We start from the raw sequence: 58,646 nt of genomic DNA, 5'->3' as shown, positions 1-58,646 counted from the left end.
GGAAATTAATAAATTAAGAAGAAATTAATAAATTAAGAAGGAATTCATAAATTAATAATCCATTAATAAATTAATAATAGATTGATAAATTAATAAGAAATTAATAAATTAATAATAAATTAATAAATTAATAATCGATTAATAAATTAAGAAGAAAGTAATAAATTAAGAAGAAATTATTAAATTAATAATAGATTAAAATCAAATCAAATAAATAATAAAAATAAAATGAATACTAAATTAATAATAATAAATTAATAATAATAAATAATGATAAATTAATCAATTCATGAAGTTATAATTAATAATTAATAATAGATTAATAAATTAATAATACATTAATAATACATTAATAATAAATTAAAATAAAATAAAGTATTAAAATATAATAAAATAATAATAAATTAATAATAATAAAAATAAAATAAATAATAAATTAATAAATTAGTAATCAGTTATTAATAAATTTAAAAAATAAATAATAAAAAATGAAATAAATAATACATTAATAAATTAAGAAGAAATTAAAATAGAATAAAGTAAATAATTAAAAATAAAATGAGTAAGAAATTAATAAATTAAGAAGAAATTAATAAATTAAGAATAGATTAAAATCAAATCAAATAAATAATAAAAATAAAATGAATAATAAATTAATAAATTCATAAGAAATTAAAATAGAATAAAAGAAATAATATAAAATAAAATGAATCATAAATTAATAAATTAATAAGAAATTAGAATAAAGTAAATAATTAAAAATAAAATGAATAATAAATTAATACATTAAGAAGAAATTAATAAATTAAGAATAGATTAAAATGAAATCAAATAAATCATATAAAATAAAATTAAAATAAATTAATAATTCAATTCACCAATCGATCAATAAATAAATGAAGAAATCAACGAAATAAATGAATAAAATGATGAATTAATGAATCAATTAATGACTTAATGAGCCCAGACTCTCACCCAGCACTCTGATCCTGGCGGTGGCCGAGTCATTGACGGCTCCAGCTCGGAGGTGGCAGCCGTAGGAGCCTTCATCGACAGCGCTGATGTTGGAAATCAGCAGGTGGGAACCGCCCAACAGTCGGAATTTACCCCAGCTGGGAAGGGAAAAAATGGGAATTTTCTTGGGAATTCGGGGAATTTTTTCCCAAGGAATTCTTGGAATTTCAAGTTGGGATTTTTTGGGAAATTCTGGAATTTTTTCCCAAGGAATTCTTGGAATTTACCCCAGTTTGGAGGGGAAAAATGGGAATTTTTTAAGGAATTTTTGGAATTTTAGCCTGGAATTAGCTCTGAAATCTGGGAATTTTTAAGGTGGAATTCTTAGAATTTACCCCAGTTTGGAGGGGCAAAAATGGGAATTTTTTAAGGTGGAATTCTTGGAATTCCAAGCTGGGATTTTCGCAGAAATTCTGGGAATTTTTTAAGGTGGAATTCTTGGAATTTACACCAATTTGGAGGGGAAAAATGGGAATATTTTAAGGTGGAATTCTTGGAATTTCAAGCTGGGATTTTTGGGGAAATTCTGGAATTTTTCCCCAAGGAATTCTTGGAATTTACCCCAATTAGGAGGGAAAAAATGGGAATTTTTTAAGGAATTTCTGGAATTTCAGCCTGGAATTGGCTCTCAAATCCTGGAATTTTTTCCCAAGGAATTCTTGGAATTTCAAGTTGGAATTTTCCCAAAAATCTGGGAATTTTTTGAGGAATTTTTGGAATTTCAAGCTGGGATTTTCCCAAAAATCTGGGAAATTTTTAAGGAATTTTTGGAATTTCAAGCTGGAATTTTCTTGGAAATTCTGGGAATTTTTTAAGGTGGAATTCTTGGAATTTGAAATTGGAGTTTTCACAGAAATCTGGGAATTTTTTAAGGTGGAATTCTTGGAATTTACACCAGTTTGGAGGGGAAAAATGGGAATTTTTTAAGGTGGAATTCTTGGAATTTCAGCCTGGAATTGGCTCTAAAATCCTGGAATTTTTAAAGGTGGAATTCTTGGAATTTACCCCAATTAGGAGGGAAAAAATGGGAATTTTTTAAGGTGGAATTCTTGGAATTCCAAGTTGGGATTTTCTTGGAAATCTGGGAATTTTTTAAGCCTGGAATTGGCTCTGAAATCTGGGAATTTTTTAAGATGGAATTCTTGGAATTTACCCCAGCTGGGAAGAGAAAAATTGGGAATTTTCTTGGGAATTCGGGGAATTTTTTAAGGTGGAATTCTTGGAATTTCGAGTTGGGGTTTTCAAAAAAATCTGGGAATTTTTTAAGGTGGAATTCTTGGAATTTACCCCAATTAGGAGGGAAAAAATGGGAATTTTTTAAGGTGGAATTCTTGGAATTTCAGCCTGGAATTGGCTCTGAAATCTGGGAATTTTTAAGGTGGAATTCTTGGAATTTACCCCAGTTTGGAGGGGCAAAAATGGGAATTTTTTAAGGTGGAATTCTTGGAATTTCAAGCTGGAATTTTCTCAAAAATCCAGGAATTTTTTTCCCAAGGAATTCTCATGAAATGGAAAATTTATCCTGGAATTCCAGCCTGGAATTTTCTCTGAAATCTGGGAATTTTTTAAGGTGGAATTCTTGGAATTTACCCCAACTGGGAAGGGAAAAAATGGGAATTTTTAAAGATGGAATTCTTGGAATTTCAAGCTGGGATTTTTGGGGAAATTCTGGAATTTTTTCCCAAGGAATTCTTGGAATTTACCCCAATTAGGAGGGGAAAAATGGGAATTTTTTAAGGAATTTTTGGAATTTCAAGTTGGGATTTTCGTGGAAATCCAGGATTTTTTTAAGGAATTCTTGGAATTTTAGCCAGGAATTTTCCCAAAAATCTGGGAATTTTTTAAGGTGGAATTCTTGGAATTTACCCCAGTTTGGAGGGGAAAAATGAATTTTAAGGAATTTTTGGAATTTTAGCCTGGAATTTTTGCAGAAAAAATGGGAATTTTTTAAGATGGAATTCTTGGAATTCCAAGCTGGAATTTTCCTAGAAATCCAGGATTTTTTTCCCAAGGAATTCTCAATAAATGGAAAATTTATCCTGGAATTCCAGCCTGGAATTGGCTCTGAAATCTGGGAATTTTTTAAGGTGGAATTCTTGGAATTTCAAGTTGGGGTTTTCACAAAAATCTGGGAATTTTTTAAGGTGGAATTCTTGGAATTTACGCCAGTTTGGAGGGGAAAAATGGGAATTTTTTAAGGTGGAATTCTTGGAATTTCCAAGTTGGAGTTTTCACAAAAATCTGGGAATTTTTTAAGGTGGAATTCTTGGAATTTACCTCAGTTTGGAGGGAAAAAATGGGAATTTTTTAAGGAATTTTTGGAATTTCAAGTGGGATTTTTGGGGAAATTCTGGAATTTTTTAAGGAATTCTTGGAATTTCAATCTGGAGTTTTCAAAAAAATCTGGGAATTTTTTAAGGTGGAATTCTTGGAATTTCAAACTGGAATTTTCCCAAAAATCCTGGAATTTTTTCACGAGGAATTCTTGGAATTTCAAGTTGGAATTTTCTCAAAAATTCTGGGAATTTTTTGAGGAATTTTTGGAATTTCAAGCTGGAATTTTCGTGGAAATCCGGGAATTTTTTAAGGAATTTTTGGAATTTTAGCCTGGAATTTTTGTGGAAATTCAGGATTTTTTTAAGGAATTCTTGGAATTTCAAGCTGGGATTTTTGGGGAAATTCTGGAATTTTTCCCCAAGGAATTCTTGGAATTTACCCCAATTAGGAGGGAAAAAATGGGAATTTTTAAAGGAATTTTTGGAATTTTAGCCTGGAATTTTCGTGGAAATTCAGGATTTTTTTAAGGAATTTTTGGAATTTCAAGCTGGGATTTTTGTGGAAATTCAGGATTTTTTTAAGATGGAATTCTTGGAATTTACCCCAGTTTGGAGGGAAAAAATGGGAATTTTTTAAGGTAGAATTCTTGAAATTTACCCCAATTTGGAGGGGAAAAATGGGAATATTTTAAGGTGGAATTCTTGGAATTTCAAGCTGGGATTTTTGGGGAAATTCTGGAATTTTTCCCCAAGGAATTCTTGGAATTTACCCCAGTTTGGAGGGAAAAATGGGAATTTTTAAGGTGGAATTCTTGGAATTTCCAAGTTGGGGTTTTCACAAAAATCTGGGAATTTTTTAAGGTGGAATTCTTGGAATTTACCCCAGTTTGGAGGGGAAAAATGGGAATTTTTTAAGGAATTTTTGGAATTTTAGCCTGGAATTGGCTCAGAAATCTGGGAATTTTTTAAGGAATTTTTCGAATTCCAAGCTGGAATTTTGGTGGAAATTCAGGATTTTTTTAAGGAATTCTTGGAATTTCGAGTTGGGGTTTTTCACAAAAATCTGGGAATTTTTTAAGGTGGAATTCTTGGAATTTACACCAGTTTGGAGGGAAAAAATGGGAATTTTTAAAGGAATTTTTGGAATTCCAGCCTGGGATTTTCGTGGAAATTCAGGATTTTTGTAAGGAATTTTTGGAATTTCGAGTTGGGATTTTCTTGGAAATCTGGGAATTTTTTAAGCCTGGAATTGGCTCTGAAATCTGGGAATTTTTTAAGATGGAATTCTTGGAATTTACCCCAGTTTGGAGGGGAAAAATGGGAATTTTTTAAGGAATTTTTGGAATTTCAAGATGGGATTTTGGTGGAAATTCAGGATTTTTTTTAGGAATTCTTGGAATTTCAAGCTGGGATTTTCTTGCAAATCTGGGAATTTTTTAAGGAATTTTTGGAATTTCAAGCTGGAATTTTCCCAAAAATCCGGGAATTTTTTAAGGAATTCTTGGAATTCCAACCTGGAATTTTCCCAAAAATCCGGGAATTTTTTAAGGTGGAATTCTTGGAATTTCAAGCTGGGATTTTCCCAGAAATCCAGGATTTTTTTTCCCAAGGAATTCTCATTAAATGGAAAATTTATCCTGGAATTCCAGCCTGGAATTGGCTCTGAAATCTGGGAATTTTTTAAGATGGAATTCTTGGAATTCCAACCTGGAATTGGCTCTGAAATCTGGGAATTTTTTAAGATGGAATTCTTGGAATTTACCCCAATTTGGAGGGGAAAAATGGGAATATTTTAAGGTGGAATTCTTGGAATTCCAAGCTGGGATTTTTGGGGAAGTTCTGGAATTTTTTCCCAAGGAATTCTTGGAATTTACCCCAATTAGGAGGGGAAAAATGGGAATTTTTAAAGGAAGTTTTGGAATTTTAGCCTGGAATTTTGGTGGAAATTCAGGATTTTTTTAAGGAATTCTTGGAATTTCAGTCTGGAGTTTTCACAAAAATTCTGGGAATTTTTTAAGATGGAATTCTTGGAATTCCAAGCTGGAATTTTTTGGGAAATCTGGGGATTTTTTCCCAAGGAATTCTTGGAATTCCAAGCTGGGATTTTTGTGGAAATTCTGGGAAATTTTTAAGATGGAATTCTTGGAATTTCAAGCTGGAATTGGCTCTGAAATCCTGGAATTTTTTCCCAAGGAATTCTTGGAATTCCAAGTTGGAATTTTCCCAAAAATCCGGGATTTTTTTCCCAAGGAATTCTCATTAAATGGAAAATTTATCCTGGAATTCCAGCCTGGAATTGACTCTGAAATCTGGGAATTTTTAAAGATGGAATTCTTGGAATTTCAAGCTGGAATTTTCCCAAAAATCCGGGAATTTTTTAGGATGGAATTTCCAAGGATTTTCTGGGAATTTTCCAGGTTGAAATTCCAAGAATTCCTTGGAAAAAAATTCCAGGTTTTATCCCAATCCATAGAAAATTAATCCCACTGGGAATTCTAAGGAATTCCCAAGGATTTCTGGGAATTTTCCAGGCTGGAATTCCAGGATGAATTTTCTATTTCATGAGAATTCCTTGGGAAAAAAATTCCTGAATTTTTGGGAAAATTCCAGCTTGGAATTCCAGAAATTCTTTGGGAAAAAAATCCCGAATTTCCAAGAAAATTCCAGCTTGGAATTCCAAGAATTCCTTGGGAAAAAATTCCAGGATTTTTTTGAAAATTCCAGGCTGGAATTCCAGGAATTCCTTGGGAAAAAAATTCCCAGATTTCAGAGAAAATTCCAGCTTGGAATTCCAAGAATTCCTTAAAAAATTCCCAGATTTCTGCAAAAATTCCAGCCTGAAATTCCAAGAATTCCTTGGGAAAAAATTCCAGGATTTCTGGGAAAATTCCAGCTTGGAATTCCAAGAATTCCTTGGGAAAAAAATCCCGAATTTCCAAGAAAATTCCAGCTTTGAATTCCAAGAATTCCTTGGGAAAAAAATTCCCGGATTTATCCCAATCCATGGAAAAGAATTCCCAATTTAAGGATGGAATTCCCAAGGATTTTCTGGGAATTTTCCAGGCTGGAATTCCAGGATGAATTTTCCATCCCATGAGAATTCCTTGGGAAAAAAATTCCCGGATTTCAGAGAAAATTCCAGCTTGGAATTCCAAGAATTCCTTGGGAAAAAAATCCAGGATTTCTGAGAAAATTCCAGCTTGGAATTCCAGGAATTCCTTGGGAAAAAATTCCCAGATTTCCAAGAAAATCCCAACTTGGAATTCCAGGAATTCCTTGGGAAAAAATCCAGGATTTTTGGGAAAATTCCAGCTTGGAATTCCCAGTTTAATGAGAATTCCTTGGGAAAAAATTCCAGGATTTCTGGGGAAATTCCAGGCTGGAATTCCAAGAATTCCTTGGAAAGAAATTCCAGGTTTATCCCATTGGATGGGAATGATTCCAATGGGATTTTAGGGATGGAATTCCCAAGGATTTTCTGGGAATTTTCCAGGCTGGAATTCCAGGATGAGTCGTCCAATCCAATGGGATAAACTTGGAATTTTTTCCCAAGGAATTCCTGGAATTCCAAGCTGGAAAATTCCCAGAAAATCCTTGGGAATTCCATCCTTAAATTGGGAATTCTTTTCCATGGATTGGGATAAATCCTGGAATTTTTCCCCAAGGAATTCTTGGAATTCCAAGCTGGAATTTTCTCAGAAATCCTGGGAATTTTTTCCCAAGGAATTCTCATTAAACTGGGAATTCCAACCTGGAATATTCCCAGAAATCTTTGGGAATTCCTTCCCTAAATTCCCATTGGGAATTCTTTTCCATGGATTGGGATAAAACCTGGAATTTCTTCCCAAGGAATTCCTGGAATTCCAGCCTGGAAAATTCCCATTGGATGGGAATTATTCCAATGGGATTTTAGGGAAGGAATTCCCAAGGATTTTCTGGGAATTTTCCAGGCTGGAATTCCAGGATGAGTCATGCAATCCAATGGGATAAACCTGGAATTTCTTCCCAAGGAATTCTTGGAATTTCAAGCTGGAAAATTCCCAGAAAATCCTTGGGAATTCCATCCCTAAATTCCCATTGGAATCATTCCCATACAGAGGGAAAAACCTGGAATTTCTTCCCAAGGAATTCCTGGATCCAAGGGGATTTTAGGGAAGGAATTCCCAAGGATTTTTGGGAATATTTCAGCCTGGAATTCCAGGAATTCCTTGGGAAAAAATTCCAGTTTTATCCCAACCCATAAAAAATAGGAAAACACTGGGAATTCTAAGGAATTCCCAAGGATTTCTGGGAATTTTCCAGGCTGAAATTCCAAGTGGAACTTTAATAAAACCCCAATTCCCGGGTTTTTTTGGGAAAACTGGGAATACCTGCTGGGAATCTCTCGGTTTTCCCGGCTCCAGGTGATGATGGGAGGAGGAAATCCCGAAGCAGAACATTCCAGAACCACATTCCCACCTTCCAGCACGTCCTGATCCCGAGGTTTTTGGAGGAAAAGGGGAGGGCGAGGAATTCCGGGATCTGGGGGAGAGAGGGAGAGAAATTCCAGGTGAAATTCCGTGAAATCCTGGTAAAATTCCAGGAAAATTCCATGGAATTCTGATAAAATTCTATGGAATTCTGATAAAATTCCATGAATTTCTGGTGAAATTCCATGAAATTCTGATAAAATTCCATGGAAGTCCTGTAAAATTCTATGGAATTTTGGTAAAATTCCAGTAAAATTCCATGAGATTCTGGTAAAATTCCATTGAATTCTGGTAAAATTCCATGAAATTCTGAGTAAAATTCCATGAAATTCCAGTAAAATTCCATGAGATTCTGGTAAAATTCCATGAAATTTTGGTAAAATTCCATGAAATTCCAGTGAAATTCCATGAAATTCTGGTGGAATTCCATGGAATTCTGGTAAAATTCCTTGAAATCCCAGTAAAATTCCATGGAATTGTGGTAAAATTCCATTAAATCCTGATAAAACTCCATGGAATTCCAGGAAAATTCCTTGAAATTCTGGTAAAATTCCATTAAATTCTGTAGAAATTCCTAGAAATTCTGATGAAATTCCATGGAATTCTGGTAAAATTCCTTGAAATTTTGGTAAAAATTCCTTGAAATTCTGGTGAAATTCCATGAAATTCTGGTAAAATTCCATGGAATTCTGGTAAAATTCCATGGAATTCTGGTGAAATTCCATAAAATTCCATGAAATTCTGCTAAAAATCCATGAAATTCCCAGGGAAATTCCATGGGATTCTGGTGAAATTCCTTGAAATTCTGGTAAAATTCCAGTAAAATTCCATGGAATTCCAGTAAAATTCCATGGAATCCTGGTAGAATTCCATGAGATTCTGATAAAATTCCATGGGATTCCAGTAAAAATCCATGGAATTTTGGTAAAATTCCAGTAAAATTCCATGGAATTATGATAAAATTCCATGGAATTCTGGTAAAATTCCATGAAATTCCAGTAAAATTCCATGGAATTCTGGTGAAATTCCATGGAATTCCCAGTAAAATTCCATGAGATTCTTGATAAAATTCCATTAAATTCTTGATAAAATCCCATGGAATTCTGATAAAATCCCATTAAATTCTTGATAAAATTCCATTAAATCCCAATAAAATCCCAATAATTCCCTGTAAATCCCAATAAAACCCCATTAAATCCCAATAAAACCCCCTGTAAATCCCAATAAATCCCCTGTAAATCCCAATAAAACCCCATTAAAACTCCATTAAATCCCAATGAAATCCCTATAAAACCCCTGTAAATTGCAATAATTCCATTAAAATCTCTATAAAATCCCTGTAAATTGCAATAAAATCCCTGTAAATTGCAATAAATCCCTATAAAACCCCTGTAAATTGCAATAAATCCCACTAAAACCCCTGTAAATTGCAATAAATCCCAATAAAATCCCCTGTAAATTGCAATAAAATCCCACTAAAATCCCCTGTAAATTGCAATAAATCCCTATAAAATCCCTGTAAATTGCAATAATTCCCTATAAAACCCCTGTAAATTGCAATAAAACCCCTGTAAATTGCAATAAATCCCTATAAAACCCCTGTAAATTGCAATAAATCCCTATAAAACCCCTGTAAATTGCAATAATTCCCTATAAAACCCCTGTAAATTGCAATAAAACCCCTGTAAATTGCAATAATTTACTATAAAACCCCTGTAAATTGCAATAAATCCCTGTAAATTGCAATAAATCCCTATAAAACCCCTGTAAATTGCAATAAAACCCCTGTAAATTGCAATCAATCCCTATAAAATCCCTGTAAATTGCAATAAAATCCCTGTAAATTGCAATAAATCCCAATAAAACCCCTGTAAATTGCAATAAATCCCTATAAAACCCCTGTAAATTGCAATAAATCCCTATAAAACCCCTGTAAATTGCAATAAATCCCTATAAAACCCTGTAAATTGCAATAAAATCCCTGTAAATTGCAATAAATCCCTATAAAACCCCTGTAAATTGCAATAAATCCCTATAAAACCCCTGTAAATTGCAATAAATCCCTATAAAATCCCTGTAAATTGCAATAAATCCCTATAAAACCCCTGTAAATTGCAATAATTCCCTATAAAATCCTTGTAAATTGCAATAATTCTCTCAAAATCCCAATAAAACCCCTGTAAATTGCAATAAATCCCTATAAAATCCCTGTAAATTGCAATAAATCCCAATAAAATCCCTGTAAATTGCAATAAATCCCACTAAAACCCCTGTAAATTGCAATAAATCCCACTAAAACCCCTGTAAATTGCAATAAATCCTATAAAACCCTGTAAATTGCAATAAATCCCTATAAAATCCCCTGTAAATTGCAATAAATCCCTATAAAACCCCTGTAAATTGCAATAAATCCCTATAAAACCCCTGTAAATTGCAATAAATCCCTATAAAATGCCTCAAACCCTGTAAATTGCACTATAAAACCCCTGTAAATTGCAATAAAATCCCAATAAAACCCCTGTAAATTGCAATAAATCCCTATAAAACCCCTGTAAATTGCACTAATTCCATTAAAATTCCCCCAATTCCCAACTCACTTTCCACCACCCTCAACCTGACATCGCTCCCAAGCCGGAACCCTCCGGCATTGCTGAGGAGACACCGGTAAATTCCTTCATCTTCCACTCCAATCTTGCCAATCTGCAGCGTTCCCGAGGGCAGCAGGAGCAGCCGGGAATCCCCCCGGGAATGCCCAGAATTCCAGCGGATTCCCAAGGAAATGCCAGGGGATTCTGGGAAAATTCCTTTAAATTCTGATAAAATTCCATGGAATTCTGGGAAAATTCCTTGAAATCCCAATAAAATTCCATGGAATTCGGATAAAATTCCAGGAAATTCTGGTAAAATTCCAGGAAAATTCCATGGAATTCTGGTGAAAATTCCTTGAAATTCTGGGAAAATTCCATGGAATTCTGGTAAAATCCCATGGAATTCTGATAAAATCCCATTAAATTCTTGATAAAATTCCATTAAATTCCTGATAAAATTCCATTAAATCCCAATAAAACCCCATTAAATCCCAATAAAATCCTAATAAAACCCCATTAAATCCCAATAAAACTCCAATAAAATCCCATTAAAACCCCTGTAAATCCCAATAAAATCCCAAAAACTCCCTGTAAATCCCAATAAAATCCCCCTCTAAATCCCAATAAATCCCAATAAAACCCCTGTAAATTGCAATAATTCCATGTAAATTGCACTCAAACCCCTGTAAATTGCACTCAAACCCCTGTAAATTGCACTCAAACCCCTGTAAATTGCACTCAAACCCCTGTAAATTGCAATAAATCCCACTGAAACCCCTGTAAATTGCACTCAAACCCCCGTAAATTGCACTCAAACCCCTGTAAATTGCACTCAAACCCCTGTAAATTGCATTAAAACCCCTGTAAATTGCAAGAATTCCCCCAATTCCCAACTCACCCTCCACCACCCTCAACCTGACATCGCTCCCAAGCCGGAACCCTCCGGCATTGCTGAGGAGACACCGGTAAATTCCTTCATCTTCCACTCCAATCTTGCCAATCTGCAGCGTTCCCGAGGGCAGCAGGAGCAGCCGGGAATTCCCAGAGGGAAATTCGGGAATTCCCAAAAGGTTTTCCCGGTTTTTTTGCCATTGGATGTCGATGGGGGGGTCTCCTTGGAAAGGACAAGGGAGGAGGGCGGGATGGCCTCGGATGGCGCTGATGGAGGAAGGGGGGGAGAGGAAGCGAGGAGGGGCTGGAAAAAGAAGGAGAAAAAAATGGGAATAAAGAATTAAATTTATTTAAATTTTTAATTTTTTTGTCTATTTTTTATTAAATAATTTACAGTAATAAATTGGAATTTTTTTCTTAATTTTTTTCTTGATTTTTTAAAAAAATATTGGATTTTTTTCTTGATTTTTCTTGATTTTTTTAAAAATATTGGATTTTTTTCTTGATTTTTTTTAAAAATATTGGAATTTTTTCTTGATTTTTTTAAAAAATTATTGGATTTTTTCTTGATTTTTTTAAAAAATATTGGATTTTTTCTTGATTTTTTTCTTGATTTCTTAAAGAAATATTGGATTTTTTTCTTGATTTTTTCTTGATTTTTTTAAAAAATATTGGATTTTTTTCTTGATTTTTTAAAAAAATATTGGATTTTTTTCTTGATTTTTTTAAAAAATTATTGGATTTTTTTCTTGATTTTTTTAAAAAAATATTGGATTTTATTCTTGATTTTTTTCTTGATTTTTAAAAAAAAAATTGGATTTTTTTCTTGATTTTTTTTCTTGATTTTTTTAAAAAATATTGAATTTTTTTCTTGATTTTTTTAAAAATATTGGAATATTTCTTGATTTTTTAAAAATATTGGATTTTCTTGATTTTTCTTGATTTCTTAAAGAAATATTGGATTTATCTTGATTTTGTCTTGATTATTTAGAAAAATATTGGAATTTTTTTCTTGATTTTTTAAAATAATAATTGGATTTTTTTCTTGATTTTTTTCTTGATTTTTTTAAAAAATATTGGATTTTTTTCTTGATTTTTCTTGATTTTTTTTTTAAAAATATCGAATTTTTTTCTTGATTTTTTCCTTTATTTTTGTGGTTTTTTTGGAATATTTTGGAGGTGTAAATTGAATTTTTTTCTTGATTTTTTGGGATATTTTGGAATATTTTGGAGGTCTTAATTGGATTTTTTTTCCTGATTTTTCCCTAATTTTATAATTTTTTTGCAATATTTTAGAGTAATAAATTGGAATTTTTCTTGATTTTTTTCTTTATTTTTCTTTATTTTTTAAAAAAAATTGGATTTTTTTTCTTTATTTTTTAAGGTTTTTTCTTTATTTTTTGGGATATTTTGGAGCCATAAATTGGATTTTTTTTCTTGATTTTTTCTTTATTTTTATTAAATAATTTAGAGTCTTAAATTGGATTTTTTATCCTTTTTTTTTTCTATATTTTTATAATTTTTTGAAGTATTTTAGAACCATAAATTGGATTTTTTTCTTTATTTTTTGGAATATTTTAGAGGTATAAATTGAATTTTTTTCTTTATTTTTTTCCAATTTTTAAAGCCATAAATTGGATTTTTTTTCTTGATTTTTTTACATTTTTTCTTTATTTTAATTAAATATTTTAGAGCCATAAATTGGATTTTTTTTCTTTATTTTTTCCTTTATTTTTTTAAAATAATTTAGAATATTTTAGAACCATAAATTGGATTTTTTTTCTATATTTTTTGGGATATTTTGGAGCCATAAATTGGAATTTTTTCTTGATTTTTATGGGATATTTTGGAGGAAGGGGGGGAGAGGAAGCGAGGAGGGGCTGGAAAAAGAAGGAGAAAAAATGGGAATTAAAATTAAATTTCTTTATTTAATTAAGTTTTTTAAATTATTTTATTAAATTTTTTTTATTTATTTTTATTAAATAATTTACAGACGGAAATTGGAATTTTTTTCTTGATTTTTTTAAGGTTTTTTCTTTATTTTTTGGGATATTTTGGAGGTGCAAATTGGATTTTTTTCTTGATTTTTTGGGATATTTTGGAGGTGTAAATTGAATTTTTTCTTTATTTTTTTAAAATTTTTTTTCTTTATTTTATTAAATAATTTAGAGTAATAAATTGGATTTTTTTTCTTGATTTTTTTACGGTTTTTTCTTTATTTTTTGGGATATTTTGGAGGTGTAAATTGGATTTTTTTTCTTTATTTTTATAATTTTTTTGGAAATATTTTAGAGTAATAAATTGAATTTTTTCTTGATTTTTTTACAATTTTTTTCTTTATTTTTAAAATTTTTTTTCGTTATTTTATTAAATAATTTACAGACGTAAATTGGATTTTTTTTCCTTTATTTTTTCTTTTTTTTTCTATTTTTTTGGATATTTTGGAGGTGTAAATTGGAATTTTTCTTGATTTTTTTCTTTAATTTAAAAAAAAATATTGGATTTTTTTCTTTATTTTTTTACGTTTTTTCTTTATTTTTATTAAATAATTTACAGGCGTAAATTGGATTTTTTTTTCTTGATTTTATGGGATATTTTTGGAGGTGTAAATTGAATTTTTTTCTTGATTTTATGGGATATTTTGGAGCTGTAAATTGCATTTTTTCCTGATTTTTTGGGATAATTTACAGGCGTAAATTGGAATTTTTTGCTTGATTTTTTGGGATAATTTACAGACGTAAATTGGAAATTTTTTTCTTGATTTTTTGGGATATTTTAGAGGTGTAAATCGGATTTTTTTTCTTGATTTTTTGGGATATTTTGGAGGTGTAAATTGAATTTTTTTCTTGATTTTATGGGATTTTTTGGAGGTGTAAATTGAATTTTTTTTTAATGTTTTAGAGCCATAAATTGGATTTTTTTCTTGATTTTTTCTTGATTTTTTTTAAAAAATATTGGATTTTTTTCTTGATTTTTTAAAAAAATATTGGATTTTTTTCTTGATTTTTTTCTTGATTTTTTTTTAAAAAATATCGAATTTTTTTCTTGATTTTTTCCTTTATTTTTGTGGTTTTTTTGGAATATTTTGGAGGTGTAAATTGAATTTTTTTCTTGATTTTTTGGGATATTTTGGAATATTTTGGAGGTCTTAATTGGATTTTTTTTCCTGATTTTTCCCTAATTTTATAATTTTTTTGCAATATTTTAGAGTAATAAATTGGAATTTTTCTTGATTTTTTCTTTATTTTTCTTTATTTTTTAAAAAAAATTGGATTTTTTTTCTTTATTTTTTAAGGTTTTTTCTTTATTTTTTGGGATATTTTGGAGCCATAAATTGGATTTTTTTTCTTGATTTTTTCTTTATTTTTATTAAATAATTTAGAGTCTTAAATTGGATTTTTTATCCTTTTTTTTTTCTATATTTTTATAATTTTTTGAAGTATTTTAGAACCATAAATTGGATTTTTTTCTTTATTTTTTGGAATATTTTAGAGCCATAAATTGAATTTTTTCCTTTATTTTTTCCAATTTTTTAAAGCCATAAATTGGATTTTTTTTCTTGATTTTTTTACATTTTTTCTTTATTTTAATTAAATATTTTAGAGCCATAAATTGGATTTTTTTTCTTTATTTTTTCCTTTATTTTTTTAAAATAATTTAGAATATTTTAGAACCATAAATTGAATTTTTTTCTTGATTTTTTGGGATATTTTGGAGGTGTAAATTGGATTTTTTTCTTGATTTTTATGGGATATTTTGGAGGAAGGGGGGGAGAGGAAGCGAGGAGGGGCTGGAAAAGAAGGAGAAAAAAATGGGAATAAAGATTAAATTTCTTTATTTAATTAAATTTTTTTTATTTATTTTATTAAAATTTTTTATTTATTTTATTAAATAATTTAGAGGCATAAATTGGAATTTTTTTCTTGATTTTTTGGGATATTTTGGAGGTGTAAATTGAATTTTTTTCTTGATTTTTTGGGATATTTTGGAGGTGTAAATTGAATTTTTTCTTCATTTTTTTAATTTTTTTTTATTTATTTTATTAAATAATTTAGGGACGTAAATTGGAAATTTTTTTTCCTTTATTTTTTCTTTTTTTTTCTATTTTTTTGGATATTTTGGAGGTGTAAATTGAATTTTTTTCTTGATTTTTTGGGATATTTTTGGAGGTGTAAATTGAATTTTTTGCTTGATTTTTTAGGATAATTTACAGGCGTAAATTGGATTTTTTGCTTGATTTTTTGGGATAATTTACAGGCGTAAATTGGGATTTTTTTGCTTGATTTTTTGGGATATTTTAGAGGTGTAAATTGCATTTTTTTCTTGATTTTTTGGGATATTTTAGAGGTGTAAATTGCATTTTTTTTTTATTTTTTGGGGATAATTTACAGGCGTAAATTGGATTTTTTTTTGCTTGATTTTTTTGGATATTTTAGAGGTGTAAATGGAATTTTTTTCTTTATTTTTTGGGATTTTTTGGAACCATAAATTGGATTTTTTTCCTTATTTTTTTTTCTATATTTTTATAATTTTTTTTAGAATATTTTGGAACCATAAATTGGATTTTTTTCCTTTATTTTTATAAATTTTTTGGAAATATTTTAGAGCCATAAATTGGATTTTTTTCTTTATTTTTTCTATATTTTTATATATTTTTTAAAATATTTTAGAGTAATAAATTGGATTTTTTTCTTTATTTTTTCTTTATTTTATTAAATAATTTAGAGTAATAAATTGGATTTTTTTCTTTATTTTTTCCCTAATTTTTATATATATTTTTTTTTAATATTTTGGAGGTGTAAATTGGATTTTTTTCTTTATTTTATTAAATAATTTAGAGGTGTAAATTGGATTTTTTTTCCTTCATTTTTTTACATTTTTTCTTTATTTTTTGGGATATTTTAGAGCCATAAATTGGAATTTTTTTCCTTTATTTTTTTCAATATTTTAGAGTAATAAATTGGATTTTTTTCTTTATTTTTTCCTTTATTTCTATAAATTTTTTTTTTATATTTCAGAACCATAAATTGGAATTTTTTCCTTTATTTTTTCAACATTTTAGAGCCATAAATTGGATTTTTTCTTTATTTTTTCTTTATTTTTTGGAATATTTTAGAACCATAAATTGGATTTTTTTTCCTTATTTTTTTCCTTATTTTTATAATTTTTTTTAATATTTTAGAACCATAAATTGGAATTTTTTCTTTATTTTTTCCTTTATTTTTTTAAAATAATTTAGAATATTTTAGAACCATAAATTGGAATTTTTTTCTTTATTTTTTTAATATTTTAGAGCCATAAATTGGAATTTTTTCTTTATTTTTATGGGATATTTTGGAGGAAGGGGGGGAGAGGAAGCGAGGAGGGGCTGGAAAAAGAAGGAGAAAAAATGGGAATTAAGATTAAATTTATTTAAATTTTTAATTTTTTTATTTATTTTTTATTAAATAATTTACAGAAGTAAATTGGATTTTTTTTTCTTGATTTTTTTCTTTATTTTTATAATTTTTTGCAATATTTTAGAGTAATAAATTGAATTTTTTTTAATGTTTTACAGCCATAAATTGGATTTTTTTTTCTTTATTTTATGGAATATTTTGGAGGTGTAAATTGGATTTTTTTCTTGATTTTTTTCTTGATTTTTTAAAAAAATATTGGATTTTTTTCTTGATTTTTTTCTTGATTTTTTTTTAAAAAATATCGAATTTTTTTCTTGATTTTTTCCTTTATTTTTGTGGTTTTTTTGGAATATTTTGGAGGTGTAAATTGAATTTTTTTCTTGATTTTTTGGGATATTTTGGAATATTTTGGAGGTCTTAATTGGATTTTTTTTCCTGATTTTTCCCTAATTTTATAATTTTTGCAATATTTTAGAGTAATAAATTGGAATTTTTCTTGATTTTTTCTTTATTTTTCTTTATTTTTTAAAAAAAATTGGATTTTTTTTCTTTATTTTTTAAGGTTTTTTCTTTATTTTTTGGGATATTTTGGAGCCATAAATTGGATTTTTTTTCTTGATTTTTTCTTTATTTTTATTAAATAATTTAGAGTCTTAAATTGGATTTTTTATCCTTTTTTTTTTCTATATTTTTATAATTTTTTGAAGTATTTTAGAACCATAAATTGGATTTTTTTCTTTATTTTTTGGAATATTTTAGAGCCATAAATTGAATTTTTTCCTTTATTTTTTCCAATTTTTTAAAGCCATAAATTGGATTTTTTTTCTTGATTTTTTTACATTTTTTCTTTATTTTAATTAAATATTTTAGAGCCATAAATTGGATTTTTTTCTTTATTTTTTCCTATATTTTTATATATTTTTTAATATATTTTAGAACCATAAATTGGATTTTTTTTCTTTATTTTTATAATTTTTTTTGAATATTTTAGAACCATAAATTGAATTTTTTCCTTATTTTTTTCTATATTTTTATATATATTTTTTTTTATATTTTAGAGCCATAAATTGGAATTTTTCCTAATTTTTTCTTTATTTTTATATAATTTTTTTTAATATTTCAAAACCATAAATTGGATTTTTTCTTTATTTTTTTCTATATTTTTATATATTTTTTTCAATATTTTAAAGCCATAAATTGGAATTTTTTTTCCTTATTTTTTCCTTTATTTTTATAAATTTTTTGGAAATATTTTAGAGTAATAAATTGGATTTTTTCCTTTATTTTTTTCAATATTTTAGAGCCATAAATTGGATTTTTTTTCCTTTATTTTTTCCTATATTTTTATATTTATTTTTTTTATATTTCAGAACCATAAATTGGATTTTTTTCCTTATTTTTTCCTTTATTTCTATAATTTTTTTTATATATTTTAGAGCCATAAATTGAATTTTTTCCCCTAATTTTCCTTTATTTCTATAAATTTTTTTTTTATATTTTAGAGCCATAAATTGGAATTTTTTTTCCTTATTTTTTCCTTTATTTTTATAAATTTTTTGGAAATATTTTAGAGTAATAAATTGAATTTTTCTTTACTTTTATTAAATATTTTAGAGCCATAAATTGGATTTATTTCTTTATTTTTTTACTTTTTTTCTTTATTTTTATTAAATAATTTAGAGTCGTAAATTGGAATTTTTTTCTCGATTTTTTCTTTATTTTTATATATTTTTGCAATATTTTAGAGACATAAATTGGATTTTTTCTTTATTTTTTCTTTATTTTTCTTCATTTTTAAAACAAAATTGGATTTTTTTTTTCTTTATTTTTTAAGGTTTTTTCTTTATTTTTTTGGAATATTTTAGAACCATAAATCGGATTTTTTTTCCTTATTTTTTTCTTTATTTCTATAAATTTTTTTTAATATTTCAGAACCATAAATTGGAATTTTTTTCTTTATTTTTTTCAATATTTTAGAGCCATAAATTGGATTTTTTTCTTTATTTTTTCTTTATTTTTTTGAAATATTTTAGAGCCATAAATTGGATTTTTTTTCCCTTATTTTTCCTTTATTTCTATAAATTTTTTTTTTATATTTCAGAACCATAAATTGGAATTTTTTCCTTCATTTTTTTACATTTTTTTCTTTATTTTTATGGGATATTTTAGAGCCATAAATTGAATTTTTTCCTTTATATTTTTCCAATATTTTAGAGCCATAAATTGGATTTTTTTCTTTATTTTTATATATTTTTTTAATATTTCAGAACAATAAATTGCATTTTTTTCCTAATTTTTTTTTATTTTTATATTTATTTTTTTTATATTTCAGAACCATAAATTGAAATTTTTCCTTTATTTTTCCAACATTTTTAAACCATAAATCCAAATTTCCCCTCATTTTTTCCACATTTTCCCTCTATTTTAACCCCTCCCCCAAAAATTCCCACCCAATTCCCACTCCCAACTTTTCCAGGGATAATCCAGGGGCTCCAATCCCACAATTCCCACTCCAGAATTCCCAGAAATTCCCAGAAATTCCCAGAAATTCCCAGAAATTCCCAGAATTCCCACCAGGAATTCCCCTCTCCAATTGACAACCAGCCCATTAATCGACCCCAAACCCTCCAATTCCCACTCCCAACTTTTCCAGGGATAATCCAGGGGCTCCAATCCCACAATTCCCACTCCAGAATTCCCAGAAATCCCCAGAAATCCCCAGAAATTCCCAGAAATCCCCAGAAATTCCCAGAATTCCCACCAGGAATTCCCCTTCCCAATTGACAACCAGCCCATTAATCGACCCCAAACCCTCCAATTCCCACTCCCAACTTTTCCAGGGATAATCCAGGGGCTCCAATCCCACAATTCCCACTCCAGAACCCCAGAAATTCCCAGAATCAATTCCCAGAAATCCCCAGAAATCCCCAGAAATTCCCAGAAATCCCCAGAAATCCCCAGAATTCCCACCAGGAATTCCCCTCTACCAGCATTGACAACCAGCCCATCTCAACTTGATCCCAAACCACTCACAATTCCCTCCAGCATTCCCAGACATTCCCAGGATAATCCAGGGCTCCAATCCCACAGATTCCCCCTCACCAGCAATCCCCCAAACTCACCACTCCCAATTTCCAGGGATAATCCAGGGCTCCAATCCCACAATTCCCAAATTCCCAGAAATTCCCAGAAATTCCCAGAATTCCCAGAATTCCCAGAATTCCCCCTTCCCAATTGACAACCAGCCCATTAATCGACCCCAAACCCTCCAATTCCCACTCCCAACTTTTCCAGGGATAATCCAGGGGCTCCAATCCCACAATTCCCACCCCAGAACCCCCAGAAATTCCCAGCAGAAATTCCCAGAAATTCCCAGAAATTCCAGAATTCCCACCAGGAATTCCCTCCAATTGACAACTAGCCCATTAATCGACCCCAAACCCTCCAATTCCCACTCCCAACTTTTCCAGGATAATCCAGGGCTCCAATCCCACAATTCCACTCCAGAATTCCCAGAAATTCCAGAAATTCCCAGAAATCCCCAGAAATTCCCAGAAATCCCCAGAAATTCCCAGAATTCCCCATCCGAATTCCCCTCCACCAACTTGACAACCTGCCCATAAATTCCGATCCCAATCCCATCCAATTCCCACTCCCAACTTTTCCAGGGATAATCCAGGGGCTCCAATCCCACAATTCCACTCCAGAATCCCAGACATTCCCAGAAATCCCCAGAACTCCCAGAAATTCCCAGAATTCCCAGTGGAATTCCCTTCCATGGACTTTTATCCCTCTAATCGACACCAAACCCTCCAATTCCCCACTCCCAAACTTTTCCATGGACAATTTACTCCCCTCAAGGGATCAAATCTACATCATTCCCACCAGCAATTCCCTTTCCAGGGACAATTTACCCCCTGATTGACATCCAATCCCACAATTCCCACCCCAGAACCCCCAGAAATTCCCAGAATTCCCAGAAAATTCCCCTCTTCACCCCCCACCATCAGCTTGACCCTCTCCCCAAAATTCCCATCCTATTCCCATCCTTGGAACTCAAATGACCTCATTCCCACCAGCAATTCCATTTCCAGGGACAATTTACCACCTGATTGACATCCAATCCCACAATTCCCACCCCAGAAACCCCCAGAAATCCCCAGAAATTCCCAGAAATTCCCAGAATTCCCAGAAAATCCCACTCCTCATCCACCACCATCAGCTTGACCCTCTCCCCCAAATTCCCATCCTATTCCCATCCTATTCCCACTCCCAACTTTTCCAGGGACAATTTATCCACCTGAGGGACTCAAATGATGTCATTCCCACCCCAGAATCCCCAGAATTCCCAGTGGGAATTCCCTTTCCATGGACTTTTATCCCTCTAATCGACACCAAACCCTCCAATTCCCCCACTCCCAAACTTTTCCATGGACAATTTACCCCCCTCAAGGGGATCAAATCCTACAATTCCCACCAGCAATTCCATTTCCAGGGACAATTTACCCCCTGATTGACATCCAATCCCACAATTCCCACCCCAGAACCCCCAGAAATTCCCAGAAATCCCCAGAATTCCCAGAAAATTCCCCCTTCCTCATCCACCACCATCAGCTTGACCTTCTCCCCAAAATTCCCATCCTATTCCCACTTGGAACTCAAATGACATCATTCCCACCAGCAATTCCCTTTCCAGGGACAATTTACCCCCTGATTGACATCAAATCCCACAATTCCCACCCCAGAATTCCCAGAAATTCCCAGAATTCCCAGAATTTTCTCATCCACCACCATCAGCTTGACCCTCTCCCCAAAATTCCCATCCTATTCCCATCCTATTCCCACTCCCAACTTTTCCAGGGACAATTTACCCCCCTCAACGGGCTCAAATGACGTCATTCCCACCCCAGAACCCCCAGAATTCCCAGTGGGAATTCCCTTTCCATGGACTTTTATCCCCCTAATCGACCCCAAACCCTCCAATTCCCCCACTCCCAAACTTTTCCATGGACAATTTACCCCCCTCAAGGGGATAAAATCCTACAATTCCCACCAGCAATTCCATTTCCAGGGACAATTTACCCCCTGATTGACATCCAATCCCACAATTCCCACCCCAGAATTCCCAGAATTCCCAGTGGGAATTCCCTTCTTCATCCCCCACCATCAGCTTGACCTTCTCCCCAAAATTCCCATCCTATTCCCATCCTATTCCCACTCCCAACTTTTCCAGGGACAATTTTCCACCTGAGGGACTCAAATGACGTCATTCCCACCCCAGAATCCCCAGAATTCCCAGTGGGAATTCCCTTTCCATGGACTTTTATCCCTCTAATCGACACCAAACCCTCCAATTCCTCCACTCCCAAACTTTTCCATGGACAATTTACCCCCTGATTGACATCAAATCCCACAATTCCCACCCCAGAAACCCCCAGAAATTCCCAGAAATCCCCAGAATTCCCAGAAATTCCCACTCCTCATCCACCACCACCAGCTTGACCCTCTCCCCAAAATTCCCATCCTATTCCCATCCTATTCCCACTTGGAACTCAAATGACCTCATTCCCACCAGCAATTCCATTTCCAGGGACAATTTACCCCCCTGATTGACATCCAATCCCACAATTCCCACCCCAAAAACCCCCAGAAATTCCCAGAAATCCCCAGAATTCCCAAAAATTCCCCCTTCCTCATCCACCACCATCAGCTTGACCCTCTCCCCAAAATTCCCATCCTATTCCCATCCTATTCCCACTCCCAACTTTTCCAGGGACAATTTATCCACCTGAGAGACTCAAATGATGTCATTCCCACCCCAGAATCCCCAGAAATTCCCAGTAGAATTCCCAAATTTCCATGGAATTTCTCCCTCCTCATCCACCACCATCAGCTTGACCCTCTCCCCAAAATTCCATCCTATTCACCATCCTATTCCCACTTGGAACTCAAATGACCTCATTCCCACCAGCAATTCCCTTTCCAGGGACAATTTACCCCCTGATTGACATCAAATCCCACAATTCCCACTCCAGAATTCCCAGAATTCCCAGTGGGAATTCCCTTCCTCATCCACCACCATCAGCTTGACCCTCTCCCCAAAATTCCCATCCTATTCCCATCCTATTCCCACTCCCAACTTTTCCAGGGACAATTTATCCACCTGAGGGACTCAAATGACGTCATTCCCACCCCAGAACCCCCAGAATTCCCAGTGGGAATTCCCTTTCCATGGACTTTTATCCCTCTAATCGACACCAAACCCTCCAATTCCCCCACTCCCAAACTTTTCCATGGACAATTTACCCCCCTCAAGGGGATCAAATCCTACAATTCCCACCAGCAATTCCATTTCCAGGGACAATTTACTCCCTGATTGACATCAAATCCCACAATTCCCACCCCAGAATCCCCAGAAATTCCCAGAATTCCCAAAAAATTCCCAAAAATTCCCACTCTCCTCATCCACCACCATCAGCTTGACCCTCTCCCCCAAAATTCCCATCCTATTCCCATCCTATTCCCACTTGGAACTCAAATGACCTCATTCCCACCAGCAATTCCATTTCCAGGGACAATTTACCCCCTGATTGACATCAAAACCCTCAATTCCCACCCCAGAATTCCCAGAAATCCCCAGAATTCCCAGAAATTTCCCTTCCTCATCCACCACCAGCAGCTTGACCCTCTCCCCAAAATTCCCATCCTATTCCCATCCTATTCCCACTTGGAACTCAAATGACCTCATTCCCACCAGCAATTCCATTTCCAGGGACAATTTACCCCCTGATTGACATCAAATCCCACAATTCCCACCCCAGAACCCCCAGAAATTCCCAGAATTCCCAAAAATTCCCACTCTCCTCATCCACCACCATCAGCTTGACCCTCTCCCCAAAATTCCCATCCTATTCCCACTTGGAACTCAAATGACATCATTCCCACCAGCAATTCCATTTCCAGGGACAATTTACCCCCTGATTGACATCAAATCCCACAATTCCCACACCAGAACCCCCAGAAATTCCCAGAAATCCCCAGAATTCCCAGAATTTCCCACTCCTCACCCACCACCATCAGCTTGACCTTCTCCCCAAAATTCCCATCCTATTCCCATCCTATTCCCACTCCCAACTAAAATGACCTCATTCCCACCAGCAATTCCATTTCCAGGGACAATTTACCCCCTGATTGACATCCAATCCCTCAATTCCCACCCCAGAACCCCCAGAAATTCCCAGAAATCCCCAGAAATTCCCAGAATTCCCAGAATTTTCCCACTCCTCACCCACCACCACCAGCTTGACCCTCTCCCCAAAATTCCCATCCTATTCCCATCCTATTCCCACTTGGAACTCAAATGACCTCATTCCCACCAGCAATTCCATTTCCAGGGACAATTTACCCCCTGATTGACATCCAATCCCACAATTCCCACCCCAGAACCCCCCAGAAATTCCCAGAAATCCCCAGAATTCCCAGAAAATTCCCCCTTCCTCATCCACCACCATCAGCTTGACCCTCTCCCCCAAATTCCCATCCTATTCCCATCCTATTCCCACTTGGAACTCAAATGACATCATTCCCACCAGCAATTCCCTTTCCAGGGACAATTTACCCCCTGATTGACATCCAATCCCACAATTCCCACCCCAGAATTCCCAGAATTCCCAGAATTTTCCCCTTCCTCATCCACCACCATCAACTTGACCCTCTCCCTAAAATTCCCATCCTATTCCCATCCTATTCCCACTCCCAACTTTTCCAGGGACAATTTACCCCCCTCAGAAGCTCAAATGACATCATTCCAACCCCAGAAACCCCCAGAAATTCCCAAAAATCCCCAAAATTCCCAAAAATCCCACTCCTCATCCACCACCACCATCTTGACCTCCTCCCTCCAAGTCTTTCCATGGACAATCATCTCCCTCAGAAGCTAAAATGACGTCATTCCCACCAGCAATTCCATTTCCAGGGACAATTTACCCCCCTCAACGGGCTCAAATGACGTCATTCCCACCCCAAAAACCCCCAGAAATTCCCAAAAATCCCCAAAATTCCCAAAAATCCCCCTTCCTCACCCGCCACCACCAGCTTGACCTTCTCCCTCCAAGTCTTTCCATGGACAATCATCTCCCTCAACGGGTTCAAATGACATCATTCCCATCAGCAATTCCATTTCCAGGGACAATTTACCCCCCTCAGAAGCTCAAATGATGTCATTCCCATCAGCAATTCCATTTCCATTGACAATTTACCCCCCTCAGAAGCTCAAATGATGTCATTCCCACCCAGAAACCCCCAGAAATTCCCAAAAATCCCCAGAATTCCCAGAATTTTCCACTCCTCACCCGCCACCACCAGCTTGACCTCCTCCCTCCAAGTCTTTCCATGGACAATCATCTCCCTCAGAAGCTAAAATGACGTCATTCCCACCAGCAATTCCCTTTCCATGGACAATCATCCACCTCAAAAGCTCAAATGACGTCATTCCCACCCCAAAAACCCCCAGAAATTCCCAAAAATCCCCAAAATTCCCAAAAAATCCCCTTTCCTCATCCACCACCACCAGCTTGACCTCCTCCCTCCAAGTCTTTCCATGGACAATCATCCCCCTCAATGGGTTCAAATGACATCATTCCCACCAGCAATTCCATTTCCAGGGACAATTTACCCCCCTCAGAAGCTCAAATGACGTCATTCCCACCCCAGAAACCCCCAGAAATTCCCAGAAATCCCCAAAATTCCCAAAAATTCCCCCTCTTCACCCTCCACCATCAGCTTGACCCTCTCTCCCAAAATTCCCATCCTATTCCCATCCTATTCCCACTCCCAACTTTTCCAGGGAAAATTTATCCACCTGAGGGACTCAAATGACGTCATTCCCACCCCAGAATCCCCAGAATTCCCAGTGGGAATTCCCTTTCCATGGACTTTTATCCCTCTAATCGACACCAAACCCTCCAATTCCCCCACTCCCAAACTTTTCCATGGACAATTTACCCCCCTCAAGGGGATAAAATCCTACAATTCCCACCAGCAATTCCATTTCCAGGGACAATTTACCCCCTGATTGACATCAAATCCCTCAATTCCCACCCCAGAAATTCCTAGAAATTCCCAAAAATCCCCAAAATTCCCAAAAATTCCCCTTCCTCATCCACCACCATCAGCTTGACCCTCTCCCCAAAATTCCCATCCTATTCCCATCCTATTCCCACTTGGAACTCAAATGACCTCATTCCCACCAGCAATTCCATTTCCAGGGACAATTTACCCCCTGATTGACATCCAATCCCACAATTCCCACCCCAGAACCCCCAGAAATTCCCAGAAATCCCCAGAATTCCCAGAAATTTCCCCTTCCTCATCCACCACCATCAGCTTGACCCTCTCCCAAAATTCCCATCCTATTCCCATCCTATTCCCACTTGGAACTCAAATGACATCATTTCCACCAGCAATTCCCTTTCCAGGGACAATTTACCCCCTGATTGACATCAAATCCCACAATTCCCACCAGGAATTCCCAGAATTCCCAGAAATTTCCCCTCCTCACCCACCACCATCAGCTTGACCCTCTCCCCAAAATTCCCATCCTATTCCCATCCTATTCCCACTCCCAACTTTTCCAGGGACAATTTATCCACCTGAGGGACTCAAATGACGTCATTCCCACCCCAGAACCCCCAGAATTCCCAGTGGGAATTCCCTTTCCATGGACTTTTATCCCTCTAATCGACACCAAACCCTCCAATTCCTCCACTCCCAACTTTTCCATGGACAATTTACCCCCTGATTGACATCAAAACCCACAATTCCCACCCCAGAATTCCCAGAAATTCCCAGAAATCCCCAGAATTCCCAAAAATTCCCCTTCCTCACCCACCACCAGCAGCTTGACCTTCTCCCCAAAATTCCCATCCTATTCCCATCCTATTCCCACTCCCAACTTTTCCAGGGACAATTTACCCACCTGAGGGACTCAAATGATGTCATTCCCACCCCAGAATCCCCAGAATTCCCAGTGGGAATTCCCTTTCCATGGACTTTTATCCCTCTAATCGACACCAAACCCTCCAATTCCCATCAGGAATTCCCCTTCCCAATTGACAACCAGCCCATTAATCGACCCCAAACCCTCCAATTTCCCCACTCCCAACTTTTCCATGGACAATTTACCCCCTGATTGACATCAAATCCCACAATTCCCACCCCAGAAACCCCCAGAAACCCCCAGAAATTCCCAAAAATCCCCAGAATTCCCAGAAAATTCCCCCTTCCTCATCCACCACCAGCAGCTTGACCTTCTCCCAAAATTCCCATCCTATTCCCATCCTATTCCCACTCCCAACTTTTCCAGGGACAATTTACCCCCTGATTGACATCCAATCCCACAATTCCCACCCCAGAATTCCCAGAAATCCCCAGAATTCCCAAAAATCCCCCTTCCTCACTCGCCACCACCAGCTTTGACCCTCTCCCCAAAATTCCCATCCTATTCCCATCCTATTCCCACTTGGAACTCAAATGACCTCATTCCCACCAGCAATTCCATTTCCAGGGACAATTTACCCCCTGATTGACATCAAATCCCACAATTCCCACTCCAGAATTCCCAGAAATCCCCAGAAATCCCCAAAATTCCCAGAAATTCCCAGAAATTCCCAGAAATTCCCAGAATTCCCACCAGGAATTCCCCTTCCCAATTGACAACCATCCCCTTAATCGACACCAAACCCTCCACTCCCACTCCCAACTTTTCCAGGGATAATCCAGGGGCTCCAATCCCACACTTCCACTCCAGAATTCCCAGAAATCCTCAGAAATTCCCAGAAATCCCCAGAAATTCCCAGAAATCCCCAGAAATTCCCAGAATTCCCACCAGGAATTCCCCTTCCCAATTGACAACCATCCCCTTAATCGACCCCAAACCCTCCAATTCCCACTCCCAACTTTTCCAGGGATAATCCAGGGGCTCCAATCCCACAATTCCCACTCCAGAATTCCCAGAAATCCCCAGAAATTCCCAGAAATCCCCAGAAATTCCCAGAAATCCCAGAAATCCCTCAGAAATTCCGCAGAATTCCCACCAGAATTCCCTCTCCCAATTGACAACCATCCCCTTAATCGACTCCCAAACCCTCCAATTCCCACTCCCAACTTTTCCAGGGATAACCAGGGCTCCAATCCCACAATTCCCACTCCAGAATTCCAGAAATCCCCAGAAATTCCCAGAAATTCCCAGAAATTCCCAGAAATTCCCAGAAATTCCCAGAATTCCCACCAGGAATTCCCCTCTCCAATTGACAACCAGCCCATTAATCGACCCCAAACCCTCCAATTCCCACTCCCAACTTTTCCAGGGATAATCCAGGGGCTCCAATCCCACAATTCCCACTCCAGAATTCCCAGAAATCCCCAGAAATCCCCAGAAATCCCCAGAATTCCCACCAGGAATTCCCCTTCCCAATTGACAACCAGCCCCTTAATCGACCCCAAACCCTCCAATTCCCACTCCCAACTTTTCCAGGGATAACCAGGGCTCCAATCCCACAATTCCCACTCCAGAATTCCCAGAAATCCCCAGAAATTCCCAGAAATTCCCAGAAATTCCCAGAAATTCCCAGAAATTCCCAGAATTCCCACCAGGAATTCCCCTCTCCAATTGACAACCAGCCCATTAATCGACCCCAAACCCTCCAATTCCCACTCCCAACTTTTCCAGGGATAACCAGGGCTCCAATCCCACAATTCCTCTCCAGAATTCCCAGAAATTCCCAGAAATTCCCAGAAATTCTCAGAAATTCCCAGAAATCCCCAGAAGTTCCGTAGAATTCCCACCAGGAATTCCCCTTCCCAATTGACAACCAGCCCCTTAATCGACCCCAAACCCTCCAATTCCCACTCCCAACTTTTCCAGGGATAATCCAGGGGCTCCAATCCCACAATTCCCTCTCCAGAATTCCCAGAAATTCCCAGAAATTCCCAGAAATCCCCAGAAATTCCCAGAAATCCCCAGAAATTCCCAGAATTCCCACCAGGAATTCCCCTTCCCAATTGACAACCAGCCCCTTAATCGACACCAAACCCTCCAATTCCCACTCCCAACTTTTCCAGGGATAATCCAGGGGCTCCAATCCCACAATTCCCACTCCAGAAATTCCCAGAAATTCCCAGAAATTCTCAGAAATTCCCAGAAATTCCCAGAAATTCCCACAATTCCCACCAGGAATTCCCCTCTCCAATTGACAACCAGCCCATTAATGGACCCCAAACCCTCCAATTCCCACTCCCAACTTTTCCAGGGATAATCCAGGGGCTCCAATCCCACAATTCCCACCTCCAGAATTCCCAGAAATCCCCAGAAATTCCCAGAAATTCCCAGAAATCCCCAGAAATTCCAGAATCCTCAGAAATTCCCACATCCCACCAGGAATTCCCTCCCAATTGACAACCAGCCCATTAATCGACCCCAAACCCTCCAATTCCCACTCCCAACTTTTCCAGGGATAATCCAGGGGGCTCCAATCCCACAATTCCCACCCCAGAATTCCCAGAAATCCCCAGAAATTCCCAGAAATTCCCAGAAATCCCCAGAAATTCCCAGAAATCCCCAGAAATTCCCAGAATTCCCACCAGGAATTCCCCTCTCCAATTGACAACCAGCCCCTTAATCGACCCCAAACCCTCCAATTCCCACTCCCAACTTTTCCAGGGATAATCCAGGGGCTCCAATCCCACAATTCCCACCCCAGAATTCCCAGAAATTCCCAGAAATTCCCAGAAATTCTTAGAAATCCCCAAAATTCCCAGAAATTCCCACTCCTCACCCACCACCACCAGCTTGACCCTCTCCCAAAATTCCCATCCTATTCCCACTTGGAACTCAAATGACCTCATTCCCACCAGCAACTCCATTTCCAGGGACAATTTACCCCCTGATTGACATCCAATCCCACAATTCCCACCCCAGAACCCCCAGAAATTCCCAGAAATTCCCAGAAATCCCCAGAATTCCCAGAAATTCCCACTCCTCACCCACCACCACCAGCTTGACCCTCTCCCCAAAATTCCCATCCTATTCCCATCCTATTCCCACTCCCAACTTTTCCATGGACAATTTACCCCCCTGAGGGACTCAAATGACGTCATTCCCACCCCAGAACCCCCAGAATTCCCAGTGGGAATTCCCTTTCCATGGACTTTTATCCCCTTAATCGACACCAAACCCTCCAATTCCCCCACTCCCAAACTTTTCCATGAACAATTTACCCCCCTCAAGGGGATCAAATCCTACAATTCCCACCAGCAATTCCATTTCCAGGGACAATTTACCCCCTGATTGACATCAAAACCCACAATTCCCACCCAGAAACCCCCAGAAATTCCCAAAAATCCCCAGAATTCCCAAAAATTTCCCCTTCTTCATCCACCACCACCAGCTTGACCCTCTCCCCAAATTCCCATCCTATTCCCACTCCCAACTCAAATGACCTCATTCCCACCAGCAATTCCATTTCCAGGGACAATTTACCCCCTGATTGACATCAAATCCCACAATTCCCACCCCAGAATTCCCAGAAATTCCCAGAAATCCCCAAAATTCCCAAAAATTCCCCCTCTTCACCCTCCACCATCAGCTTGACCTTCTCCCCAAAATTCCCATCCTATTCCCATCCTATTCCCACTCCCAACTTTTCCAGGGACAATTTACCCCCTGATTGACATCCAATCCCACAATTCCCACCCCAGAACCCCCAGAAATTCCCAGAATTCCCCAGAATTCCCAAAAATTCCCCTTCCTCATCCACCACCACCAGCTTGACCCTCTCCCCAAAATTCCCATCCTATTCCCATCCTATTCCCACTCCCAACTTTTCCAGGGACAATTTACCCCCCTCAGAAGCTCAAATGATGTCATTCCCACCCCAGGAATTCCCAGAATTCCCAGTGGGAATTCCCTTTCCAATTGACAACCATCGACAGCCTATTGACCCTAATCCACAGCCAATCCTCCAATTCCCAACTCCCAAACTTTTCCAGGGACAATTTATCCACCTGAGGGACTCAAATGACGTCATTCCCACCCCAGAGACCCCCAGAAATTCCCAGAAATCCCCAAAATTCCCAAAAAATCCCCTTCCTCACCCCCCACCATCAGCTTGACCCTCTCCCTAAAATTCCCATCCTATTCCCACTTGGAACTCAAATGACCTCATTCCCACCAGCAATTCCATTTCCAGGGACAATTTACCCCCCTCAGAAGCTCAAATGATGTCATTCCCACCCCAGAATTCCCAGAATTTCCCACTCCTCATCCACCACCATCAGCTTGACCCTCTCCCAAAATTCCCATCCTATTCCCACTCCAAACCTTTCCAATTGACAACCATCCCCCATCGACACCAAACCCTACAATTCCCATTCCAGCTTTTTCCCAGGGATAATCCAGGGGCTCCAACCCCACAATTCCCACCAGGAATTGCCCTTCCCAATTGACAACCATCCCCTTAATCGACACCAAACCCTCCCAATTCCCACCAGGAATTCCCCTTCCCAATTGACAACCATCCCCTTAATCGACACCAAACCCTCCAATTCCCCCACTCCCAAACTTTTCCATGGACAATCTTCCACCTGAGGGACTCAAATGACGTCATTCCCACCCCAGAAACCCCCAGAAACCCCCAAAAATCCCCAGAATTCCCAGAAATTCCCACTCCTCACCCACCACCATCAGCTTGACCCTCTCCCCAAATTCCCACCCTATTCCCACTTGGAACTCAAATGACCTCATTCCCACCAGCAATTCCATTTCCAGGGACAATTTACCCCCTGATTGACATCAAATCCCACAATTCCCACCCCAGAATTCCCCAGAAATTCCCAGAAATTCCCAAAAATCCCCAAAATTCCCAAAAAATCCCCTTCCTCACCCACCACCACCAGCTTGACCCTCTCCCCAAAATTCCCATCCTATTCCCATCCTATTCCCACTCCCAACTTTTCCATGGACAATTTTCCACCTGAGGGACTCAAATGACGTCATTCCCACCCCAGAATCCCCAGAATTCCCAGTGGGAATTCCCTTTCCATGGACTTTTATCCCTCTAATCGACACCAAACCCTCCAATTCCCCCACTCCCAAACTTTTCCATGGACAATTTACCCCCCTCAAGGGGATCAAATCCTACAATTCCCACCAGCAATTCCATTTCCAGGGACAATTTACCCCCTGATTGACATCCAATCCCACAATTCCCACTCCAGAACCCCCAGAAATTCCCAGAAATCCCCAAAATTCCCAGAAAATTCCCCTTCCTCACCCACCACCAGCAGCTTGACCCTCTCCCCAAAATTCCCATCCTATTCCCATCCTATTCCCACTTGGAACTCAAATGACCTCATTCCCACCAGCAATTCCATTTCCAGGGACAATTTACCCCCTGATTGACATCCAATCCCACAATTCCCACCCCAGAACCCCCAGAAATTCCCAGAAATCCCCAAAATTCCCAGAAAATTCCCACTCCTCACCCACCACCACCAGCCTGACCCTCTCCCTAAAATTCCCATCCTATTCCCATCCTATTCCCACTCCCAAACTTTTCCAGGGACAATTTACCCCCCTCAGAAGCTCAAATGACGTCATTCCCACCCCAGAATCCCCAGAATTCCCAGTGGGAATTCCCTTTCCATGGACTTTTATCCCTCTAATCGACACCAAACCCTCCAATTCCCCCACTCCCAAACTTTTCCATGAACAATTTACCCCCCTCAATGGGATCAAATCCTACAATTCCCACCAGCAATTCCATTTCCAGGGACAATTTACCCCCTGATTGACATCCAATCCCTCAATTCCCACCCCAGAACCCCCAGAAATTCCCAGAAATTCCCAGAATTCCCAGAAATTTCCCTTCCTCATCCACCACCACCAGCTTGACCCTCTCCCTAAAATTCCCATCCTATTCCCATCCTATTCCCACTCCCAACTTTTCCATGGACAATTTTCCACCTGAGGGACTCAAATGACGTCATTCCCACCCCAGAACCCCCAGAATTCCCAGTGGGAATTCCCTTTCCAATTGACAACCATCGACAGCCTATTGACCCTAATCCACAGCCAATCCTCCAATTCCCAACTCCCAACTTTTCCATGGACAATTTACCCCCTGATTGACATCCAATCCCACAATTCCCACCCCAAAAACCCCCAGAAATTCCCAGAATCCCCAGAATTCCCAGTGGGAATTCCCTTTCTAATTGACAACCATCCCCTTAATCGACACCAAACCCTCCAATTGCCCCACTCCAAATCTTTCCATGGACAATTTACCCCCTGATTGACATCCAATCCCACAATTCCCACCCCAGAAACCCCCAGAAATTCCCAGAAATCCCCAAAATTCCCAGAAAATTTCCCCTTCCTCACCCACCACCATCAGCTTGACCCTCTCCCCAAAATTCCCATCCTATTCCCATCCTATTCCCACTTGGAACTCAAATGACATCATTCCCACCAGCAATTCCATTTCCAGGGACAATTTACCCCCTGATTGACATCCAATCCCACAATTCCCACCCCAGAACCCCCAGAAATTCCCAGAAATTCCCAGAATTCCCAGAAAATTCCCCTTCCTCATCCACCACCACCAGCTTGACCCTCTCCCCAAAATTCCCATCCTATTCCCATCCTATTCCCACTCCCAACTTTTCCAGGGACAATTTATCCACCTGAGAGACTCAAATGACGTCATTCCCACCCCAGAATCCCCAGAATTCCCAGTGGGAATTCCCTTTCCATGGACTTTTATCCCTCTAATCGACACCAAACCCTCCAATTCCCCCACTCCCAAACTTTTCCATGGACAATTTACCCCCCTCAAGGGGATCAAATCCTACAATTCCCACCAGCAATTCCATTTCCAGGGACAATTTACCCCCTGATTGACATCCAATCCCACAATTCCCACCCCAGAATTCCCAGAAATTCCCAGAAATCCCCAGAATTCCCAGAAAATTCCCCTCTTCATCCACCACCATCAGCTTGACCCTCTCCCCAAAATTCCCATCCTATTCCCATCCTATTCCCACTCCCAACTTTTCCAGGGACAATTTACCCCCCTCAGAAGCTCAAATGACGTCATTCCCACCCCAGAATCCCCAGAATTCCCAGTGGGAATTCCCTTTCCAATTGACAACCATCGACAGCCTATTGACCCTAATCCACAGCCAATCCTCCAATTCCCACTCCCAACTTTTCCAGGGATAATCCAGAGGCTAAAATGATGTCATTCCCACTCCAGAATCCCCTAGAATCCTCAGAAATTCCCAGAATTCCCAGTGGGAATTCCCTTTCCAGGTCTAATCATCCCATTAATCAACCCCAAACCCTCCCAATTCCCACCAGGAATTCCCTTTCCATGGACTTTTATCCCTCTAATCGACACCAAACCCTACAATTCCCATTCCAGATTTTTTCCAGGGATAATCCAGGGGCTCCAATCCCACAATTCCCACCAGGAATTCCCCTCTCCAATTGACAACCATCCCATTAATTGACCCCAAACCCTCCAATTCCCCCACTCCAAATCTTTCCATCGACAATTTACCCCCTGATTGACATCCAATCCCACAATTCCCACCCCAGAACCCCCAGAAATCCTCAGAAATTCCCAGAAATCCCCAAAATTCCCAGAAAATTCCCCTTCCTCATCCCCCACCATCAGCTTGACCCTCTCCCCAAAATTCCCATCCTATTCCCATCCTATTCCCACTCCCAACTTTTCCAGGGACAATTTACCCCCTGATTGACATCCAAACCCACAATTCCCACCCCAGAATCCCCAGAAATTCCCAGAAATTCCCAGAATTCCCAGTGGGAATTCCCTTTCCATGGACTTTTATCCCTCTAATCGACACCAAACCCTCCAATTCCCCCACTCCCAACTTTTCCATGGACAATTTACCCCCCTCAAGGGGATAAAATCCTACAATTCCCACCAGCAATTCCATTTCCAGGGACAATTTACCCCCTGATTGACATCCAATCCCACAATTCCCACCCCAGAAACCCCCAGAAATTCCCAGAAATTCCCAGAATTCCCAGAATTTCCCACTCCTCACCCACCACCATCAGCTTGACCCTCCCCCAAAATTCCCATCCTATTCCCATCCTATTCCCACTCCCAACTTTTCCAGGGACAATTTATCCACCTGAGGGACTCAAATGATGTCATTCCCACCCCAGAAACCCCCAGAAATTCCCAGAAATCCCCAAAATTCCCAAAAATCCCCCTTCCTCATCCACCACCACCAGCTTGACCTCCTCCCTCCAAGTCTTTCCATGGAAAAGGGGATAAAATCCTACAATTCCCACCAGCAATTCCATTTCCAGGGACAATTTACCCCCCTCAGGTTCAAATGACATCATTCCCATCAGCAATTCCATTTCCATTGACAATCATCCCCCTGAGAGACTAAAATGACGTCATTCCCACCCAGAAATTCCCAGAATTCCCAGAATTTTCCACTCCTCACCCGCCACCACCAGCCTGGCCCGCCGGCTGACGATGACGCCGACGCCCCCAGGGTGACCTCACACTGATAAAACCCCTCATCAGGCTGCTGATGGCGCGAGTGGAGGAGCTGATGGATGAGCAGGGAGCCGTTGGGGAGCAGCTCCCGCCGCTCGTGGGGCTGTAAATGGATGCTGATGGAATCTTTGAGCCAGCTGATGGCGGGGACGCCGAGCCGGGAGCGGGCGGAGCAGTGGAAGGAGACGGAGGAGCCCCGGGGGGCGGTGACGTCAGAGGGCTCCAGGTGGAAGCGCAGGGAGGAGAAGAGGGGGGAGGCTGAGGGGGGAGGGGAAAGAAAAAGAGGGGATGAGGGGGGAGAGGGAATTAGCAGGATGTTATCAGGAAGTTGATAGGAAATTGACGGGGAATTAGCAGAGAATTGTCAGGAAATTGACAGGAAATTGATAGGAAATTTACAGAAAATTCCCCAGAAAAATCCCTACAAAATTCTCAGAATATTCACAGAAAATTCCCCCAAAAATTCCCATAAAATTACCAGAATATTCCCACAGAATTCCCAATAAATTCTCCCATAAAAATCCCCACAAAATTGACAGAATATTCTCAGAAATTCCCCCAAAAATCCCCCAAAAATTGACAGAAAATTCCTAGAAAATTGTCAGAATATTCCCAGAATATTCCCAGAAAATTGATAGAAAGTTCCTAGAAATATGACAGGAAATTACCAGAAAATTATCAGAAAATTACCAGAAAATTGACAGAAAATTGACAGGAAATTTACAGAAAATTCCCCAAAAAATTCCCATAAAATTACCAGAATATTCCCACAGAATTCCCCAAAAATTCTCCCATAAAAATCCCCACAAAATTCGCAGAATATTCCCCAAAAAATCCCTACAAAATTGACAGAAAATTCCTAGAATATTCCCAGAAAATTCCTAGAAAATTCCCACAATATTCCAATAAAATTGTCACAAAATTGCCACAAAAATTCCCAGAAAATCCCCACAAAATTCTCAGAAAATTCCCACAAAATTGTCAGGAAATTCCCAGAAAATCCCCATAAAGTTGTCAGAAAATTCCCAAAATATTCCCAGAAAATTCCCAGAAAATCCCCACAAAATTCTCAGAAAATTCCAAGAAAATTCCCAAAGAATTCCCAAAGGAACCCACCACAGAGTTCCCAGAATAGTCCCAGAAAATTCCCAGAAAATCCTCACAAAATTCCCAGAAAATCCCCACAAAATTGTCAGAAAATTACCAGAATATTCCCAGAAAATTGATAGAAAGTTCCTAGAAATACGACAGGAAATTACCAGAAAATTACCAGAAAATTACCAGAAAATTGACAGGAAATTTACAGAATATTCCCAGAAAATTCACAGAAAATTGACAGAATATTCCCAGAAAATTCCCATAAAAAGGTCACAAAAATTCCCAGAAAATTCTCAGGAAATTGACAGGAAATTTACAGAAAATTCCCAGAAAATTACCAGAAAATAGTCAGAAAATTGACAGGATATTCCCAGAAAATTACCAGAAAATTGACAGGAAATTTACAGAAAATTCTCAGAAAATTGACAGGAAATTGTCAGAAAATTGACAGGAAATTACGAGAATATTCCCATAAAATTGACAGAAAATTTACAGAATATTCCTAGAGAATTCCCAAAAAATCCCCACAAAATTCTCAAAAAATTCCAAAAAAAATCCCCACAAAATTCTCATAGAAGTCCCAGAAAATTCTCAGAAAATTACCAGAAAATTCTCAGAAAATTGACAGGAAATTTACAGAAAATTCCCAGAAAATTGTCAGAAAATTCCTAGAAAATTCTCAGAAAATTGACACGAAATTGTCAGAAAATTGACAGAATATTCCCAGAAAATTACCACAAAATTCCTAGAAAATTCCCCAAAAATTGACAGAATATTCCCAGAAAGTTGATAGAAAGTTCCTAGAAAATTGACAGAAAATTCTCAGAAAATTCCCAGAATATTCTCAGAAAATTCCCAGAAAATTCCCATAAAAAGGTCACAAAAATTCCCAGAAAATTCTCAGGAAATTGACAGAAAATTGTACAGAAAATCCTCAGAAAATTGACAGGAAATTTACAGAAAATTATCAGAAAATTGTCAGAAAATTCTCGGAATATTCCTAGAAAATTACCAGAATATTCCAATAAAATTGTCAGAAAAATTCCCAGAAAATTCCCCCCAAAAATTGTCAGAATATTCACAGAAAATCCCCACAAAATTGTCAGAATATTACCAGAAAATTTACAGAAAATTACCAGAATATTCCCAGAAAATTGATAGAAAGTTCCTAGAAATATGACAGGAAATTACCAGAAAATTGTCAGAATATTCTCAGAAAATTACCAGAAAATTGACAGGAAATTGACAGAAAATTCCCAAAAAAATTCCCATAAAATTACCAGAATATTCCCACAGAATTCCCAATAAATTCTCCCATAAAAATCCCCACAAAATTCGCAGAATATTCTCAGAAAATTCCCCCAAAAATCCCCCAAAATTGTCAGAAAATTCACAGAAAATTACCAGAGAATTCCTAGAAAATTGACAGAAAATTGTCACAAAATTCTCAAAAAATTCCCATAAAATTGTCACAAAAATTCCCAGAAATTTCCAAAAAAATTGACAGAAAATTACCAGAATATTCCCAGAATATTCCCAAAATATTCTCAGAAAATTCCCCCAAAAATCCCCAAAAAATTCCCAGAAAATTCCTAGAAAATTCCCAGAATATTCCAATAAAATTCCCACAAAATTCTCCCATAAAATTCCCAAAAAATTCCCCGGAAATTACCAGAGAATTCCTAGAAAATTCTCAGAAAATTACCAGAGAATTCCTAGAAAATTGACAGAAAATTCTCAGAAAATTCCCAGAAAATTACCAGAAAATTGTCAGAATATTCCCAGAAAATTACCAGAGAATTCCCAAAAAATTCTCTCATAAAAATCCCCACAAAATTGACAGAATATTCCCAGAAAATCCCCCAAAAATCCCCACAAAATTCTCAGAAAATTCCCAGAATATTCCCCATAAAATTGACAGAAAATTCCTAGAAAATTGTCAGAGAATTCCCAGAAAATTACCAGAAAATTGTCAGAAAATTGACAAAAAATTCTCAGAAAATTCCAGGAATATTTACAGAAAATTCCCCAGAATATTCCCAGAATATTCCCAGAATATTCCTAGAAAATTGACAGAAAATTCTCAGAGAATTCCTAGAAAATTCCCACAATATTCCAATAAAATTGTCACAAAATTGCCACAAAAATTCCCAGAAAATCCCCACAAAATTCTCAGAAAATTCCCACAAAATTGTCAGGAAATTCCCAGAAAATCCCCATAAAGTTGTCAGAAAATTCCCAAAATATTCCCAGAAAATTCCCAGAAAATCCCCACAAAATTCTCAGAAAATTCCAAGAAAATTCCCAAAGAATTCCCAAAGGAACCCACCACAGAGTTCCCAGAATAGTCCCAGAAAATTCCCAGAAAATCCTCACAAAATTCCCAGAAAATCCCCACAAAATTGTCAGAAAATTACCAGAATATTCCCAAAAAATTGCCATAAAATTGACACAAAATTCCCACAAAATTCTCCCATAAAATTGCCACAACATTCCCAGAATATTCCCAGAAAATCCCAACAAAATTGACAGAAAATTCCTAGAAAATTGACAGAAAATTGACAGGAAATTGACAGAAAATTCCAGAAAATTACCAGAATATTCCAATAAAATTTCCACAAAATACCCACAGAATTCCCAAAAAATTCTCCCATAAAAATCCCACAAAATTCCCAGAAAATTCCCAAAAAAATCCCTACAAAATTGTCAGAAAATTCCAAGAATATTACCAGAAAATTCCCAAAAATCCCTACAAAATTGTCAGAAAATTCCAAGAATATTACCAGAAAATTCCCAGAAAATTCCCATAAAATTGTCAGAAAATTCCCAGAATATTCCCAGAAAATTAAAAAAAATCCCCCCAAAATTTTCAGAAAATTCCCATAAAATTCCCACAAAATTCCCAGAATATTCCAATAAAATTCCCACAAAAATTCCCAGAAAATTCCCAGAAAATTCCCAGAATATTCCCAGAATATTCCCACAAAATTCCCAGAAAATTAACACAAAATTCCCAGAATATTCCCACAAAATTCCCAGAATATTCCCAGAAAATTCCCAGAAAAATCCCAGAATATTCCCAGAAAATTGCCACAGGATTCCCACAAAATTCTCCCAGAAAATTCCCAGAAAATTCCCACAGAATTCCCAGAAAATTCATAAAAACTTCACACATAATTCCCATAAAATTCCCATAAAACTCCCACAGAATTCCCACAAAATTCTCCCATAAAATTCCCATAAAATTCCAATAAAATTCCAACAGAAATCCCCCCAAAATTCCAACAGAAATTCCCACAAAATTCCCCACAGGAATTCCCACAATTCCCATTCCCATTCCCAAATCCTTGGGAATTCCCAATGGGATCAAAATCCATAAATTCATTTTAATCCCAATAAATCTCAAAAAAATTCCATAAATTCCCAGGAATTTCTCCCAGAAATTCCCACAAATTCCTTCCATTTTTTCCCAGAAATTCCCACAAATCCCTTCCATTTTTTCCCAGAAATTCCCACAAATCCCTTCCATTTTTTCCCATAAATTCCCACAAATTCCTTCCATTTTTTCCCAGAAATTCCAAGAAATTCCAAGAAATTCCTTCCTTTTTTTCCCAGAAATTCCCACAAATTCCCAAAATTCCCCCCCAATTTCTCCCAGAAATTCCCACAAATCCCTCCCATTTTTTCCCAGAAATTCCCAGAAATTCCCCCCCAATTTTTCCCAGAAATTCCCACAAATCCCTTCCATTTCTTTCCCAGAAATTCCCACAAATTCCTTCCATTTTTTCCCAGAAATTCCCAGAAATTCCCACAAATCCCTCCCAATTTCTCCCAGAAATTCCCAGAAATTCCCACAAATCCCTTCCCTTTTTTCCCAGAAATTCCCAGAAATTCCTTCCATTTTTTTCCCAAAAAATTCCCAGAAATTCCCTCCCTTTTTTCCCAGAAATTCCCAGAAATTCCCAGAAATTCCCTCCCAATTTCTCCCAGAAATTCCCAGAAATTCCCACAAATCCCTTCCATTTTTTCCCAGAAATTCCCTGAAATTCCTTCCCTTTTTTCCCAGAAATTCCCACAAATTCCTTCCTTTTTTTCCCAGAAATTCCCACAAATCCCTTCCTTTTTTTCCCAGAAATTCCCACAAATCCCTTCCATTTTTTCCCAGAAATTCCCAGAAATTCCTTCCCTTTTTTCCCAGAAATTCCCACAAATCCCTTCCCTTTTTTCCCAGAAATTCCCAGAAATTCCCAAAAATTCCCCCCCCATTTTTTTCCCAGAAATTCCCAGAAATTCCTTCCATTTTTCCCAGAAATTCCCACAAATCCCTTCCATTTTTTCCCAGAAATTCCCACAAATTCCCACAAATCCCTTCCATTTTTTCCCAGAAATTCCCAGAAATTCCCACAAATCCCTTCCATTTTTTCCCAGAAATTCCCAGAAATTCCCACAAATTCCCTTCCCTTTTTTCCCAGAAATTCCCAGAAATTCCCTTCCATTTTTTCCCAGAAATTCCCACAAATCCCTTCCATTTTTTTCCCAGAAATTCCCAGAAATTCCTTCATTTTTCCAGAAATTCCCAGAAATTCCTTCCATTTTTCCCAGAAATTCCCAGAATTTCCCCCCAATTTCTCCCAGAAATTCCCAGAAATTCCCACAAATCCCTTCCTTTTTTTCCCAGAAATTCCCAGAAATTCCTTCCATTTTTTCCCAGAAATTCCCACAAATTCCCCCCAATTTTTCCCAGAAATTCCCAGAAATTCCCACAAATCCCTTCCATTTTTTCCCAGAAATTCCCACAAATTCCCTTCCATTTTTTCCCAGAAATTCCCACAAATCCCTTCCATTTTTTTCTCAGAAATTCCCACAAATCCCTTCCATTTTTTCCCAGAAATTCCCAGAAATTCCCACAAATCCCTTCCATTTTTTCCCAGAAATTCCCACAAATTCCTTTCCTTTTTTTCCCAGAAATTCCCAGAAATTTTTTCCATTTTTTCCCAGAAATTCCCAGAAATTCCCAGAAATTCCTTCCATTTTTTTCCCAGAAATTCCCAGAAATTCCCTCCCAATTTCTCCCAGAAATTCTCAGGAATGGGATCAAAAATTTGGGAATAAAAATCTTGGGAATTCCCAAACTTTGGGAATAAAAAATGGGATAAAAAATTTTGGGAATTCCCAAATTTTGGGAATAAAAAATGGGATTAAAAATTCTTGGGAATTCCCAAACTTTGGGAATAAAAATGAGATTAAAAATCTTGGAAATTCCCAAATTTTGGGAATCAAAAATGGGAATAAAAATTTTGGGAATTTCCAAATTTTGGGAATAAAAAATGGGATTAAAAATCTTGGGAATTCCCAAACTTTGGGAATAAAAAATGGGATTAAAAATTTGGGAATTCTCAAACTTTGGGAATAAAAAAATGGGATAAAAAATTTGGGAATTCTCAAACTTTGGGAATAAAAAATGGGATAAAAAAATTTGGGAATTCCCAAATTTTGGGAAAAAAATGGGATAAAAATTTGGGAATTCCCAAATTTTGGGAATAAAAAATGGGATTAAAAATTTTGGGAATTCCCAAATTTTGGGAATAAAAATGGGATTAAAAATTTTGGGAATTCCCAAATTTTGGGAATAAAAAATGAGATAAAAAAATTTGGGAATTCTCAAATTTTGGGAATAAAAAATGGGATTAAAAAATTTTGGGAATTCCCAAAATTTTGGGAATAAAAAAATGAGATTAAAAAAATCTTGGGAATTCCCAAATTTTGGGAATCAAAAATGGGAAAAAAAAAATCTTGGGAATTCCCAAACTTTGGGAATCAAAAATGGGATAAAAAAATCTTGGGAATTCCCAAACTTTGGGAATAAAAAATGGGATCAAAACTTTGGGAATTCCAAACTTTTTTTGGATCCTTTTCCCACTTTTTTTGGAATCTTTTCCCACTTTTTTTTGGAATCTTTTCCCACTTTTTTTGGAACCTTTTCCCACTTTTTTTGAAACTTTTTCCCACTTTTTTTTTGGGACCTTTTCCCACTTTTTTTGGGAATTTTTTCCCACTTTTTTTTGGATCCTTTTCCCACTTTTTTTGATCCTTTTCCCACTTTTTTTGAACTTTTTCCCACTTTTTTTGGATCCTTTTCCCACTTTTTTTTGGAATCTTTTTCCCACTTTTTTGGGAATTTTTTCCCACTTTTTTTTGGATTTTTTTTCCAGGCTTTTCCCACTTTTTTTTTGATCCTTTTCCCACTTTTTTTGGAACCTTTTCCCACTTTTTTGGAATCTTTTCCCACTTTTTTTGGGAGTCTTTTCCCACTTTTTTTAGAACCTTTTCCCACTTTTTTGGGAGTCTTTTCCCACTTTTTTTGGAGCTTTTTCCCACCTTTTTTTGGAATCTTTTCCCACTTTTTTTGGAACCTTTTCCCACTTTTTTGGGGAATTTTTTCCCACTTTTTTTTTGATCCTTTTCCCACTTTTTTTGAACTTTTTCCCACTTTTTTGGAATCTTTTCCCACTTTTTTTGGATCTTTTCCCACTTTTTGGAATCTTTTCCCACTTTTTTTTAACCTTTTCCCACTTTTTTTGGAACCTTTTCCCACTTTTTTTGGGATCTTTTCCCACTTTTTTTTGGAATCTTTTCCCACTTTTTTTGGAGTCTTTTCCCACTTTTGGAACCTTTTCCACTTTTTTTGAGTCTTTTCCCACTTTTTTTTGGAATCTTTTCCCACTTTTTTTGGAGTCTTTTCCCACTTTTTTTGGGAATTTTTTCCCACTTTTTTTGGGAACTTTTTCCCACTTTTTTTGGGAATATTTTCCCACTTTTTTTTGGAGTCTTTTCCCACTTTTTTTTTGAGTTTTTCCTACTTTTTTGGGAATCTTTTCCCACTTTTTTTGGGAATTTTTTCCCACTTTTTTTTTTAACCTTTTCCCACTTTTTTTTGGAACCTTTTCCCACTTTTTTTGGGAGTTTTTTCCCACTTTTTTTGGAACTTTTTCCCACTTTTTTTGGAGCTTTTTCCCACTTTTTTTGGAGTTTTTTCCCACTTTTTTTGCAACCTTTTCCCACTTTTTTTTGGGAACCTTTTCCCACTTTTTTTTGACTCTTTTTCCAGGCTTTTCCCACTTTTTTTGAGCTTTTTCCCACTTTTTTTGGACCTTTTCCCACTCTTTTTAGAACCTTTTCCCACTTTTTTTTGGGATCTTTTCCCACTTTTTTTGGGAACCTTTTCCCACTTTTTTTGGGAATTTTTTCCCACTTTTTTTGGGAATTTTTCCCACTTTTTTTGGGAACTTTTTCCCACTTTTTTGGGGAATTTTTTCCCACTTTTTTTGGACCTTTTTTCCCACTTTTTTTTTTTAGTTTTTCCCACTTTTTTTCCAGGCTTTTCCCACTTTTTTTTTGAACTTTTTCCCCCTTTTTTTTGAACTTTTCCCACTTTTTTTTGGAACTTTTTCCCACTTTTTTTGGGAATCTTTTCCCACTTTTTTTTGGAACTTTTTCCCACTTTTTTGGGAATCTTTTCCCACTTTTTTTGGAACCTTTTCCCACTTTTTTTTTGAGTTTTTCCCACTTTTTTTGGAGCCTTTTCCCACTTTTTTTTTTGACCTTTTCCCACTTTTTTGGGAATCTTTTCCCACTTTTCTTTGGGAACTTTTCCCACTTTTTTTGGGAGTTTTTTCCCACCTTTTTTTGGGAACCTTTTCCCACTTTTTTAGAACTTTTTCCCACTTTTTTTGGAGCCTTTTCCCCCTTTTTTTGGGAATCTTTTCCCCCTTTTTTTGGGGAATCTTTTCCCACTTTTTTGGGAATTTTTTCCCACTTTTTTGGGGAGCTTTTCCCACTTTTTTTAGAACCTTTTCCCACTTTTTTTTGAACCTTTTCCCACTTTTTTTTGGATCCTTTTCCCACTTTTTTTGGGGAGTTTTTCCCCACTTTTTTAAGAACCTTTTCCCACTTTTTTTGGGGTTTTTTTCCCACTTTTTTTGGAACCTTTTCCTACTTTTTTTTGGAACCTTTTCCCACTTTTTTTTGGAATCTTTTCCCACTTTTTTTGGGAATCTTTTCCCACTTTTCTTTTTAACCTTTTCCCACTTTTTTTGGAGCCTTTCCCTTCTTTTTTGGGAATTTTTTCCCACATTTTTTTAGAACCTTTTCCCACTTTTTTTGGGAGCTTTTCCCACTTTTTTTCCAGTCTTTTCCCCCTTTTTTTTTGGAGCCTTTTCCCACTTTTTTGGGGAGTTTTTTCCCACTTTTTTTTGGAGCTTTTTCCCACTTTTTTTGGGAATTTTTTCCCACTTTTTTTGGAGTTTTTTCCAACTTTTTTTTGATCCTTTTCCCACTTTTTTTGGGAATTTTTTCCCACTTTTTTTTGGACCTTTTCCCACTTTTTTTGGAGTCTTTTCCCACTTTTTTTTGGGAGTTTTTCCCACTTTTTTTGGGATCTTTTCCCACTTTTTTTTTTAACTTTTCCCACCTTTTTTTGGAGCCTTTTCCCACTTTTTTTTTTGGACCTTTTCCCACTTTTTTTTGGAGCTTTTTCCCACTTTTAATTCTTTTAAATTGGAATATTTTTTTTAATTGGAATATTCCCAATTTTTTCCCATAAAATTCCATTTTTTTTTTTTAATCCCAGCAAGGAAAAAAAAAAGGGGGAGTTTTTTTATTCCCATTGTTTGGAATTCCCGAGGTTTTTTTTTTATTCCCATTTTTCTTCCCTCGTGTTTTCCAACCCCTCCATTCCCATTTTTCCAGGAGTTTTTTTTCCCCCTTTTCCCAGTTTTCCAAAATTCCCCAAATTCCCCCAATTCCCAACTCTTTTCCAGGTTTTTTTTCCCCTTTTTTCCATCAAAAAATCCCTTTTTTTCCCCTCAAAAAAATTCCATAAAATCCCATAAAAAACCGGGAATTTTTCCCAAAAAAATCCCATAAAACCCCAGGAATTCCCAAAAAAAATTCCCATAAAAAAAACGGGAATTCCCCTCCAAAAAAAATCCCATTAAAAAACCGGGAATTTCTCCCAAAAAAATCCCATAAAAAATCGGGAATTTTCCCCCAAAAATTCCATAAAAAAACGGGAATTCCCTCCCAAAAAATCCCATAAAATCCCATAAAAAACTGGGAATTTTCCACCCAAAAAATCCCATAAAAAATCGTGAATTTTCCCAAAAAAATCCCATAAAAAATCGGGAATTCCCCCCAAAAAAATCCCATAAAAAATCGGGAATTCCCCCCCAAAAATCCCATAAAAAATCGGGAATTTTCCCAAAATAAACCCATAAAAAACCCGGGAATTCCCCCAAAAAAATTCCCATAAAATCCCATAAAAAACCGGGATTTTCCCCAAAAAAATCCCATTAAAAACCCTGGAATTCCCCCAAAAAAATCCCATAAAATCCCATAAAAAACCTGGGAATTCCCCCCCAAAAAATCCCAAACAAATCCCATAAAAACCCAGGAATTCCCCCCAAAAAATCCCATAAAAAACCCGGGAATTCCCCCCAAAAAATCCCATAAAAAACCAGGGAATTCCCCCCAAAAAATCTCAAAAAATCCCATAAAAAACCAGGAATTCCCCCCAAAAAAATCCCATAAAAAACCGGGAATTCCCCCCAAAAAATCCCAAAAAATCCCATAAAAACCAGGGAATTTTCCCAAAAAAATTCCATAAAAAACTGGGAATTCCCCAAAAATCCATAAAAAATCGGGAATTCCCCCAAAAAAATCCCATAAAAACCCGGGAATTTTTCCCAAAAAAATCCCATAAAAAAACCGGGAATTTTCCCCAAAAAATCCCATAAAAAACCCGGGAATTCCCCCCCCAAAAATCCCATAAAAAACCTGGGAATTCCCCCAAAAAAAATCCCATAAAAAACCCGGGAATTTTCCCAAAAAAATCCCATAAAAACCCATAAAAAACCAGGAATTTTTCCCCAAAAACTCCCATAAAAAATCGGGAATTTTCCCAAAAAAAATTCCATAAAAAACCGGGAATTTTCCCCCAAAAAATCCCATAAAAACCCAGGAATTTTTCCCCAAAAAATCCCAAAAAATCCCATAAAAAACCAGGAATTATTCCCCAAAAAATCCCATAAAAAATGGGGAATTCCCCCCCCCAAAAAAAATCCCATAAAAAACTGGGAATTCCCCCCAAAAAATCCCCAAAAATCCCATAAAAAAACGGGAATTCTCCCCCCAAAAAATCCCAAAAAATCCCATAAAAAACCTGGGAATTCCCCCCTAAAAAAACCCCATAAAAATCCCATAAAAAAACCGGGAATTCCCCCCCAAAAAATCCCAAAAAATCCCATAAAAACCCAGGAATTTTTCCCCAAAAAATCCCATAAAAACCCGGGAATTTTCCAAAAAAATTCCCATTAAAAACCGGGAATTCCCCCAAAAAAATCCCATAAAAAATCCCATAAAAAACCGTGAATTTTCCCAAAAAAATTCCATTAAAAAATCGGGAATTCCCCCCCAAAAAAATCCCAAAAAATCCCACAAAAACCCAGGAATTTTTCCCCAAAAAATCCCATAAAAAAATCGTGAATTTTCCCAAAAAAATTCCATTAAAAAATCGGGAATTCCCCCCAAAAAATCCCACAAAAAACTGGGAATTCCCCCCAAAAAAATCCCATAAAAATCGGGAATTTTCCCCCCTTTTTTCCAAGCTGAAATCCCAAAAAAAATCCCATAAAAAACCGGGAATTGCCCCCCAAAAATCCCTAAAAATCCCATAAAAAATCGGGAAATTTTCCAAAAAAAATCCCATAAAAAACCGGGAATTCCCCCCAAAAAATCCCATAAAATCCCATAAAAAAACAGGGAATTTTCCCAAAAAAATCCCATAAAAAACCTGGGAATTTTCCCCCAAAAAAATCCCCAAAAAATCCCATAAAAACCCAGAAATTTTTCCCCCAAAAATCCCATTAAAAAAAAGGGGAATTCCCCCAAAATCCATAAAAAACCAGGAATTCCCCCCTAAAAAATCCCATAAAAAATCGTGAATTTTCCCAAAAAAATCCCATTAAAAAACTGGGAATTTTCCCCAAAAAAATCCCATAAAAAATCCTGGGAATTCCCCCCAAAAATCCCATAAAAATCGGAAATTTTCCCCCCTTTTTTCCAAGTTGAAATCCCAAAAAAATCCCATAAAAAACCCGGGAATTCCCCCCCAAAAAATCCCATAAAAAACTGGAATTCCCCCAAAAAATTCCCATAAAAAAAGGGGAATTCCCCCCCAAAAAATCCCATAAAAACCCAGGAATTTTCCCAAAAAATCCCATAAAAAACCCGGGAATTTTCCCCCCCAAAAAATCCCCAAAAATCCTATAAAAGACCAGGGATTTTTCCAAAAAAAATTCCATAAAAAACCGGGAATTCCCCCCCCAAAAATCCCATAAAATCCCATAAAAAAACGGGAATATTCCCCCCTAAAAAATCCCAAAAAATCCCATAAAACCCCGGGAATTTTTCCCAAAAAATCCCACAAAAACCCGGGAATTCCCCCAAAAAATCCCATAAAAACCCTGGGACTTTCCCCCCAAAAAATCCCATAAAAAACCGGGAATTCCCCCAAAAAAATCCCATAAAAATCGGGAATTTCCCCCCCTTTTTTCCAAGTTGAAATCCCAAAAAAATCCAATAAAAAATAGGGAATTTTCCCCAAAAAATTCCATAAAAAACCGGGGAATTCCCCCAAAAAATCCAAAAAAATCCCATAAAAAAACGGGAATTCCCCCAAAAAAAATCCCATAAAAATCGGGAATTTTCCCAAAAAAATTCCATAAAAACCTGGGAATTTTTCCCCAAAAAATCCCATAAAAAATCGGGAATTTTGCAAAAAAAATCCCATTAAAAACCAGGGAATTCCACCCCAAAAAAATCCCATAAAATCCCTTAAAAACCAGGAATTTTTCCCCAAAAAATCCCATAAAAAATCGCGAATTTTCCAAAAAAAATTCCATAAAAAACCGGAAATTCCCCCCCAAAAAAATCCCAAAAAATCCCATAAAAAACCCAGGAATTTTTCCCCAAAAAATCCCATTAAAAAATCGTGAATTTTCCCAAAAAAATTCCATAAAAATCGGGAATTTCCCTCCCTTTTTTCCAAGCTGAAATCCCCCAAAAATCCCATAAAAAACCCAGGAATTCCCCCCAAAAAATCCCATAAAAAACCAGGAATTCCCCCCAAAAAATCCCATAAAAATCAGGAATTTCCCTCCCTTTTTTCCAAGCTGAAATCCCAAAAAAAATCCCATAAAAAAACCGGGAATTCCCCCCAAAAAATCCCATAAAAAATCCTGGGAATTCCCCCCCAAAAATCCCATAAAATCCCATAAAAACCCGGGAATTCCACCCCAAAAAATCCCATAAAAAATCGTGAATTTTCCCCAAAAAATTCCATAAAAAACTGGGAATTCCCCCCCAAAAAATCCCATTAAAAAACCGGGAATTTTTCCCAAAAAATCCCACAAAAAACCGGGAATTCCCCCCCAAAAATCCCATAAAACCCCAGGAATTCCCAAAAAAAATTCCCATTAAAAAAAACGGGAATTCCCCCCCAAAAAATCCCATAAAAAATCGTGAATTTTCCCAAAAAAATCCCATAAAAAACCGGAATTCCCCCCCAAAAAAATCCCAAAAAAATCCCATAAAAACCCAGGAATTTTTCCCCAAAAAATCCCATAAAAAACTGGGAAATTTTTCCCAAAAAATCCCATTAAAAATCGGGAATTCCCCCCCAAAAAATCCCATAAAAACCCAGGAATTTTCCCAAAAAAAATCCCATAAAAAACCGGAAATTTTTCCCCCAAAAAAATCCCATAAAAAACCGGGAATTTTTCCCCCAAAAATCCCATAAAAATCGTGAATTTTCCCAAAAAATCCATTAAAAACAGGAATTTTCCCAAAAAAATTCCATAAATTCCCCCCCAAAATTCCCAGAATTCCAAGAACTTACCTGGAATGGAGGCCAAGGAGAAGCCCAAGAGGAATGGGAAGAGTTTGGGAATCCAAATCCAATAATCCATAATTCCAAGGATTCTTTTCCTGGGATTTAAGGATGAAATTCCTGGGATTTGGGATGAAATTCCTGGGATTTTGGGATAAAATTTCTGGGATTTTAGGGATTAAAATCCTGGGATTTAAGGATGGAATTCCTGGGATTTAGGGATGAAATTCCTGGGATTTAGGGATGAAATTCCTGGGATTTAGGGATGAAATTTCTGGGATTTGAGGATGAAATTCCTGTGATTTAGGGATGAAATTTCTGGGATTTAGGGATGAAATTCCAAGGATTTAGGGATGAAATTCCTGGGATTTAGGGATGAAAATCCTGGGATTTTGGGATGAAATTCCTGGGATTTGAGGGTGAAATTTCTGGGATTTTAGGGATGAAATTCCTGGGATTTGAGGGTGAAATTCTGGGATTTAGGGATGAAAATTCTGGGATTTGAAGATGAAATTCCTGGGATTTAGGGATGAAATTCCTGGGATTTAGGGATGAAATTCCTGGGATTTGAGGATGAAATTTCTGGGATTTTAGGGATGAAATTTCTGGGATTTGAGGGTGAAAATCCTGGGATTTAGGGATGAAATTTCTGGGATTTGAGGATGAAATTTTTGGGATTTTAGGGATGAAATTCCTGGGATTTAGGGATGAAATTCCTGGGATTTAGGGATGGAATTCCTGGGATTTTAGGGGTGAAATTTCTGGGATTTAAGGATGAAATTCCTGGGATTTAGGGATGAAATTTCTGGGATTTAGGGATGAAATTCCTGGGATTTAGGGATGGAATTCCTGGGATTAGGATGAAATTCTGGATTTAGGATGAAATTCTGGGATTTAGGGATGAAATTCCTGGGATTTGAGGATGAAATTCCTGGGATTTAGGGATGAAATTTCTGGGATTTAAGGATGAAAATTCTGGGATTTAGGGATGAAATTCCTGGGATTTGAGGATGAAATTCCAGGGATTTTAGGGATGAAATTCCTGGGATTTAGGGATGAAATTTTTGGGATTTAAGGATAAAATTCCAAGGATTTAGGGGTGAAATTCCTGGAATTTAGGGATAAAATTCTTGGGATTTTAGGGATGAAATTCCTGGGATTTAGGGATGAAATTTTTGGGATTTAGGGATGAAATTCCTGGGATTTTAGGGGTGAAATTCCTGGGATTTAGGGATGAAATTCCTGGGATTTAGGGATGAAATTCCTGGGATTTTAGGGATGAAATTCCTGGGATTTAAGGATGGAATTCCTGGGATTTAGGGATGAAAATCCTGGGATTTAGGGATGAAATTTCTGGGAATTGAGGATAAAATTCCTGGGATTTAGGGATGAAAATTCTGGGATTTAAGGATGAAATTTCTGGGATTTGAGGATGGAATTTCTGGGATTTGAGGATGAAATTTCTGGGATTTGAGGATGGAATTTCTGGGATTTGAGGATGAAATTCCTGGGATTTGAGGATGAAATTCCTGGGATTTGGGATGAAATTTCTGGGATTTTAAGGATGAAATTCCTGGGATTTAGATATGAAATTCCTGGGATTTAGGAAGAAAATTCTGGGATTTGAGGATGAAATTCCTGGGATTTAAGGATGAAATTCCTGGGATTTAGGGATGAAAATCCTGGGATTTAGGGATGAAATTCCTGGGATTTGAGGATGAAACTTCTTGGATTTAGGGATGAAATTTCTGGGATTTGAGGGTGAAATTCCTGGGATTTAGGGATGAAATTCCTGGGATTTAGGGATGAAATTCCTGGGATTTTAGGGATGAAATTCCTGGGATTTGAGGGTGAAATTTCTGGGATTTGAGGAGGAAAATTCTGGGATTTGAGGATGAAAATCTTGGGATTTAGGGATGAAATTCCTGGGATTTGAGGGTGAAATTCCTGGGATTTGAGGGTGAAATTCCTGGGATTTAAGGGTGAAATTTCTGGGATTTAGGGATGAAATTCCTGGGATTTGAGGATGAAATTTCTGGGATTTAAGGGATGAAATTTCTGGGATTTGGGGATGAAATTCCTGGGATTTGAGGAAGAAATTCCTGGGATTTGGGGATGAAATTCCAGGGATTTAGGGTGAAATTTCTGGGATTTAGGGATGAAATTCCTGGGATTTGAGGTTGAAATTTCTGGGATTTTAGGGATGAAATTCCTGGGATTTAGGGTGAAATTCCTGGGATTTGAGGATGAAATTCCTGGGATTTGAGGGTGAAATTCCTGGGATTTAGGGATGAAATTTCTGGGATTTAAGGATGGAATTTTTAGGATTTTAAGGATGAAATTTCTGGGATTTAGGGGTGAAATTTTTGGGATTTGAGGATGAAATTCCTGAGATTTCAGGATGAAAATTCTGGGATTTAGGGATGAAATTTCTGGGATTTAGGGAGGAAAATTCTGGGATTTAGGGATGAAAATCCTGGGATTTGAGGATGAAATTCTTGGGATTTGAGGAGGAAAATTCTGGGATTTAGGGATGAAATTCCTGGGATTTGAGGATGAAATTCTTGGGATTTGAGGATGAAATTTCTGGGATTTAAAGCATGAAAATTTTGGGATTTAGGGATGAAATTTCTGGGATTTTAGGGATGAAATTCCTGGGATTTAGGGGTGAAATTCCAGGGATTTAGGGATGAAATTTCTGGGATTTTAGGGATGAAATTTCTGGGATTTGAGGGTGAAATTTCTGGGATTTAGGGATGAAATTCCTGGGATTTAGGGATGAAATTTTTAGGATTTAGGGATGAAAATTCTGGGATTTGGGGATGAAATTCCTGGGATTTAGGGATGAAATTCCTGGGATTTGAGGATGAAATTCCTGGGATTTGAGGATGAAATTTCTGGGATTTAGGGATGAAATTTCTGGGATTTGAGGGTGAAATTTCTGGGATTTAGGGATGAAATTCCTGGGATTTGAGGTTGAAATTCCTGGGATTTAGGGATGAAATTTCTGGGATTTGAGGATGAAATTTCTGGGATTTAGGGATGAAATTCCTGGGATTTAGGGATGAAATTCCTGGGATTTTGAGGAGGAAAATTCTGGGATTTGAGGATGAAATTCCTGGGATTTAAGGATGAAAATCCTGGGATTTAGGGATGAAATTTCTGGGATTTAGGGATGAAATTTCTGGGATTTAAGGGATGAAAATCCTGGGATTTGAGGATGAAATTCCTGGGATTTAGGGATGAAATTCCTGGGATTTAGGGATGAAATTCCTGGGATTTGAGGTTGAAATTCTTGGGATTTAGGGATGAAATTCCTGGGATTTGAGGATGAAATTTCTGGGATTTAGGGATGAAATTCTTGGGATTTGAGGATGAAATTCCTGGGATTTGAGGATGAAATTCCTGGGATTTGAGGATGAAATTCCTGGGATTTTAGGGATGAAATTTCTGGGATTTTAGGGATGAAATTCCTGGGATTTAGGGATGAAATTCCTGGGATTTAGGGAGGAAATTTCTGGGATTTAGGGATGAAATTCCTGGGATTTAGGGATGAAATTCCTGGGATTTTGAGGATGAAATTCCTGGGATTTGAGGATGAAATTCCTGGGATTTAAGGAGGAAAATTCTGGGATTTAGGGATGAAATTCCTGGGATTTTAAGGTTGAAATTTCTGGGATTTGAGGGTGAAATTCCTGGGATTTAGGGATGAAATTCCTGGGATTTGGGGATGAAATTCCTGGGATTTAAGGAGGAAAATTCTGGGATTTAGGGATGAAATTTCTGGGATTTGAGGATGAAATTTCTGGGATTTAGGGATGAAATTCCTGGGATTTGAGGGTGAAATTCCTGGGATTTGAGGATGAAATTCCTGGGATTTGAGGATGAAATTCCTGGGATTTGAGGGTAAAAATCCTGGGATTTAGGGATGAAATTCCTGGGATTTGAGGATGAAATTCCTGGGATTTGAGGATGAAATTCCTGGGATTTGAGGATGAAATTCCTGGGATTTGAGGATGAAATTCTTGGGATTTTAGGGATGAAATTTTTGGAATTTAGGGATGAAATTCCTGGGATTTTAGGATGAAATTTCTGGGATTTGAGGATGAAATTCCTGGGATTTAGGGATGAAATTCCTGGGATTTTAGGGATGAAATTTCTGGGATTTGAGGATGAAATTCCTGGGATTTGAGGTTGAAATTCCTGGGATTTGAGGGTGAAATTCCTGGGATTTGAGGATGAAATTCCTGGGATTTAGGGATGAAATTCCTGGGATTTTAGGGATGAAATTCTTGGGATTTATGGATGAAAATCCTGGGATTTGAGGTGAAATTCCTGGGATTTAGGGATGAAATTCCAAGGATTTGAGGATGAAATTCCTGGGATTTAGGATGAAATTTCTGGGATTTAGGGATGGAAATTTTGGGATTTTAGGGATGAAATTGCTGGGATTTAAGGATGAAATTCCTGGGATTTTAGGGATGAAATTCCTGGGATTTAGGGATGAAATTCCTGGGATTTAGGGATGGAATTTCTGGGATTTGGGGGTGAAATTTCTTGGGATTTAGGGATGAAATTTCTGGGATTTAGGGATGAAATTCCTGGGATTTGAGGTTGAAATTTCTGGGATTTTAGGGGTGAAATTCCTGGGATTTTTGGGATGAAATTCCTGAGATTTGAGGGTGAAATTCCTGGGATTTAGGGATGGAATTTCTGGGATTTAGGGATGAAATTCCTGGGATTTGAGGATGAAATTCCTGGGATTTTAGGGATGAAATTTCTGGGATTTTGGGATGAAATTTCTGGGATTTAGGGATGAAATTTCTGGGATTTGAGGATGAAATTCCTGGGATTTAGGGATGAAATTTCTGGGATTTGAGGATGAAATTCCTGGGATTTGAGGATGAAATTTCTGGGATTTAGGGATGAAAATCCTGGGATTTGAGGGTGAAATTCCTGGGATTTGAGGATGGAATTTCTGGGATTTGAGGATGAAATTCCTGGGATTTGAGGGATGAAAATCCTGGGATTTAAGGATGGAATTTTTAGGATTTTAGGGATGAAATTCCTGGGATTTAGGGATGAAATTCTTGGGATTTAGGGATGAAATTCCTGGGATTTAGGGATGAAATTCCTGGGATTTAGGGATGGAATTCCTGGGATTTTAGGGATGAAATTCCTGGGATTTGAGGATGAAATTCCTGGGATTTAGGGATGAAATTCATGGAATTTAGGGATGAAATTCCTGGGATTTAGGGATGAAATTTCTGGGATTTAGGGATGAAATTCCTGGGATTTGAGCTTGAAATTCCTGGGATTTAGGGATGAAATTTCTGGGATTAAAGGAGGAAAATTCTGGGATTTAGGGATGAAATTCCTGGGATTTAGGGATGAAATTCCTGGGATTTAGGGATGAAATTTCTGGGATTTTAGGGATGAAATTCCTGGGATTTAGGGATGAAATTCCTGGGATTTAGGGATGAAATTCCTGGGATTTGAGGGTGAAATTCCTGGGATTTAGGGATGAAATTCCTGGGATTTAGGGATGAAATTCCTGGGAGTTAAGGATGAAATTCCTGGAATTTGAGGATGAAATTTCTGGGATTTGAGGATGAAATTCCTGGGATTTGAGGATGAAATTTCTGGGATTTGAGGGTGAAATTTCTGGGATTTGAGGAGGAAAATTCTGGGATTTAGGGATGGAATTCCTGGGATTTAGGGATGAAATTTTTGGGATTTTGGGATGAAATTCCTGGGATTTAGGGATGAAATTCCTGGGATTTAGGGATGAAATTCCTGGGATTTGAGGATGAAATTCCTGGGATTTGAGGATGAAATTCCTGGGATTTAGGGATGAAATTCCTGGGATTTGAGGATGGAATTCCTGGGATTTAGGGATGAAATTTCTGGGATTTGAGGTTGAAATTTTTGGGATTTAGAGGATGAAATTTCTGGGATTTAGGGTGAAATTCCTGGGATTTAGGGATGAAATTCCTGGGATTTAGGGATGAAATTCCTGGGATTTAGGGGTGAAGTTTCTGGGATTTAGGGATGAAAATCCTGGGATTTAGGGATGAAATTCTTGGGATTTAGGGATGAAATTCCTGGGATTTAGGGATGAAATTTTTGGGATTTAGTGAGGAAATTCCAAGGATTTAGGGATGAAATTCTTGGGATTTAGGGATGAAATTCCTGGGATTTGAGGTTGAAATTCCTGGGATTTAGTGGAGGAAATTCCAAGGATTTAGGGATGAAATTTCTGGGATTTTAGGGATGAAATTCCTGGGATTTAAGGATGAAATTTCTGGGATTTTAGGGATGAAATTTCTGGGATTTAGGGATGAAATTTCTGGGATTTAGGGATGAAATTCCTGGGATTTGAGGATGAAATTCCTGGGATTTAGGGATGAAATTCCTGGGATTTTGGGGTGAAATTTCTGGGATTTAGGGATGAAATTCCTGGGATTTTGGGGATGAAATTCCTGGGATTTAGGGATGAAATTCCTGGGATTTAGGGATGAAATTTCTGGGATTTGAGGATGAAAATTCTGGGATTTGAGGATGAAATTCTAGGGATTTAGGGATGAAATTCCTGGGATTTAGGGATGAAAATTCTGGGATTTAGGGATGAAATTCTTGGGATTTTAGGGATGAAATTTCTGGGATTTAAGGATGAAATTCCTGGAATTTAGGGATAAAATTTCTGGGATTTGAGGGTGAAATTCCTGGGATTTAGGGATGAAATTTCAGGGATTTTAGGGATGAAAATCCTGGGATTTGAGGATGAAATTCCTGGGATTTGAGGGATGAAATTCTTGGGATTTAGGGATGAAATTCCTGGGATTTGAGGATGAAATTCCTGGGATTTTAGGGATGAAATTCCTGGGATTTGAGGATGAAATTCCTGGGATTTAGGGATGGAATTTCTGGGATTTAGGGATGAAATTTCTGGGATTTGAGGTTCAAATTCCTGGGATTTTAGGGATGAAATTCCTGGGATTTAGGGATGAAATTCCTGGGATTTAGGGATGAAATTTCTGGGATTTAGGGATGAAATTCTTGGGATTTTAGGGATGAAATTTCTGGGATTTAAGGATGAAATTCCTGGAATTTAGGGATAAAATTTCTGGGATTTAGGGATGAAATTCCTGGGATTTAGGGATGAAATTTCAGGGATTTTAGGGATGAAAATCCTGGGATTTGAGGATGAAATTCCTGGGATTTGAGAGTGAAATTCCTGGGATTTAGGGATGAAATTCCTGGGATTTGAGGATGAAATTCCTGGGATTTTAGGGATGAAATTCCTGGGATTTGAGGGATGAAATTCCTGGGATTTAGATATGAAATTCCTGGGATTTAGGGATGAAATTTCTGGGATTTGGGGATGAAAATTCTGGGATTTGAGGATGAAATTCTAGGGATTTAGGGATGAAATTCCTGGGATTTAGGGATGAAAATTCTGGGATTTAGGGATGAAATTCCTGGGATTTGAGGGATGAAATTCCTGGGATTTAGGGATGAAATTCCTGGGATTTAGGGATGAAATTTCTGGGATTTAGGGATGAAAATTCTGGGATTTAGGGATGAAATTCCTGGGATTTAGGATGAAATTCTGGGATTTGAGGATGAAATTCCTGGGATTTAGGGATGAAATTCCTGGGATTTAGGGATGAAATTCCTGGGATTTGAGGGATGAAATTCCTGGGATTTAGGGATGAAATTCCTGGGATTTGAGGGATGAAATTTCTGGGATTTAGGGATGAAATTCCTGGGATTTGAGGATGAAATTCCTGGGATTTGAGGATGAAATTCCTGGGATTTGAGGTTGAAATTCCTGGGATTTAGGGATGAAATTCCTGGGATTTAGGGATGAAATTTCTGGGATTTGGGGATGAAATTCCTGGGATTTGAGGATGAAATTTCTGGGATTTAGAGGATGAAATTCCTGGGATTTAGGGATGAAATTCCTGGGATTTAAGGATGAAATTCCTGGGATTTAGGGATGAAATTCCTGGGATTTAGGGATGAAATTCCTGGGATTTTAGGGATGAAATTTCTGGGATTTAGGGATGAAATTCCTGGGATTTAAGGATGAAATTCCTGGGATTTAGGATGAAATTCCTGGGATTTGGGGTGAAATTCCTGGGATTTGGGGATGAAATTTCTGGGATTTAGGGATGGAATTCCTGGGATTTTAGGGATGAAATTCCTGGGATTTAGGGATGAAATTCCTGGGATTTAGGGATGAAATTTCTGGGATTTTAGGGATGAAATTCCTGGGATTTGAGGATGAAATTTCTGGGATTTGAGGATGAAATTCCTGGGATTTGAGGATGAAATTCCTGGGATTTAAAGAGGAAAATTCTGGGATTTAGGGATGAAATTCCTGGGATTTTGGGGTGAAATTCCTGGGATTTAGGGATGGAAATTCTGGGATTTCAGGGTGAAATTTCTGGGATTTTAGGGATGAAAATCCTGGGATTTGAGGATGAAATTTCTGGGATTTAGGGATGAAATTCCTGGGATTTGAGGATGAAATTCCTGGGATTTAGGGATGAAATTTCTGGGATTTAGGGATGAAATTCTGGGATTTAGGGATGAAATTCCTGGGATTTGAGGATGAAATTCCTGGGATTTGAGGATGAAATTCCTGGGATTTGAGGGAGGAAATTCCTGGGATTTAGGGATGAAATTTCTGGGATTTAGGGATGGAATTTCTGGGATTTGAGGGTGAAATTTCTGGGATTTAGGGATGAAATTCCTGGGATTTAGGGATGAAATTGGATTTAGGATGAAATTCCTGGGATTTGAGGATGAAATTCCTGGGATTTGAGGATGAAATTTCTGGGATTTAGGGATGAAATTCCTGGGATTTGAGGATGAAATTCCTGGGATTTAGGGATGAAATTTCTGGGATTTGAGGATGAAATTCCTGGGATTTAAGGATGAAATTTCTGGGATTTTAGGGATGAAATTCCTGGGATTTAGGGATGAAAATCCTGGGATTTAGGGATGAAATTCCTGGGATTTAGGGATGAAATTCCTGGGATTTAGGGATGAAAATCCTGGGATTTTAGGGATGGAATTTCTGGGATTTGGGGATGAAATTCCTGGGATTTAGGGATGAAATTTCTGGGATTTGAGGATGAAATTCCTGGGATTTAGGGATGAAATTTCTGGGATTTGAGGTTGAAATTCCTGGGATTTGAGGGTGAAATTTCTGGGATTTAGGGATGAAATTCCTGGGATTTAAGGAGGAAAATCCTGGGATTTAGGGATGAAAATTCTGGGATTTGAGGATGAAATTCCTGGGATTTTAAGGATGGAATTTCTGGGATTTGGGGATGAAATTCCTGGGATTTG

At 37.1% G+C, this 58,646-nt stretch overlaps 2 protein-coding genes and 1 long non-coding RNA gene across 4 annotated transcripts; all 3 read right to left on the bottom strand.

Moving 5' to 3' along the window:
• Nucleotides 1-963: 963 nt before the first annotated feature.
• Nucleotides 964-11,624, bottom strand: LOC126643961 (uncharacterized). Its single transcript, XR_007629831.1, has 3 exons — nt 11,246-11,624; nt 7,661-7,811; nt 964-1,112 (listed from the first exon to the last, which is right to left on the bottom strand). It is a non-coding gene; the product is annotated as an uncharacterized LOC126643961 (long non-coding RNA).
• A 23,442-nt stretch (nt 11,625-35,066) lies between these two features.
• LOC126643960 (netrin receptor DCC-like) lies at nt 35,067-49,921 on the bottom strand. The gene is made up of 2 exons (XM_050322756.1): nt 49,293-49,921; nt 35,067-35,497 (listed from the first exon to the last, which is right to left on the bottom strand). The coding sequence occupies exons 1-2, from the start codon at nt 49,360-49,362 to the stop codon at nt 35,082-35,084; spliced, it is 486 nt and encodes a 161-aa protein (XP_050178713.1). The 5' UTR covers nt 49,363-49,921; the 3' UTR covers nt 35,067-35,081.
• LOC126643959 (uncharacterized) lies at nt 44,732-49,375 on the bottom strand. 2 transcript variants are annotated; one of them, XM_050322755.1, is made up of 3 exons: nt 49,229-49,375; nt 48,238-48,633; nt 44,732-45,739 (listed from the first exon to the last, which is right to left on the bottom strand). In XM_050322755.1, the coding sequence occupies exons 2-3, from the start codon at nt 48,589-48,591 to the stop codon at nt 45,179-45,181; spliced, it is 915 nt and encodes a 304-aa protein (XP_050178712.1). In that variant the 5' UTR covers nt 48,592-48,633; nt 49,229-49,375; the 3' UTR covers nt 44,732-45,178. The 2 variants fall into 2 exon arrangements, with proteins under 2 accessions (XP_050178712.1, XP_050178711.1); XM_050322754.1 differs by lacking the exon at nt 44,732-45,739 and having other exon boundaries at nt 47,297-48,633.
• Nucleotides 49,922-58,646: the final 8,725 nt, after the last annotated feature.

This window comes from Myiozetetes cayanensis, unplaced genomic scaffold (genome assembly GCF_022539395.1).
Source record: "Myiozetetes cayanensis isolate MyiCay16 unplaced genomic scaffold, myiCay2020 scf286, whole genome shotgun sequence".
NCBI lineage: Eukaryota > Metazoa > Chordata > Aves > Passeriformes > Tyrannidae > Myiozetetes > Myiozetetes cayanensis.
Note: the sequence above shows the minus strand (reverse complement) of the source record. Positions and strands in the feature narration are given on the sequence as shown.

Bases quoted from the DNA above. Each gene is read 5' to 3' on its own strand.
- LOC126643959 (XM_050322754.1), bottom strand. From the start codon at position 48,467: ATGGGATTTTTGGGGGATTTCAGCTTGGAAAAAAGGGAGGGAAATTCC.
- LOC126643960 (XM_050322756.1), bottom strand. From the start codon at position 49,362: ATGGATTATTGGATTTGGATTCCCAAACTCTTCCCATTCCTCTTGGGC. The intron at 35,498-49,292 runs GTAAGTTCTTGG...CTCCCCCCTCAG, and splicing joins CTCCTTGGCCTCCATTCCAG to CCTCCCCCCTCTTCTCCTCC.